This window comes from Lacerta agilis, chromosome 1, assembly GCF_009819535.1.
Source record: "Lacerta agilis isolate rLacAgi1 chromosome 1, rLacAgi1.pri, whole genome shotgun sequence".
NCBI classification, from domain to species: Eukaryota; Metazoa; Chordata; class Lepidosauria; order Squamata; family Lacertidae; genus Lacerta; species Lacerta agilis.
The window spans coordinates 41,738,601-41,810,496 of NC_046312.1; the positions used below are offsets into that span (position 1 = coordinate 41,738,601).

The 71,896-nt window shown below is 44.4% G+C and overlaps 2 protein-coding genes across 4 annotated transcripts in view; one reads left to right on the forward strand and one right to left on the reverse strand.

The window, feature by feature from the left end:
• Positions 1-5,617: 5,617 nt before the first annotated feature.
• Positions 5,618-50,392, reverse strand: RPAP1 (RNA polymerase II associated protein 1). 3 transcript variants are annotated; one of them, XM_033145643.1, is made up of 25 exons: positions 50,294-50,392; positions 45,177-45,416; positions 44,830-44,975; positions 43,043-43,135; positions 40,781-40,967; positions 40,308-40,484; positions 39,461-39,703; positions 30,266-30,381; positions 29,000-29,098; positions 28,217-28,318; positions 26,647-26,814; positions 25,427-25,618; positions 25,111-25,245; positions 24,728-24,907; positions 23,555-23,712; positions 21,790-21,969; positions 16,723-16,924; positions 15,206-15,315; positions 14,034-14,229; positions 12,918-13,067; positions 11,920-12,062; positions 9,373-10,177; positions 7,923-8,099; positions 6,948-7,004; positions 5,618-6,005 (listed from the first exon to the last, which is right to left on the reverse strand). In XM_033145643.1, the coding sequence occupies exons 2-25, from the start codon at positions 45,364-45,366 to the stop codon at positions 5,850-5,852; spliced, it is 4,362 nt and encodes a 1,453-aa protein (XP_033001534.1). In that variant the 5' UTR covers positions 45,367-45,416; positions 50,294-50,392; the 3' UTR covers positions 5,618-5,849. The 3 variants fall into 3 exon arrangements, with proteins under 3 accessions (XP_033001534.1, XP_033001535.1, XP_033001536.1); XM_033145644.1 differs by lacking the exon at positions 50,294-50,392 and adding an exon at positions 49,385-49,403; XM_033145645.1 differs by lacking the exons at positions 5,618-6,005; positions 6,948-7,004; positions 9,373-10,177 and having other exon boundaries at positions 7,928-8,099.
• Positions 50,393-69,668: 19,276 nt separating this feature from the next.
• LOC117060696 (transmembrane protein 151B-like) overlaps positions 69,669-71,896 on the forward strand; it is a 17,173-nt gene continuing 14,945 nt past the window's right edge. Inside the window, exon 1 of the mRNA XM_033173152.1 lies at positions 69,669-69,826. Coding sequence (XP_033029043.1) covers positions 69,734-69,826 — 93 coding nt within the window. The 5' untranslated portion in view covers positions 69,669-69,733. The remainder of the gene's footprint in view (positions 69,827-71,896) is intronic.

The following is a 71,896-nucleotide window of genomic DNA, read 5'->3' on the forward strand; positions in this document are numbered from 1 at the left end:
CCTTCAGAATTTGCACTTATCTGAATTTTGCTGTGGAGTTCTCCAAACATTTACAAAAATGCATCTATTAGGGGAAAGCATGCATAAAAATAAATATATTCATGAAACTGGCATACAAGAGGAGAAATTGCTTGCAGAAACGTGTACATTTGCCAAAACTGCATATAAAATGCATTCACCAGGAGAAATTCACACCAAAATGCTGGTGAATTTTCATAATTATTTAAATAAAATACATAGCAAATTGCTGCAAAATGTGAGGAACTGAATTTAAGATTGGAAAAACAAGAAGCTTAGAGAACCAAAATTGACAGATCCTTCCATCCCTAGATGGTGGGAGCCGAGCAGGAAACACTACAAAAGTTAAAATACAAACAAGATGCTGACAGTCTGTAGGCAGATACTGAAAATTATGAAAATGCATTGCGATTACTGGACCTGGTCCTTCCCTGGCGTTTAGAGGCAGACCCTTTGTCCCTGTTGCACTGCCAGCATAGGATGGCCAAAAAGGAGAAGAAACTTTCCATCTCAGCATTTGGGACCATATTTGGCTCCCAGCTCAGATTTCCAATTAGTGAGAGCTGTGACTGTGCCAGCAAACCCAGGCTTTCTCTGTTACATTGTCCAACAATTTTGATGTAGCTTCCGTCTTTCCAACTCCCACCTTCCATTTAGTTTAACTGTTGTAAATGTCTTACTCCCGACTTCACTGTCAGCTCACATCTTAGTCACTCAAACCAAATGGCAGTTTGGTAAAGCATCTAGGAGAATTATCCACCCTCTGACTCAGGACAGTTCTGGTCCTACTACCTTAGTAGCTGGGATGTCTAATGGTCCCAAAGTGAAACCAGGGTGTGTGTGGGTGTGTGTTATGAAGTCACCCCAGTTATCCAACTTTTTTAAACGCTGAAATGTAGTATCTGATAACCACGACCCATCCCATATCTGAATGAATGAAAAGAGCCCAGCAAAAATATCAATGCTGACTTATGTTTACAACTATTATTGCAGTAACTGGATGTATCTAGAAAATTCTTTCCAGTAGCACCTTAGAGACCAACTGAGTTTGTTCTTGGTATGAGCTTTCGTGTGCATGCACACTTCTTCAGATACACTGAAACAGAAGTCACCAGATCCTTAAATATAGTGAGGGAGTGGGGAGGGGTATTACTCAGAGGGTGGTGGGAATGGGTGATCAGCTGATAGGAACGGCTGCAATTAGTCTTGCAAGGAAAGGCAAGGGGTGAGATGGCTAAAGTTGTCTGGCAACGGCGACAACAAATCTCTCAGGAGCAGCCATTTCCTGCATCTTTCTCCCCCAAGATTTAGAAAGCAAACAAAATGTCTTTCAGTAAACTTGAAATTGAAATATTTCATTTGAAAAACAGGTCAATATCAATTGCTTCAAAAATCTACTCGCCTTGTTAGTAAATATTTTCCCTTTACAAGACAAACCGTAGATATGAAATAAAAGTGGCTTTCCTACCAGGATAGTAGCAGTGCAATCCTATGAATGTTTATTGAGAAGGCAGTCTCACTGTTTCTAGTAGAGCTTACCCCCTGCTCAGTGCATCTAGGACTGAAGCCTAAAATGTCCAAGAGGAGCACAGTTAAAAAAATAGGGAATGCCACTCTTCAGTAATCACAAATAAGAACTCATCAAAGAGGAGAGAATCAACTGGTTGTAATCCAGTACTTACTGACCTAGCAGTAAACCCATTGAATCCAATGGGACTTTTTTCTGTGCAAAGACATGTGTAGGATTGTGCTGTGAAGATGCTTCACCTATTATATAACCTCAGATACGATGTTAGTTATTCTGTTTGCTTATCAAGCAGAATAGAATTTCAGGTTTTTACCAACTGTGGATTTTTCTTAATTTCAAAATCTTGAGCTGAAAAGTAGAGGGACAAATTAGGTCAGAGGTGACTGGTTTGGCAACTGTGTTACAAATACCATCACCTAAGAGACATTGTAAAGTTAAAATCTTTTTTTTTTAAATGATCTTTATTAGTTTAAAAACAAGCCAATATACATACATTGAATCAAAAAGGGGAAAAGATAACTATACAAAGGGGAAAAAAGAAAAGTAAAAATATGAAGAAATTTAGACAAGACAAAAAAGACAAAAACAAAAAAAATTAATCATACAAAACAACATTTTACAATCATAAGAAAAAACAACTTCCAATTCTTCACATTATATTTGTATTTTCTTTTTCCTTAAATTTAACACACATTCTTTTATTACTTCGTTTAACCTTTTGCTTTCTTATCATGTGTTTGTTGTGTATCATTTTTTGCAAGAGTCAGTTTAATTCCGCTAGGAGATTGTTGTTCGGATAATATGTTTTTAAGTATTCTTTTAAAAAATTCCATTCTCTATATATCTTTTGGTTAGAAAGCCCTCTTATGTTCCCTGACATCTTCGTCAATTCGAGATATTCTATCATCAATGTCTGCCATTCTAGTACTGTTGGTACTGTTTCATCTTTACATTTTCTCGCCACTTAGTATCCTGGCTGCTGTTGCTCCATACATGAACAATGGTCTTATATCTTTACCTATCTCCGATGACATTATTCCAAGCAGGAAGGTTTCTGGGTTTGTTTGTTTTAATGTAAATTTAAACAATTTTTTGAGTTCATTGTATATTTGGTTCCAGAAATCCCGGATAACTGTGCAATTCCACCACATATGTAAATAAGTCCCAATCTCTTTTTTACACCTCCAACAACTTGATGAAATACCTTTATACATTTTTGCTACTTTGGCAGGTGTGTGGTGCCACCTATAAATCATTTTCATAACGTTTTCTCTAAGATTAATGCACATTGTGAATTTAATATCCTTCCTCCAAAGTCTTTCCCATTGTTCCATTAAGATATTGTGTCCTAGATCTTGTGCCCATCTTATCATGACATTTTAAACTTGCTCTTCTTTTACTTCCCACTCCAGTAAATAATTATATATTCTTGAAATATATTTTCCTTTCCTGTGGGTTAATTCTTTTTCAAATTTTGATGTTTCGTTCGCCAATCCTTCTTTCCTATCTGCACTTAGTTTTTGGTTTATTAGAAAATATTTAAGCCAATCTGTTAGATGGTCCTTGATTACCTCCTATTTCTTTAAAATAGGTTTACCTTCAACAAAATCAAATAATATTCGATATGTTGGCCATTCCTTTTTCATGTTTCTTCTCTTGACTGCTAGAGCTTCTGCGGGGGAGGTCCATAGGGGTACCTTTGGTTCCAGTAATTTTTTATATTTCTCCCAGATCTTATATAAGGATTTTCTATTTACGTGGTTTAAGAAACCCCTATGGACCCTCATGTAAAGTTATAATCTAATATCCACTATATCACACCTAATAAAAAGCACCAGGCAGATAATTTTGTTTGACTCCTGTACAGATTAACCTAATTGGTGGGCACATTTTGACCATGTTTTTTTTTTTAATTGATTTGATTTAAAAATGGCCACTGTTCCAATTCCTAACCATTGCTGAGAACACCCACCAAAGCAAAATTTGACTAGCTTTTTTGAGTTTTAATTTGGTTCTCCAAAAACAGAAACTCTTTGTCTTCTATATTTAGAGCAGGTTCCGCCTAGGATTTTTACTAATATTTTGTTCAGCAGCACCCTCTAGTGATTTATAGAAAGAACACACCATAACATTCTGCCAATGATGGGTTGGTTACCTTTGGTCACATCTGCACCATAAATTTTAAGTGGCATCATACTACTTTAAGCAGTCATGGCTTCCCTCCAAGAATCCGGGGAACTGTAATTTATTAAGGGTACTAAGATTTATTAGGATATTCCTGCCATAGCTTCTTCTTTATCTAACCGAAACTCTTCCCATGGGGTCACAAAGTCAGACATGACTTAACAACAACAAACTCTTCCCAAATGCACAAAACATTAGTATTCATTTTTAAGCTTCATAAGTTCCCAGAATGTTGCTTGCATAAAACAGGAAATAGGCTTGGTGAATTTAGGAAAAACAACCACCGTTAGCAACTCTTAGCTTAGTACTTATTTTTCTTGGTAATTCAAACTGGAAAGTTGCTCACAGCTCTCAGGAAAGGGGGAAATCAATGATTGTGCATTGATTTTATGAGGGACTGAATTGCAGCTGAGAGAGGTATGTCGAAACCAAGATTCAGAAAGTAAACAGCTATCCTGCTCGGATCTTGCTCATCATCCTATATATCTTAGACATCAGTTTAGTGACTCTTGGCCATGCTGAGCTTCTGTGGGGTGCAGGGACTGCATTTCCAACATGGCAAGGAATCTTGCAGAGAGGAAGCATCCCTTACAAATCTCATCTGACTTTCCTCCTGTGAGCTGCTGCAGGCTCTGGTGCTCTGCCTCCTTTTTGTGACTTTTCGCTAGTTTGGAAGAAAACTTGTAGCAGCGGGTAGCCAACACAGTGGACTGTAGTGTTTTCCCTAGGGAGCCTCATCATTACGTAACTTTAGGTGCCAGGCAAAAACTCCCCCCCCCCCAAACGTTTGGCTTTTCATTATCTATGGCCTCCTTTAGTGAATGGGGTTTTAAATCCTGCCTTTTAAAAGTATGAATGTCTCTTATGGTTTTTCTATGTTTTATGATGGTTTCAAAGTATGTTATTCATTTATTGTTGTAAGTTGCTTTAGGTTGCCTTAGCCCCGCCCCCAAAAGGCAACGGTAATCACAGGAAGTGTGATTAGATGGCCTTGTCAATCAAACAGTGGCTGAATTTGGACATCACAGAAAATTAGCTGTGATGGGAACAAGCCCAGACTCCCTTTGGGTTTGCATGCCCCATTGTGTCCCCTACAGATCCCTGAAATAAATATAATTAAGAATTCTGGCCAGAAGTTTCAACCAAAAAGATGCGTTTACTCATAAGTAAATACAAATATAGTATCAATCCTGTTAAGAATTACAGTCTTAAATGAAAAAACAGATCCCTGACATGGCATCCCAGAGCATGCCTTCAGATTTATTAAGTTCCACCAACCACATTCTTCTTCTTTTGCCTTTGGGGAGTTGTTGCAGCTGCCAAAACATCCTGTTATGCGAAAGATAACTTTATTACATATAATATGGTTAGAAAAACAAAGAGAGAGAGAAACAGCTAATGCAGAGATTGGGGGTGGAGGGAACAGGTGGCTTTGCACAGCGATGAAAACTTCTAATGTTGTTTCCTGAGATGTGTCAGGCGCAGAACAGCTGCAGGACTCAACAGCTTGTTCAAATCACTATCCCATGAACAATTCTGGTGAATCAGTTCCCACTTTCCCAGATACTTCTACCCCAGACATTGCAGCAGGGGCAGACTTTGGTGATCTTTCGGTGCCCTGTACGAGGCCAAAACTTGGCACCCCCAAATGCATCTTCTCAATTATGGATCTTCTCAGTTTTGCACCTCCTGGGCTCAGCGCCCTGAGCGGGGGAACCACACGCTCCACCCTAAATCCGGTGCTCCATTACAGCCTTCCAGCCAAACCACAAGACTTAACATTCCATTTCACCATGTGCTACGAACAAATTAAGCCTTTCTCTCTTCCAGTAGGAGATGCCAATAATCCTACCAACATCTCATATTTGCATCACCCCCCCCCAAAAAAAAATCATTTGTCTTTCATCTTGGCAGAAACACTTGCTTGTCCAATTTCTTCCATCATGAAGAGTCAAGCTGTTTTCACGGAAACTATGCCAAGGCCAAGCCAGGCCGACAGTGCAGATCCTTCCTGTCATGCTCCTCAGGCAAGGCAAGAGACCAGGAGGGTGACCAACCTCGTCTCAAGTCTTAGCGCTGTTGCCCCCCCCCCCAAACTGTCAGCTGCTGAGGTTCTTCTCTACAAATCTGATGCGAATGGCTCCTCCTTGGGCTGCTTCTTAGTCACGGCGTGCAGGTATTTCAGACGAATGCTGGGAAGCTGCTCATAAAGGTCAAAGCCCACTGGGCTCTCTTTATTTGGCAATTTATAGTAGAGAAGATGTCGCCTGAGTACCTGAAGAGTGCAGGAGGAAGCAAGAGGGTGAATGAAAGAAAAGCAGTTTCCCCAATATGGCTCAAACCCTGGAGATAGGGGCCATTCCAGGCTATGCTTTTTTCTTATGGAGAAAGCGTAAGGAGCACAAGCGTAAGGAGCACACTCAGATGCTGCAGCCCAAACACATGATGTTCATACTATTAGCACATCTGTTCTGGGGAAATTTGCACCTTAATACTGCTGCAACGCCTGCAGTATTAGGTTGCTGGTAACTCAGCTGCAAACATAGTTATTGTTTGAACTGTGCTGTTAAGTTTTAATGCTTGTTATGAAGGGGAAGCAGGATTCCTAGCTATCAGCTTACAATAGTGCTTGCTGAATCTCCCAATCACATTTAGCGGATTGCCTAAGTCTCTAGTGAATTGGTGGCTATGGTAAGGTTTGAATTAAGACACGTCCTGGCTCTTTCTGGTGGACCAAGAAAAAGCCAGTGAGTGCTTCCTGCATTTAACTCCTCCAGTGCAGGAATATTCTTCACCCAACAGCCTGCCTTTCAAGAAAATTACCCAATTGGCCACACAATAAAATGCTCTCTGTCACATATCATATAGAAGTGCATTATAGGCATGTTCGAATCGGGGCTTGCTTCTTAGTTGGGCATTTTAACGCTAAACTGCGATTGTAAGAAGGGTGTTCAACAGTTTGCATGGGGTTCTGCTCAACATCCCCCCATTCATATGGAAATGATGTGTCCTTTGTGCTGCGGTGGAAGAAGACTCAGTAGAGAAACCAGAGCAATTCTTTGCAGTGAGCCAATGGGCTGAACTAATGTGTCTGAGCCAAACAACCCATAGAGACATGTTTTCAAAATTGGGAGCACTGGGTAAGATAAGTGTGAAAACTCATCACTCCACAAAACTCTCTTTTGCAGTATTACGAGGACTGGTTTTGAGAACCTACCTCATCAGCCAAGAGCCAGGTCCTCTGGAGCATGCTTTTTCGGGCCACATCAACCTCCTGAGATAAAAGCATCAATAAAATAAAATAAATGTTAAACTTATAGTTGCATTTCTAAGAGAAAGGAATCCAGCTCTTCAGAATCCCCAAGGGAATTGTTGGCCATCACAGGCAACAATGAACATACAAGAGCCAAAATCTGTATATCCTATAGCAACCTTTTCTTCAAGAGTTTAGTGTGCTCAGAAGAACCCACACAGATACATCTTGTTTCTTGGGCTGCTCTTTCTGAGTTAAGTTTCTTGGCAAATCAGCTTTCTGCTGGCATGCATGACAAGTGGCCTGATAGGCCTAGTGAGGATTCAGTGGTCTGGCTCACACTTCACTCTAAGCCAAACCATGGCTTGGCATGTGGACCAACCTTGAACCACCAGAGGTTCTAGTTTGGTCCAGGAGACCATTTCCCCCAAACTACAACTGCTCACCCATCAGCTAACATCACTGTTGACATCAGCTGATGGGCAGGAGGAGTGGATTTAATCCTGCATTGGCTGGGTGCCCTGTTCCCAGCAGGGAACAGGAATGTGCAGCAAAGGCAGCAGGATTCAATCTCTTGAGCAGGGAATTAACACACTTCTCAAAAACGCAGTGTGAAGCAGCTCACACGCTTCTCCTACAAGCAGGTGGGCAGCAGTGGAGCACTCTGGACAAAGGGAAATTTCCATATTATCTTCAAAAGGCAACCCAACAACAATGCCACAGGCTATTTCTGTTATCTCTAAAAATCCCAGGTCCACACCGACAGCCCAGGACAAGACATTCATCCAGGTCCTCCCTCCTAAAAGCCGACAGGCTTTTCGCACAATCAATTGAGACAGAGCATCAAAACATAACAGGGAGGAACTGTGTGCATCAAACAACCAGCTTGGTAGAAGAACAGGATGCACCAGGGCCAGACTTTAAAAGATGATCACATACCTGTGTGGTGCTATCCTGTGAGAAAATGAAGCTGTTGACATGGGACACAGCAACCACATAAAGTACAGGGCACCAGTTCTGTCGCAAGGTCCCTGTGACCAAGGTCTGGAAGTACTGCCGTAAGAGGTTCAGGTTGTCTTCAACAGGGGAAAGGTATCGCTCCAGAGACACAGGAAACTGCAACAAAGCCAAGAAAGCAACACCACTCAAAAATATGCATATATGGTTTTTTAAAAGTATATTTTATAGAAAAATACACTGAAACACATTTATTCTACACACACACACACACACACACACACACACAAATAATTGTACATGAAGAGTGTGTAAAATTTAACTCCGGACTCTTCATGCATTTGTTCAGGCACGGAAGACAGGATGGAACAGACCTATGTCTATGGGTCATGTAATTCTACTCAATATTGATCCAGAGCAGATTCCATCATAAAGTTAGCAGAGTAAAAACTTAAACACATTGCAGGATTTCCAAAAAATAGACCAGAGGCAATTAATATTTCATCCAGCAGAGCTTTACTGCTACTGAAGACAAATGAGCATAATGGTCACAAATCCCATACATTCAGGATTGGAACTGTCCATTAAGAAGTCCAGTTGTAGCAGACTTAACTGAAACTTACAATAACTTATACTATGTTCAGAATGCCACATCAGAAGGAAAAGAGATAGAAAGAGAAAGTGAAACCCAGGCTCTTTCTGGCCTTACTTTTATAGTCAGCATGACCTTGACAGAAGAGATAACAAAACCAATTTAAGCCAGCTGCACTCAGCTTCTCTGAAGGAATAACCCAAACATCATGAACCTTCTGCTTGTTTCTTTCACACAGAGAAGTTTCCAGAAGCCTCTTGAATTAATTAGAAGAGGAAAGATCTCTACACATCAGATCAATAGTTTCTGCACCAAGAAATGCAAACTGACAGACTGAGCTCCAGCAAAACTAAAAGTGGAGAGAGAATCAGGCTGCTCAGTCCATCCCTAGTGGGGAACAGAATTATGCTCCCCCTAATCCTGCCAGCTAATTCTGCCTCCTTATACGTTTCCTTCCTTCCCTCTCTCATAGTACTAGAATGCAGGGACATGAAGATTCAGGGCAGGCAAAAGGAAGTATATTCACACAGCACATAGCTAAACAATAGAACTTGGTAACCCAAAGATGTAGTGAGGACCATCAACGTGAATGGATTTAAAAGGGGGTTAGACACATTCATAAAGAGTTAAGGCTATCAATGGCTACTGCTCATGACAGCTTTGCTGGGGATTACAAGTAGAGAGTTCTGCTACGCTCATGTGCCGTTTGTGGGGTTTTCATAGACAACTTGTTGGCCACAGGGAGAACATGATCCAGCAGGGCTTTCTTGAGCTTACTTCCCACCCCCCAAAGTCCACCCCTACCCCCAAACAAACCAGCCTTATCTTGGGGAGACCTACCTGCTGGAGTGGAACTCCCAGTGCCCTCAAGGTGCTCACATGCTCTCCAAAGATAGCCATCCTTAGCTGCACACTAAACCGCCTCTGCAGAGGAAGAAGCACGAAGATGCCAAAGAGTGGGTCTCCAAAGGAGACACCTTCAAACTGTTCAAGGAGGTTGATGTAGAGGTCATGGAAAGAAGCTAAGCCAGGGAGGGGAGCATCCAAGTTCAAGGAGTCCAGGACTTTGGGCTGGCAGTAAAGGGAGAGTAGAGCAGCTGTGTAGCAATGGACAGGCCCTTCCAGGAACAAGTCGCTGCCTGTGAGGAAGACACACATAAGCCTTGCAAGTTTGGCTGCCGCGGAGATGCCCTGAAGGACCCTGGCTCTCCAAGTCTCCAGCAAGAGGACCCACTGCAGGTTCTGAGTCACTGTGCGCACAAGATCCAGTGGGAGAGAACTCAGCCCAGCCCACCGGGTTTCTGTACCAGTCACACTATTATAGAGGTTGATGAGAGGAAGGAATGGCCAATCAGAAGGTAGGATTGGCCCTTTGACCTCAGGAAGAATCATGGATTGGATTAAGTGTGTTCGTCCTTGGTAAACATCTCTGGAACGAACAAGGGCAGGCTCCAAGTAAGCAAATTGAGAGAGGTAGCAGGCCTGGATCAGTGGGAGTTGCCGGTATGCTTCTTCCAGTAAGGCACCACGACTAGGGAGTGGAGGAACAGCAGCTGCTGAGCCTGGCTGTGCTGGCTTCGCCTTTGTGCTCAAGTGCAGAAGGTCTGAGAAATCAGCAGCTTCTGGCCCCCCTGATTTGCCTTCCCTGTACAAAAGAGGGGGGGGGAGAGGTGATAAATGTCAATGCTTTCTTGATTAATGCAATTATATTTGCTATTTGCTTATCTATTTCCTACAGCACAAGAGTAATCCCCAACAGTCTTACAATCTACATTTTCACAAAGATGCAGCATGACTCCAGGGTGCTGCCCTAAGGAAATATATTCTGCAGTGTGGCAGGTGCTGCTTATATAAGTATTTGAGAAGTGCCTAGCTGGAACAGAAGAGAGATAAGATTGCTAGATGAAATGAGTCTCCAGAAATATCTAGGGCAGCTCAGAAAGGGGTATGAAGGGGATTCCTGGATGTAGAAAGAGCCTCTGAGTGTGGAGGACTCATTATCATAGTTTACAGCACCCTTCCTCATCTTGATGTTGCTGGACTCTAACTCCCAGCAACCACAGCCAACCGATGGCCAGGGATGATGGGAGTTAGAGTCCATGTATGCAGAGGCCACCAACCATTTCTATAGGTGGTAATCCATGTTTCCAAGGAGATTCAAACATTCAGTTCCTTTCCTCATTACCATAAGCAGCCTCAACGTAGTGAAATATAATAACCTATTTTTGGGATGAGGAACATATTGAAAGGGAAATGGTCTGAACACATGGCGATTCCCAATGCCCATTTTCTGCTTTCAGACTGACTCTTGTGGAGTGGAGTGCCGAAAGTGCCACGTTTGTGGACTAGGTCACCTTCTTAAAGGTAAAGGACCCCTGACAGTTAAGTCCAGTTGCAGATGACTCTGGGGTTGCGGAGCTTATCTCACTTTACAGGCCGAGGGAGCCGGCGTTTGTCCGCAGACAGTTTTCTGGGTCATGTGGCCAGCATGACGAAGCCGCTTCTGGTGCAACGGAACACTGAAACCAGAGCAGCACATGGAAACGCCATTTACCTTCCCACCAGAGCAGTACCTATTTATCTACTTGCACTTTGCGTGCTTTCAAACTGCTAGGTTGGCAGGAGCTGGGACCAAGCAACGGGAGCTCACCCCACGGCGGGGATTCGAACCGCCGACCTTCTGATTGGCAAGCCTAAGAGGCTCAGTGGTTTAGACAACAGCGCCACCCCGTCCTGGTCGCCTTCTTAGGCCTTGGGAAATCTCTCATGACTTAACCCACTTTGCAGTGTTTATGTTAAGGATATATCACCATCAATGTAGAAGAAGTCAATTTTAAAAATTGCACAAACATAACCTCCAACTTTTTGCACAGCAGAGGAACTTTACAAGTGGAAAAGCAATAAAAGATGGCACAGAGATTTAAAAGACTTCACAGCTGGTGCAGAGAAGAGCAAGAAGTCACCCTTTGTCCTTCAGGGCCATGAAGCTGCATCAAAATGTTTCTTCAGCTATGTAGACAGCACAAGTATTAGTCATGATGGCTATATATTATCTCCAGGATCAGAGACGGTATGCCTCGGAATATCAATTGCTGGGGATCAAGAGGAACAGAATGATAAGATAGTTGTGTCCTGCTTGTCGTAAGCATCTGCCTGGCCACAGGTGGAACAGACGGCTGGACTAGGCACACGGGCAAGACTCATTTTATGCCCACAACTCCCACTGCAAGGAAACCTAGAACAGGCTCCCCAGTAGGTTACTGAAACTAAAACTCTCCTGTAAACCTCTCTTTCCTTTTTTCCAAAACAGTTTCTCCACGTCCTCGTCTTTGGAAGGGTTACTCAAGGGGAGCGATGGGGAAGAGGTGGAGAGGGAGCGGAACTTACGGAATCAGTTTTGCATTGAAAGCAAGGCCCAATAGGAGCTCATGAGCCAGGTGCTCACTGCCTGGCAACAAACGGCTTAACAACGCCATGGCAACGGAGTGATGGAGTGAAGCATGCCGGCTGTAATCCGGACAAGTACCTGCCTGCATAGGAAACAAAAAATCCAGCATGTGAAAATGTTGCAGCCATGCGCATTGGCACAGATATAGGGGTCATGACATAACACAAGGCAGGGGCAGGAATAAAGGGAGATGTTCTATGCCAAGCTGCTAGAGCAGGCAGTTTTTTTTATCCTGATAAACACCCTCAAAAGAAATCCCCCTGCATGTTGGCTTTTCACCATGAAGTCCGCAAATCAGCGCAACACAGTGCAACTTTGCGTTGCGTTTCTGCAACGTGGTGGGAGACAAGATAAGGCAGATACTTCGGTTGGCCAAAATCTGGGGATTACACAGTAGATCACTCAGATTTTCAGCCAGTTTCACCTTATGGTGAATGCATAAACACGGCACAACCCCCAACTTTCCCACAACCCGTAAGTCCCTTCAGGTAGAGTCTACTGCTCATGTTTGGGTGGCAAGGGAGTGGGTGGGAGTAGAAGCAAACAGCTTTAGGTATCTGCACTGTTAAGAAGCTGCAGTATGTTTTCTTTACGGGTGGCAAATTGGGTTGGGAGGTGGGGGGGGGAAAACACCTATTGGCTTCTTTTGTCCATTTCATTATCAAAGGTGGGGAATGGAGAGTTGGGGACATTGTAAAGTGAATCAGTAGGTGCCAAATTCTATTGAGGAACCGCAGCCTCATTCACCATATCCCCTCCTCAGCAGGTTCTGTAATAAGTACATGGGCAAAGTACATGGTATTCCTCAGATGTTTTGGACTACAACTCCCACCAGTCACAACCAGCATGTGCTGTAGTAAAAAACACCTGAAGGGCCCCAGGCTAGTAATGGGTGGGCTAAGCAAACCAGAAGTGAAGATGGATGCAAAGAGCTTACCATTTTCTGAGCCAGTGAAAGCACATAATATTGAAAGTGGTACTCATGGCTCAAGAGCCAAGCAGAGGAAGGAGTTATAGAAGGCGGGTCAGCAGTCCAGCTCTGCAGCAGATAGTCTGTCACACCCTTCACATCCAGTATGGAGACATACTGTGTTAAAAAAGAGGGGGGGGGGAATGTCAGTTCAAAAACACCTGAATCTAGAGGGCGATAGTCTCCTTTAGCTTGTTTTCCCCTGTCATGTCGAAATGCCATTCATATGCTCAGCTACTACAACATCCTTCTCATTGTCTGCTGGGATAATTGAAAACTGATGGTTTCCCCGGAGAGAACAATGCATGCTATATTCACATTTTAAGAGACACAGGAAGAGAGCCCATTTGTCTGGAAAAGTAATCATTAATGGTCGCTGCTCCTTCTTTCTTACCAAGTCTGACAATTTTACTTGCTCCAGAGCTTTTCAGACTTTTAACAACCAACCTGCAGAAGGAGAAAACAAGCTTGCTCTATCTTCCATGTGACAGCCCTTCAGATATTTGAAGATTGCTATTATGTCATCTCTCAGGCTTCTCTTCTTCTAGCTAAACATACCCAGCTCCTTCAGCTCCCTCAACCATTCCTCGTAAGGGTTGGTTTCCAGGTCCTTTATCATCTCTGTTGCCCTCCTCTGCACTGAGCACAGCTGCAAGCTTCCCTCAGATAAGAAACCCTGCACAACGGGGGTTCAAGACTGGAGGGAGACTTGTACACAAACACGCTTATAAACCATCTTCAGAATTTGCCAAGTTGGGGTGCGTTTTTGCGTGTGGTTCACATAGCCTCATGCCTCCGACATGCTTATAATTTTATAAAACCTGAAGAGGGTTTATGTGCCCAAAGTCTAGACTTCAGGCTCTCATATGCCCAAGGGTTAGGCTTTCAGAGCTCGCTCAAACAACTCCTGGCTTATATTGCATCTGGTTGCCTGAAACACATGAACGGGAGACTGTTACAGTGTCCTGTTTACACTTTCTTCTTAGACGCAGGAAGTGTCCTCTGTTCTCTTTTTTGAAACAGAGCACGTCTCCAACAGAAATGGCTCGAAGAACAGCAGAACAAAACACCTGCCGGGCTCACCTTGCCAACCAGCCCTTTGTGTACGGTGATGATGCTATCCACAAGCACCAGGAAGGCAGTAAGGAATGGGAAAGGCGATTTAGAGCCTGCAAGGCTCATTGGGGGTTTGCCCCCAGTGCAGCTCAGAGAAACGATGCTGGGGAGAGATTCTGGCGCTGGAGAGCAGGTTAAAGGATTGCACAGAGCAGAGCATGGCCTATGTGGAAAAGAGAGAGAGAGAGAGGTTATACTTCAGAAGGCAAAGACTTTACTGAGAAAAAAGCAACTTATTTAAAAAAAAATCCATGTGATTAAAGTGTTGCCAGCTAAAGAGAGAAATTCAATGGGGATGACAGAGGATGAGATGGTTGGACAGTGTTCTCGAAGCTACTAACATGAGTTTGGCCAAACTGCGGGAGGCAGTGAAGGATAGGCGTGCCTGGCGTGCTCTGGTCCATGGGGTCACGAAGAGTCGGACACGACTGAACGACTGAACAACAACAATGCTAAGACAATAGTATCATCAAGGCAAGCATCCCCCACTCTACCCCACATGTTGTTCTGGGGGTTCTGCTGACCAACCCAGGGCCAATTTGGTATTTGTTTCATGTGCTAGATTTGTCGGACAAAGTGGGACTCTACCCCCACAGACCACTCCCAGAGTGCCCTGTGAACAGACTCCTTCATTCCTTGGCTTCTTCAGTTTTGCCATATAGGTGGCTGCAGAAAGCACAATCCTGAACGTACAGTGCAACACTATCCTCTTGAAGAGCAGACAAACTTGCCCTCATTATCTGGAAGCAAGCGCTCCAGAGGTATGCAGATGCCTAACTTGCACATGATCTATTTGCCAACACCAGCACGCACCTTGATCTGGGCATTAAGTGACACCCTGGCACCAAGGTAAACTAATATTCTGTGCCACAAAGCAGGATTCTGTGACCCGCGTAAATGATGCAGTTTAACGTATGCCCACGTTGCATAATTTACTCTGACTTTACGAGCGAGATCAAAAGACAAATAGGGACAGGAGCAGAAGGAAAGAAGATGCACAGCCCCGGCCGTCTAGCAGGACTGTTTCAGCTGCCCAAGGAATGACAGCACAGCACCATTGCTGCAAGATGCTCAACCGACTAGTAATGCTAGTAAAGTTGGCTTGCTGCAGCAGCAACATACATGGGCACAGATTTTACCTGAGCATTTCCCAGAGGTTCTGCATGACTGGCTGGCTGAGGAGAGGCAGCAGCAGCACTGATGTCAGATGCTCCACTTCCTCTAAGGAGTCAATGGGGTTTACTGATGGCTGTGAGGGGGAAAACAGGAGGAAAAGGGTGTTTTTGTGAAAACTCGGAAATTAAGCCAACAACATATACTGTGCATGAGTCAGACCTATTGATTTCCTTTCTTTTTAAATTCAAGATGCTGCAGGCGCATGATTTTGCCTCATGACATTGTCCAGGGCAGTGATTTATTATGCATGAGCAATGCCTCCAAACATATTTGCCTAGAGATGTTTTTTTAAAGAGTACAGCAAGAAGGGGCTAATGTAGTGGTTCTCAAATTCATTGTCTCTTTCCCTGCCTCAATGGAAAATTGCAGGACATCTTGGCAGACCACTTAATAATTATTCTACCTGTTGTAGCAATTGTATGTTGAATGTGCTAGAAGCTGCATGGTTTTTAATTGTATTAAAAGAGATATGCCATTGTCCACCTGAATAAAGCTTGCAACCACTGTTGGTCCATGGACCAGAGTTTGGGAACTCTTGGGCTGGTGTAACTGCCCTAATGCTTCAAGTGGGACAGCTGAAGAGTCTCCTTACAAGCCCTTGCAAATCCAGGACTCTTTAATTCAGCTCCTTGCAAGATAGAGAGATCAATCACTACTTTTCTGTATGGAATTAGAAGTGGGTCAAGGGTGTCAAAATATATTGAAATGGCAAGGAGGAAACTGTTCTTTTCTGATCATTCTCCACAGCTGACTACCACTGTCTACTGCTAAAAACTACTGCTAAATCTTTTCCGCTTGATTTGAAAAGTTTCTGGTGCCAGTGTGGTGTAGTGGTTAAGAGCGGTAGACTCGTAATCTGGGGAACCGGGTTCGCGTCTCCGCTCCCCCACATGCAGCTGCTGGGTGACCTTGGGCTAGTCACACCTCTCTGAAGTCTCTCAGCCCCGCTCACCTCACAGAGTGTTTGTCGTGGGGGAGGAAGGGAAAGGAGAATGTTAGCTGCTTTGAGACTCCTTCGGGTAGTGATAAAGTGGGATATCAAATCCAAACTCTTCTTCTTCTTTGACACTCTCCCCATGAAAAGGGGTAGAGACATATTAAGCTGATGCTGTCCAGAGTCATCCTAGTAAAGCCAGGTTATCCAATGTAGTGCCCCCAGATGTTGTTGGACTCCAACTCCCATAAGCACCAGCCAGGATGTCCAGTGGCCAGGAATGATGGGAACTGTGGTCCAGCAACATATGGAGGGTACCATGTTTGGCAAATTATAAGACTGAAAGACACTGAAACAAGCTGCAAGGTTCACCTGAATTTACAAAGGAACCCAGAAGACAGGAACCTGTCTCGTTTCAGTTAAGACAACTGCACTTCCCTTGACTGTACTCCAAGCCTTGTCCTGACGGATAGTTGCACTGGGGAATAAGGGATCAACCCAACAGACAGTTGAAAGAGACACTTCTTTGGTTTTCACAGGCCTCACCTGCTGTTTGCAGTGACTGTAATATGCCGCCATGTAAAGGACATAAGCTGTTGTGAGGGGCTGCAGTGCCTGCCAGATCTCCAGCTGGGTTATTTGTTCGAGGCATCCTTTTAGTTGCATTTCAATGATGGGCCTGAAGCCCGATACCTGACTCCAGGTGACTGGCGGAGGCGGAATCTGGCCACCGCCTTCTGGATCACTCCTGAAACAGAAAAGAGAAACCATGAAGGGAAGAGGTAAGGCTCAAACTGCCAATGCCAACTGACTGATCAGCCTAAAAGATTCAGTGACTGTGGAACATGTTTTAGGATGCTTTCATTGTTGTCCAGTTTTACTATTTAACGCTTTGTTGAGAAGTGGTAGATATTCTGAATGAAATAAATGAACAAACTTTAATCATGAGAATATCGTATATATCCAGTCTACAACTAGATGGCTTCATAAGCAAGCTGAACTGGTGCCTTGCCCTAATCTTATCTATTACGAAATTATTACTACGTTCATACCCCACCTTTCCACCAACGAGCCAAGGCTACATATGTGGTGCTTCCACCCCCCTCTGTATCTTCACAACCCTGGCAGGTAGTCTGCTAAAAAGACGCATGTCACCCAGCAGACTACATGGATTAAATGGGGATTTGAACTTTACATGCCACCCAATAACTGTTTAATCAGAGCAGACCTACTAAAATGAGTGAATCTAACTTAGACATGATCATTCATTTCAGTGGGTCTCTTCTCAGTAAAACTAAGCTGAATATCAACTAAGTCCTCCAGGCAACTAACAACAATAATGGCACAATAAATAAAAACCAGAGAGTAAGTATAACCAAACAACAACAACAACAACACACACCACAACACACCACACCACACCACTCAGTGTACTACTACAAATGGGGAAAGCAACATTAGTTATAAGCTCCACTTATGGATGAGAATTGAAATGACCTTGTTCCAAGTAATTGAGGGGGGGGGAACAGGGGAGCAAAAGAAACAGGAATGTGTTATTTCTAAGCAAGGTTTCAGCAGTTGTTTGGCTGGAGAGGATTCATCAAGTTGCAGTTTTAATATTTGTCAATTTTGTACCATTTGTAATATTTTCACTGAAGTTTTGCAAGCTGCCCAGAGACTGCGAAACAAGCAGAATAAAAGTTCATTCATTCATTCATTTTTTAAATTTAAGATAGGAAATGGTCAAGGCCCTTGGCTGATCAAAGAATAAGAGCCGCTTCACAAGTGCACAGATATCACTTGATTCCTAATTGCATAAACTCATGTGACTGATAATTCTTGGGCTCAATCTAAAGGTGTCCCTTTGGCTTGCAGAAAAGCTTTCGATCCAGACAATGTTACCACGAACAGAAGCTGGGGTTAATTTTCACTGATATCCCGAGCAGGCTGCTGCATCACCTTCCATTCTGTTCTAGAAAGTTCCCCAACCTCCTGGAGCAGATTTACTGAGGGTGCAGGGGGTTGCAAAGGGAAATTGGCAAAAGTCACCTCCCTTCCTCTTCCACTAGCAGAGGCACACAATAGTTTTAAAGCCCCTCCACAAGCAAAAGAGAACAATGGGATTCAACCCATTTAGAAAACAATGGGATTCAACCCATTTTATGTCTGCAGCGATGAGAGTTCCATTTGAAGGATGCAGGACACAAACCAGATTTGCACAGAACAGCACTCATACTGCAACAGCACTTTTCTCCGATGCTGGACACATTACGCCTCTAGCAAAGCGTTTGTTCCTTGGTTTGCCCCTGCAGCCTACCAGCCCCATATGCTTTCCTTCAAAGTGCTCCCACCCCCCACCCTTGTCACTCACTCTCATCAGATCAACCTCTTTCACTGAGCCAGGTATTTATTTACACCCACCCAAATGATTATCTTCTCAATCAAATTCACTGTCAACCTCCACTTCAACAGCACGAACAAACCCCAGGGTTTGCTGGACTCGGCAGTGGATTCCCGGGGAATACCACAATCAACCGCTCTTCAACAAAGTCTAATTATTTCCTCCCACTCATCCTAAGAAGAGGGAAATGGAAGAAAAAGAGATACAAAAAATAGGGGACTAAAGCAGGACACACACAGGGAAGACTAGAACTCCTCTTATGAAAGTCAATTAATCTGACAAGACTGCTAGGCTGAAAGAACATTGATGGTCACAACCTTACTTGCCGAAGTGATCCGTTTTTACTGAGGCATCATCACCCACCACCCTTATAAATACCTTCCTCGCAACTATGGAAAGCCAGAGAAGTTCCGTCACAATTCTCATCACCACCAGTCATGCACAGACAGCTGTTATGAAAAGGACAGAAACTTCCAACACCGCTTTCAGCCAAAGAACAGCAATTTTTTGTCTCCAGGAAGCTTCCATCATGTTTGGTTATGTGTTGTACCCTCTAAAAAGTTGGTAAATGAACCCTACTCCTAGACTCTCTTTGTCTGTATTCTGCTTTTAAAGTGACCGTGTCAAGCAGAACATAGAGAGAGCTCTTAAATACAAAAAATTTAAAACATCCATATTTTTCGCATTTAAACCCCGAAAACGGCTTTCCAACAATGGTGGTGGTGTTCACTCATTTTTGTACACAAAAGAATGGCTAAATAATCTTCACCTTGCTTCTCATAAAAGTCCCCAGGATTTATTATTTATTTGCACATATGCAACAGCCATCTCATGTTTTAAAAGCCTATAATAATTCTCACACCAGAACCACAAGCATGTGGCTGTGTCAGGCTGCATAAGATATAATTTAGGAAAGCTGCTTTGTAAACAATAGCCTATTCTCTTCCCCACCCACCCCATCATTTTGCAGGTAACTGGCTCCCCCCCCCACACCCCATCATTTTAAATCCTTTCCTGCCCTTCACTTCAAGTGCCACTTTCCCAAAACAAGTGATGAGAATTCTGCACGGCCCATTTGAAAGAAAAACCAGAGAAATTGATTCACCTATATTTCACAGAGAGCCAATTCACTAACTGCTAGTTTCTCTTTGTAAGGAAGCACTTAGCGGCAGAATTTCAACAAACCCTACATTTAGTGCCAAGTGTTATTTGGGCATTGCATAAAGCTGACATGTGATGGCACCCTCGATTCTTAGAAGCAGGAGTGCCACAGCTCTCGTTCACAATGGAACTTCTCTAAAAACAAGAATAAGGGCAAATAACAAGGTTGCGCTCGCCAACCCATTCCCTCGCTCAGTTACCCTTTTGACAGAACCTGATATTGTGGGTGGTTTATCTTGTGGCTTTGCAAATGCTTCTGCCGGGGTGGAATGTGTCTTTTGATCTGGGATAATGCCTCTCGCTTGCCGGGTACGGGCAAGTTTACCTCTGACTTTAGCATTGCTGGAATGTAGCAGCCCACAGTACAGAGGCCATTATGTGGAGGAGAAACATCCACACGTACAGGCAGGGAATGGTTTTCAAGCAGATAATGCAGCAACCTCGCTGAAGCTACACAGAACTGAGTCTGCTCAGTGCATGAATTGGAGTCTGATGGGAACCCTGCATGCAAGGCCCTATGACAAAAGAAAGGCAGTGTATGACCGTTTGATGGCCTTCCACTGCTCTGTGAAGGCCGTTCTTTTTTGGGCATGCTTTTAAAAATCAATGGCTGCTAGTCATGATGACTGTATACCACCTCCACCCCGCCCAATCTTTTTGTCCCCCAAATCAGGGTGTCAGGAGGGGAGCACTTTCCAGTCCGGTGCTCTGGCGATCGTGTGCAGGGTAGTACCAGAGCACCAGACCAGAAGGTGCTCTGGCACTCGTCAACAGGGCCACACCAAAGCGCCTTCTGCTCCAGCGCTCTGGCATGAGGATTCACACCAGAGCACTGGACAAAAAGTGGACTTGTCAAAGGGTAAAAGTATTGGGAAATGATATATAATGAATTGAAAAAAATGTTTTAAAGTACCTCCCCCCCCCCAAAAAAAAACAGAGTCCTTTCTGTTGGGGATAATTCAGAAGGAAATTCCCAAGTGTCAAAAAATATTATTTATGTATGCTACTACTGCAGCCCATGTTTTGCTAGCCCAAAAATGGAAAACGAGCGAGGTAGAAACCAAGGAAAAATGGCAACTTAAACATGGAATACGCACAGCTTGTAGATTTAACATACAGAATAAGAGAACAAGAAGAACATATGTTTAAAGAAGACTGGAAAATGTTTACTGAATATATGGGTGAAAATTGTGTTCTTTTAAAAATGCTGGTAGCACTAAGATAAATTCAACAGTGTTTTGATGGATGTAATAATAGATTACTGAATGGTTCATGTAAAATATGCATGGGTGTGTGGTATGCAAAATGAACCAAGGAAAGAGAAGCAGGGAAGTCACTGATTTAAGGTTGTCTAAATGAATATTTTCAAATGTAATTTGGAAAAATTTAATAAAAATTGTAAAAAAGGGCACTGGACAAAAAAGAGGACATTTCAGAATCCTAACAGAAACCATGACTCTTACAGGTAGGTAGCCGTGTTGGTCTGCCGTAGTTGAAACAAAATAAAAAACAAAAAAATTCCTTCCAGTAGCACCTTAGAGACCAACTAAGCAGGTGAGGGCCAATACCCTCGATATTTGGTTGGGAGCTGCCCAGAGTGGCTGGGAAACCCAGCCAGATGGGCAGTGTATAAATAAATAAATGATGATGATGATGATGATGATGATAATGATAATGATAATGAGTTTCCCATAGGACTTTGCTTGAGATGCTGGACTAAATGGGCCTTTGGTGTGATTGTAACTTATGTTACAAAGCTGTTAATTCATCATCTCCCTCACGATTTACCGTAGTTTAGAGCATTATATCTGCTATTTCTTATCTCCTTTAACTGTTATTGCTTGCATACTGTTTGTTACATAGTAATCTGCCTTGACATCTGCTTTAAAAATTCAAACAAAAACCTTTACAAGTAAATTAATAATAATAATAATAAAAGCACTCCGCTGAGTGACGCAAACTCATGTTGCTACTGCAGAAACGTGCCTTTTTAGGAACACACACACACACACACACACACACACAGGACTGGCAAGAGAAGGTGGCGATACCTGCTAAGCTGGGCTTGCAGTTCTGCCCTGCAGCCGGCCGTCTGTGTCACTTGAGTAAGCAGAGTCACCATGGCTGTAGCTCGCTGGACAGAAAGTTCAAATAGAGAGTTGTTCTCCTGAAAACTGCCAGCCAATTGAGCCAGGGATGGAACCATCTTCATTAGCACAGAATAGAGATCCCTGTAAATTGGAGAAAATGTATGAGGTGTGGGGGGGGAATCACAGGACACTGACTCATTGTTACAAATAATTTGTTTACTCTCAGCACAATACAAAATCCCATGATAAGACTTTGTGGCTGATCCATATTCTGCAGAGAAACGGCTTCTTGCTTCTCAAAAAGTTTGATAAAATGAACCAAAAGTTCATTTTTAAAAAGCAGGAAAAGTTAAAGCTTGAATAGAAATGAGGATTTTCCCATGCAACTGAAATACATCATTTCAACCTTACTTACATTGTTAGCATCTTTCTCAGTAAAGATAAGAGAACTAGCATCTTACATGGCCTTGGCAGGTAGAATAGCCTATTATATACTGTATATCAGAATTTGAAGATGAAAAACAAGGCAACTTTGCAGAAAAGAGTATCACCCATTACCCATTTATTTTGGTTGCGGGTTTGAACACAGCTGTTTAGGGATCAGTTCCTGTGGCAATGACCAGCTGCACCTAGTGTCACTCACTGATGCAAAACTAGCATTTGGGCATACATAACCGTTACAAAGCGGACCCATTCTGGTTTGTGAAAACCAGTCTGGAGAAGCTGGATTTTCTGCTGGCCCAGAGGCATCAACACCTCTCCCTGCTAATGAGTGGCCTCAAATCGGCAAGCCTCAGATACGGGCCTTGCTAAACAAGCCCAGTGACCAATTCCACAGATAGGTAAAGGTAAAGGTACCCCTGACTGTTAGGTCCAGTCGTGGACGACTCTGGGGCTGTGGCGCTCATCTCGCTCTATAGGCCGAGGGAGCTGGCCAGCATGACTAAGCCACTTCTGGCGAACCAGAGCAGCACACGGAAACGGCGTTTACCTTCCTGCCGGAGCAGTACCTATTTATCTACTTGCACTTTGACATGCTTTCGAACTGCTAGGTGGGCAGGTGGGCAGGAGCTGGGACCGAGCAACAGGAGCTCACCCCATTGCAGGGATTCGAACCGCTGACCTTCTGATCGGCAAGCCCTAGGCTCTGTGGTTTATACCACAGCGCCACACACATCCCTGATTCCACAGATACCTCACCTCAATTCCAACCTCCTTTATTCAGGGGATGTTGCAGAAAAGGAGGCTAACAACCATTTCAGAGACAGTCACTATTTGCTTCCTAGATTCTTGTCAAACTGACTTCCCTGGTAACTTGTGTGGATTGGTGGGTTTCCCCCCGCTTGTTATCCATCCTGGTTTAGAGATTAATAGGGGCAACCCTATTGATCTTCTCAGATGTGGCCTTCTATGTTCTTGATAACGTGGGAGAGCTATACCACTCTCCTGCCAAGTCGCTGCTGCAGTTTATACAAGCTCCTTCCTCTCCTGCCTACTGCAAAAGAAAGACTGCAATAAGCAGGTGGAGAAGGGAACAGCAGATCAACCACTGTAGCGCTATGGCTTTTATGAATGCCAAGGGATTCTTTGACACCACCAGATTCACATCCAAGCTGACATCCCTGATGGTGAGCAGAAGTTTCCTATGTTAAAGCTGGGCAAGGATTTTTCTTTTTTGGCAGGTGGGGAGAAACCCCAGAAGATGTGCCTTATTCTGAAAACACACCCAAAGAGATCACAGGCCTGACCGTAGCCGGTGGCCACAGCCCACAAGCGGAAAGCTTCAGTGTTCATCCTTATGGCTTCCTCTATCCTCAAGGGAAGGTCTTTGGGATCTTCAGCTACGAAGCGACCCAGCCGACTCTTCAGTTCGAACTTATTAAGCTGTGAATAATAAGCAGACAGCAGAGTAAGATGCAGGGCCTAAGGGGAGAGTAACCCATACGGACACCCAAGGAGGAACACCTATTGATAGCTACTGGATGAGAGGGCTTTAAAATGGCATCGGGCAAGTCCATGAGGGATAGAACTGTCAATGGCTGGTGACCATGATGGTTAAATCCACAATCACATCCATTGAACTACGGAACACCAGTTGCTAGCATCCCTTACTTGTGGACTTTCTGGATGCAACTGGTTGGCTGCTATGGGAAGCATGCTAGGCAAGATGGATTGTTGGGAGTGACTCAGCCAGTCTCATGCCCAACAGCAGATGGCTTGGTGTAGCGGCAGCAGCTACATGACCTCCAGTTAGTCCTATTGCTGCTACTTACTGGGAAGTAGAGGAAGAGAGAGGAGAGGAGGTGGGGAGGCTGGCACAGTGCAAACACACCAGACTGGCTCTGCTGGTGCATTTGCACCACACCCAACCTTGCCACCACCTTGTCCTGCCACCTCTGCATTTCAGTAAGCAGCAATGACACAACGGAACAAGGTCAGGTGAGTGGCACTACTCCACCAACTGCCACTGCTTCTACCCCTTCTTAAAGTTTCATGGAAACCAATGCAAGCAGCGTTAAAAATGAGCACTCCTTTTCTTCTTACTTCCCATTGCACTTCCTTGCCGTTGAACCTTCCCATCTCAGCGCTTGTCATTCATCCACTTTCCCCTTGCCCTCTGCAACCAAAGTACTTCTTACTCCTTCCCCTACCTTACCTCCACATAAAAGTTCTTTAGAAAATCTGAATTCTAAGCATTACTTATTTCAAGCACATGATTTGTTTCCATTGTGCTAAAAACCGAGTGTGTGTGTGTGTGTGTGTATCTGTAGAAAATGCCAACAGAGCGGTCAGCCATCTCTGGGGAAATTGAATAACCAGGCTTCTTCTTCTTTTCGTCTCAACCATCTTTTGAACTTCTGCCCCCCTGTTTAAATAGCTTAAGTGGAAAGGCCCTTACCAGCCTGGCAGCCGCATTCCTCCCTCCAGATGCCAAGACTCTCATTAGCTTCATGGCAGTGGCGCATGGAACTCCATGCAGGCTTGTGAGCAACTGCCCAGGTTCAGCTACTCTTGGATTCCACTGGGTGGGGAGGAATTCTCTGATGACCATCTCAACCAGGCGAGGGCAATCCAGAATCTGCAAAACAGACATTTAAGAGAGAATATTTAGGAGCAGCACAAAGCCACTTATTTGTCAGTGCAGCAATGTAAAAAAATTAACCATCTGGCCAAGTATATTTCAGATTCAAAGGAATCTGAAATAATCCTATATGATCTCTATTCTTCCACCTCAACTGGCATCTTCTCCGACTCAGAGAACACACACACATAGGTACCTACCCGACTGCATGCTTCAGTAGAGTGCCTTGCTATGCGCATTAGGATGTCTAGACTCTCCAGGACTACCAAAGGCACAGGTCGCATTACTTCCAGAATGTATCTCAGGCGCTGAAGAATCTTGGTTTTTAGCAGTCCCTTGGAGATAATAATAAACAGTGATGGTGACAAAATAAGATTTTGTAAGTCTAATACAAAAGGCCCAATTATGGTTCAGCAAATTTCCACTTCAGCCTATGAATCAGTAACAGATTATGTGTGTTTTTTTACACAGATACTGCTTTATTGACAATAGTCTGGGAGTGACTAGATGTTTTACCTTTATGGCATCATATTGTGCCACTTCTGGATCTGGTTTGTTTTCATCCTTTGGTCTTTTCCCCGGTGCCTTCTGGGTTGGAGCTTGTTCTTCATTCTCATCTTCCTCCTCCATCTCCTCTTCGCCCTCGTTCGGGATAAAAGGGTAGACAGTCATACCCTGGTACCATGAAAAAGTCTTGTCCAGATACTCCTGGAAGGAAGTGAAAAACAAGAAGCTAGTTCTTGCTGAACAGCTGTCGAAAAAGGAGCACTAGAGGATGCTCTCATGTCCAATCCTAGGCGTCTTTGATAGCAAGGCTTGGAAAGAGCACTACCAGAAGCAGTACTGGAATAAATGGTGTTTAAAGGCAGCGCTGGGACTTGAGAAACCAGAGTTCAAATCCCCACTTACGCCAGTCACTGCCCCTCAGCCTAACCTACCTCACAGGGCAGCTGCGAGGATAAAATGAAGAGAAGTGTGTGAACCACCTTCAGCTTCTTGGATTAAAGGTAGGACATGAATATAATAATAAACTATAAAAAACAAACATATATTCATAATAAGTTCTAATGGCATGGACCCAGAATTGTTCTTCTGCAAACAGAAGGGCTTCTTCCATAAACAGAAAACGCAAAGGATCCATTTAATGCACAAGGAGGAAGCTGCCTTATTCAGAGTCAGGACACTGGTCCATCTAACTCAGTAGTGTCTCTCACCCGAGGATGGGAGCCTCAGGCTCAGGTGCCAAATGTGGCTCTCCATGCCTCTCTTTCAGGCCCTTGGAACTCAGCTCCTAGGTCTTACCCCTCATCAGTCCTGTTCCATACTCTCATACTTTTTGCCAGGCTGGAATGTGTCCTTCAAGTATGATAACGCCCCTTGCTTGCCTGGATGGCAAGGTTGGAGAAAAATGTGTGGATCGCTGGAATGTGGTCTGCTGACACAAAGCTAAGAGTCACATCAATTGCTCTATCCACTTTCTGTCTCTGGCGCCATCCACCAGTGGTATGTCACACTACAAGGAGATGTGGCCACACTTGGGAGTGGCTCTGCATGATTTCAGACAAGAGTGTTTCCCAGCCCTGGCTGGAGATTGAACCTGGGACCTTCTGCATGCAAAGCAGCTGCCCCACCACTGAGATGCCCATCTTGGGACTAAGGAACACAGAGATCTATCCCTACTGACACCAACACTCAAAACTATTTTACATGGATTCTTGGGTTCTACAGATAGACACCTCATCATCTGGGGAGACAAGCAGCGCATGGAGGGCGTGGACAGTGGCTGCAACGACATTATCCACAGGGTCATCCAAGGAGAAGCGGAGCAAAAAGAGGAAACCGGCATCAAGCAGCACACGCAGGACACTTCCTTTCAGTGAGGAGGCAAACTCCCCTGCCTTGGCCTGAAAACACACACCACAAAAACAAAGTCAGGTTAAAAAAGAGAGGTTGTTTTTAGCAGGCAGCCACCAATGTTGCACAGGGACGCTTTCCCGGAAGTCCTTAGAGTGGAAACTGATGGAAGCAAATCCCTTCCACTTCTCACTTCAAATCATGACATTTTCTTTTTTTATGATGAAGCTTGATATCTTTTGCATTCTTATCCTCTGGCAAAATGCACCCAGCTATAAGGCAATGGAGTTTCTCCCTAGCGTTCCACCCTGGGCAGCTGCATCTCTGGCCTCAAGGGGAAATGTTCTTCCCTCGGAATTCTGGCAAGGTGTGGTCATCTCTCTTGTCTCTGACATTTGCCTTGTGCTTTGGAGGCCTTGCAAGTGTTTCCAAAGCACAATAATGAAATCAGGCCCTTCCACTCCCACCCACACATCCTCTATGCCTGCCACAAACAATGATGGTCTACCAATGGCGACTAAGCCAGCCAAGATCTGTGGCTTATATAAATATACAATTATGGCCAATTTCTGCCAGATTTCATAACCTTTTCTCATTGCTTTAAAGCACTTAAGAGCCTAATTTGGCTGTTCCCAGTAGCCAACATATTCAACTAAACCACAAATTAAGACAATGCGGCAGATTTTTTCTGAAACTTCACCATTAGCGGATTTGGCAGTAGCTAGTGAATTAAACTGCTAGCTGCCTTTTGTTTCCCTTAAATGAGAGCCAATTCCTATGCATGTTTATTCAGAAACAATCCACACTAGGTTTTAGTGGCACTTGTTGCCAAGTAAACGTGCAAAAGAATATCACTCGAACCTTTCAGGTTAGATAATAACATGATAACAGCATCAGAAGACAACTAGTAAGATTTCAGTCTGGTCAGCAACATTCTTTCAAAGCAGTTCAGTGGCTTAAAAGAGCCATCAAATATATGGAGAGATCCAAATAATGTTTTATTTACTCATTAATGAGGTAGGAACCTTCAAAAATGTTTCAATATGGCCTTCCCCAGGCTGACTCCCCCAAGCTTTGCTCCTAAACTCCAACTTCCATCAGGTCCAGGCAGCACAGCTAGTGGTCAGTCTTAAAGCAACATCTGGAGGTGTCAGGCTGGGGAAGGCTGTTTTGATCAATGACCCATCTAATAAGAACTGTCACAGCATGAAGCTTTCTGTTGGTGCGCCGTGGTCACTCTTCAACTTTGCAAAAATGACCACTTCAGATCAAACCTTGTGGACGTACTTGCGTGTCACCAAATTGTCTTAATTAAAAGGGCCAATTAAAAGGCGAGCAAGATCAGGAACCAGAAAGCACATTGGTGATTTGGGATGTGGAGATGGTTTATGCGGCATCAGAAGAAACCTGGCCACCCCGTTTCTCTCGTCACCCCTACGAAGGTTAACTCACCTTCTGGACAATGTGGCCCAGCACCTGCAAAGCCAGAGTCCTTTGCTGAATGACCTGGCTGCGAGACAAGTGGAAGAGCTCTTGGAGCGAGTAGCCAGCCCTCTAGCATAAAAATAAAACATCCAGACATTAGGGTATCTATCATTGTGTTAAGTTACAAACTACTGAAGAGACATCATCCTTTCACCTGAACAGACTCTGAAAGAAGCAAGGGAGTCAACAGGACTGCCCTCTGCCAATCCCACCGCACAATCCAGGTAATAGTGCAATACATGCAGACAGCAGGGACAACAAGGTGCTTGTGCTAAGCTTTAGAGGAGTCAAGCATGCAAGACACATCAAACGCCACAAAGAAAGGATGGAGGTTACAGTAGGAGTCACCCTTCTTTTATAATGCTCCATTAGGCTCTAAGCAAAACACCAAAGACTGAGCCTTCCCAGGAGAAACATTCATTGGAAAGCTACACTACACTATCCAATAGTCTGGGATCTCCAGTTCAGTAAGTTCCTGCTACTCAAGAGGAGGGTGAGGGAAATTCCCATTCTCATATGTGATGAGAAAAAGAAATCATGCTCCCAGCAGCAATCTTATTTCACAGTAATTAATTCTCTGCTTCTTCCATTTTTGATAGAAGGAAAGTACTTTACATGCCGTCAACTGAGAATCATTAATGGTCAGACCACCTAGCCCAGGACTACCTAAGAAGGAAAGACAGGAAAGAGAGTCAAACATGCAATGAGATCACAAGCATGTTCTTGCGTTCAAGGCTGTTCTCCCCTTACTTCTGCTTCCTCTCCATGGTGGTGTAGGCCCAGATGTGTGGGGAGGTCTTTATCTGGGGGAATAAGTTCTCCCTTCAAATTGAAGCGTGCCTGCATTGCCTATTGGAGAAAGAAACAAATAAAATTATAACCTTTATTGCCTACTGTGCCAATTTAGCTGCTCATACTTAGTAGGATCTAAATCCCTTAGCTACCCAAGCCAACTTTTACCGATTTTTTTGCTGACCACATGTTCTAGGGAAGGGGACCTCCAGCCTAGGGACCAAATGTGGTCCTCCAGGTCTCTCTGTCTGGTAGGGTTGGAAACTCAGAGATATAAACTAATCACCAAATGACACCTTAAACCTAGGTTACGGCCGCCACAATGGACTGTCTAGGTGCCATTTTTTTTGTACAGGTACAGTGAAATTATCATCATCATCATCTCTATATCGCTTTATATTTTAAAGAAAAAATGTCTCAGAACGGTTTCCAACACATTAAAACATCAAAAAATAATAATACAGGATTTGTGCAGAAGGTGGGCGCCGTTGTCAATAAACCTATCAATCAGGTAAGTTAAGTTCATTGCTCTTGGAGACTTTATGTCAGAAATATGGTGGTTGCAAGTCTTCCATTGAGCAAGGGGTTGGACAAGGTCTTTCCCAACTCTGAAATTCTATGATGTTGCTGTTCTTCAGGAAAGAACAATACATCTCCACAGATCAGCCAGCCGGCTGCCACGCAGCAGTGTCTTTCGATGCTGGGATATGTTGGGGGGGGGGCAGCAGAAACTGCCAGATGGTGGAGATGTTAGTTGCCAAACGTGATGACAAGATCAGGTTCACATGGTCACAACTGGACCCGCGCCTGGTGCCTGGGGGATTTCAAACACTGCTGTTTGGACTTTGGGATTCTCTGTAGGCCAAATTGCCTCTCCCTGGCCACACCCTCAAGAGCTTCTGCCTGGCTAGAATGTCTCCTTGAACTGAGATAATGCCTCTTGCTTGCCTGGAAGGAGGATGGAAAGTGGTGTGTGGGGGTGGGTAAGTGTGGGTGTAGAAACAGCTTTTTCATGGCTGGAATGTAATCCCTGTTACTAAGGCAAGAGTCACACCCATTGCTCTTTTGCTTCTGCCCCCTACTGGGATGCAGCCTGCCGCCCCCCCCCCCCCAGGTTCCCATAAAGGAAGGCAGCCCTCAGGCTGAAAAAGGTTACCTACCAATTTTCTAGGGGGAAGATAATTTGAAAGCAAGAAAGAAGGGACTGTGTTTTATTCTCCTGACCTTTTTGGTTTTCTTCTGCCGAGGTTCAGGGAGGTCCTTCAACCACTGCAGCTTCTCTAACTCCACAGTGTCCATGTGGAGCCACTCTTTCTGAGGCTTCACTGGAAGGTCACCACCTTTTGGGAAAGGCAAAGGCGGACATTGTTATTCTTGAGCGTGAAAGCAGAGCATGCATCACTTTCATCGTCAACATTTGTGGCTCTGAAGAAGTGCATCAAATACTGCTTTCATGACGCTACAAGGGGAAGGGGAAAAAAGCTCAGAGACTGACTCATCATCGATACATAAACATCAAAGGTCCACCAACAGTTTAATCTTCCATAAGATCTGGAGAAGGAAAGTGGATGGCGCCGTTAATAAAATTTGCAGATGAAATGAAGATAAGCTGAATATCAACTTGGACGTGGAGAGAATACAATCAGATTAGAAAATCAAGAGCAGAGAATAACATGAGGCTAATGATTTAAACCGCACCCCAACAACCCTAAGAAAAGGGTCTCAAAATAAAGATACTGAGGAGAGAAAACCAATAATCTTGGAAAGTAAGAGTCTTGAAAATCAAGTTCAGAGAGCTCCATTATTGCCATCTCACTAGTGATAATGTTTAGAATTCTGGGTCCTCACAAAGAGCCAGTGAGAAATTGAAAGGTGGGGGGAATCAACTAATTATACATCTTGGCTCTGCAGCAATAATTGAATAGGAGACTCTGAGCATAGCCAATAAGTTTTTAAATGGCTGGAACATCAAGAAGATCAATTATTTAGCATTATAGACTAGGCAGCAATGGAAGGAACAATTAGCACCTTGACAACCTCTTGAGATAAATCTACTGAGTTAACTCTGGAATGTTGTTCTAGGACAATGGGGCTTACAATTAGTAATGGAGTAAGCATCCAAATCAAGTTAAACAAAGCTCTAGTAAAATTACAGTAAGAGCTTATTTTCAACCATTACCTATTGCTTATCTTTGGACTATAAGCAAGGTAAAACAGCTGTCGGGATGCTCCATCACATGCCCAGGTGCTAAATTCTGCAATTTGCCATAAGTCTACTTAGAAGTACAGTAAGCCCCACTGACTTCAGTGGGACTTACTCCAAGGTATGCATAGCAAGGATGCTGAAACAGCGGTCAGCCCAGCAAATGAGTAAAATGTGGGATAACACCAAGAAATATCTACACAAACCCAAAACATTGTGAAGGCCTCACCCCCCCCCCCACAAAAAAAACTCAAAACTTCCATAGGGCTATGGCTTCCTTAAGCTGCCTCATTCTTAGCTGTTTTGCCTCTCTCTTTTTCTCATCTTGAGTTGCCTCCCATTAGCTGATTTTAAAAAGAAGAGCCCAAATAATTTCCACAATGTCAACACACAGCAAAAAGCAAAGGACCATTTCCAGACTTAACTACCCAGACTGGAAAAAACAATTCACCTGTTCACTTCAACCTAATCCACATTTAGTTCAAGGTACATTCATTATATATATTTTTAAAGAAATGCTGGAATGAAGAACAAACACACCAGTGGGGTGGGTGTGAAGCAGGAAGAAGCAGAAGAGTCTTCTGGTATTTGTTTTTTCCTCTCCATTAATCACTAAATGGAGAAGGCGGGTTAAACCATGCTCTGAATCAAATTAGTAATCTGTACTACCAGATACTAGCGTTGCAATCTTGTCAACAGTGGGGGGGAAGACTGTTATGTATTCTAGGGTTATCAGCAGATTGTTGAACTGATGAGAAACCCCTTTAGAGAAACACAACCTGGCAGCCCGGATGGTGAATGTGCACTGAACCTTTCCAAGCTTATGCTTTGTTTTTCAGATTTGGGTGGGCAACATATAGTCAGCCTATAGTGCCATTTCCTGCAGCTTGGCTCTCCCCTGCACGATGTTTTACAAGCACAGCCCCCACCAAGCCAAATCACTGCATCTGCTAAAGTTCTGGCTCTCTGGTACTCAGATTCAGCCACAGATTCATCGACACCATGACAGCATGAAGCAGAGCAGGAGGAAGGCGTTGCAGAGAAATGCCTCCTACATACATTAACTGGAGAAGATTGCAGAGGCTTTTGCCAGGCTCCCTCACATGCACCATTACGTCTTCTGGGAAGCAAGGCATAGAGTGCTGTGGAACTAGCGCAGGAGGAAGTCTGGTTGAAACCCCTGGTCAACAACAGAGGTCCTTGGGCAAGTGTAATAAACCTATCACACTATTTGCTGTGTGGCTAAAACAGCCGTGTGCTGGTCCACCATCCCTCAGACCATGTGGTGGGCCGGACTATATTTTGAAAAATAAAATGAACAAATTCCTATGCCCCACAAATAACCCAGAGGTGCATTTTAAATAAAAGGACACATTCTACTCGTGTAAAAACATGCTGATTCCCGGACCGTCCGCGGGCCGGACTGAGAAGGCAATTGGGCCGCATCCGGCTCACAGGCCTTAGGTTGCCTACCCCTGGGCTAAAATGTTACTAGCCCTTGGGAGGAAGAGGGTGCAGATATCACCCCAGGCTTGCAAGCTTCCCCGTCCCCTTTTATAGTGCAGCAACAAGGAGATCAGAATCCTTAGCTCCTGCTTAACGCAGGGACGTGGGTGGCGCTGTGGGTTAAACCACAGAGACTAGGGCTTGCTGATCAGAAGGTCAGTGGTTCAAATCCCCACGACAGGGTGAGCTCCCGTTGCTCAGTCCCTGCTCCTGCCAACCTAGCAGTTTAAAAGCACGTTGAAGTGCAAGTAGATAAATGGGGACCACTCCGGGGGGAAGGTAAACAGCGTTTCCGTGCGCTGCTCTGGTTCGCCAGAAGCGGCTTAGCCATCCCGGCTACATGACCCGGAAGCTGTACGCCGGCTCCCTCAGCCAGTAATGCAAGATGAGCGCCGCAACCCCAGAGTTGGACACGACTGGAACCTAATGGTCAGGGGTCCCTTTACCCTTTACCTTTAACTTCAGTTTAGTGTTTAGTCTGTCATTTGAGCCCCAAACTTTGGCTCATTTTTACCCACTTTATCAGTTACCTGTCTATTCTAAGCAGCTGTAGTTCTCCAGGGTCTCAGGCAGAGGGTGTTTTCAATCGCTTGCTAGCCTTTTAGCTGACGGACGGCCAGGAATGAAACCTAGGGTCGTCTGCATGTGAAGCAGCACTGGGCGATATATCAATATATCGCTCAGGACCAGTATTGGGAGGAGACCATGATGACAGCTTCACTCAGCGGTATATCGGTGGTGAAACCGCCATTGCACTCTGCCCTGGCAGAAGGAGAAACAAACTGGATCGGCAAGTTGCCAATACAGCTTGTTCCTCTCTCTGCTTCTTTGAACTGCTTGGGCTGAGGAACGTGCTGCTGCCCTCCCCTCAGCAAAGTAGTTTTGATGAGGCTCCGACCCGCCACCAGCTCACAGGAGCCAGCGGTGGGATGGGGGCTCCGTTAAAAGGATCGGGGCTGCTCAGCTGAGAAGCATGAAGCCTGCCCTTCCCAGCTGAGAGAGCCCCAACCCCGTACCTGCTTGCACTCAAGTAGGAGTGAGATCAGACCTGCAGCCTTGCTTGGCTACCACCAGGTTGCCTTCACCTTGGGGGGGGGGGTGCTGTGCCTTTCCTCCCAGAAAGATGGAGCCCACCCTCCTGGTGGAAGATGTTGGCGATTCATTCCCCATGTCTGCAGTCATGGGATTGTTGTCTATCACATGACGGTATGTTTTCATTCCACTGAGTGGGAAGTGACAGAGAAAGGATGTTTGTGTTACTGTGTTCCATGAAGTGGGACTATTGTCCTTTGTGCTTTCTCTTTGCTGTCTGATGCCAGAGAGAGAGGGAACCATGTTGCAGTGCTCCGTGTGTGTTTATATGTAAATAAAGTAGATTAGCCAAAATGCTGAGTTGCTGAGGTCTGTTTACGCATGCCGTGAAGACTCTGCGGATCCCTAAGTGTGCTGATGCTTCTTGGTATCAGTCGCTGTGATATTTGGGCAGAAGAAAGCTTTTGAAGCTCCTGAATGACCGACCAGGAGGGAGTGAACATGTCTCTGCCAGAGTCCTACACAAGAGTAGGACGCTCCTGTGAACACGCTGGCAGGTCTGCCGCTTGCCAGCAGCCTCCAGCGGCCCCTCTCCACAAGGTGCAGATAGGGTGGTTTTGCACCGCCTTGCAGACTTTGCCTGGGAAGGTGGGCTGGCACTACACTGCTATGTTGAAAACCCAACATCGCCCAGCCCCTAATGTGAAGCATGTGCTCTGTCACTGAGCTCTGATCCTGCTCCCCAAGCTGCAATCTCTGCTTCCACTCCAGCAAAGAAAGTCCACTGGGGATTTCGAACCCCTTTCGGAGGAAGGATGGGATATAAATTGAATAAATCAACAGACCCTTGTTACGGAAAGCACCGTGTGGCCCCACCTGAGAGGGACCTTGAGAATCGGAAGCCCAAATCTTTGACCTTGTTAAGAATGGGTTTCCCCCTTCTGAATTAATTGCTCTCTTCCCGTTGCAAGAGCAGGCTGCCTTCTTCCCTCTGGCAACATGGCTGCTGCTAAGTCTATTCAAGATGAATTTACTCCTTGGCATCAACAGTGGCAGCTTTCCAATGCTAAGTGCTAATGCAAAATTAATAATACGTCTCCTGCTGGGCACAATGTGCTGCATGCATAACCTCGGGCAGCTTGAAAAGCTCCATTGATTTTTATAAAAGCTCCTCTCTTCCCAATGATATACTAAGTCACCCCACGGACAGTTGCCCTTCCTTGGTTCAACACACCTTTTCCTCTCCTCCCATAACCAAGTTCTGCTTCCCTCCGCAATCACATCTTGCTTCTCCTCTCCCAATATGTCATCTCATAAATCCTTTGCTATCAATCTGCTGCTATCTCCACATTTTTTAAGGCTTGAAGGACCTTCTCCCCCCGCCCCCAATCCTGGTGCAGAGGAAATACCCAACATTTCTCTTCAAGCTGTGCACCTTACAAGCTACTGTTCTAGCGCCAGCCTGCTAAAAAACTAAAACCCAATGCAGGAAAGCATATGAAAATGGGGGGGGGAAGAAATTGTGGGCGGGGGGGGGGGAGGGAAGCAGCTCTTGTGGAAGTGCTAATCCACCTGCTCTCGCTTCTTCTCCCTTCCCTCCTCTTGCACATTCAAGCTGCTCTCTCAAGAAGAAAAACAGTAAACACCACCCTTATCGCACCAAACCACACCGCTCAAATCCAAGAGCGATTCAAAGATCTCATTAAGCAGGCTCCAGGATGCAGGGAGACCCGGAGAATATAGCAGAACAAAGGATCAGACAGAAGGGAACAGCCAGCGCAAGTATGGGGCCTGGGCGGGGGCGGGGGCGGGAGGCAGCAGAGAGGTAAAACACTCAAGAAGATAGGGCTGCAACAAGGCGGGAGAAAAGGAACGGAATGGGAAAAAAACAACAATAAAAGCAGGGAAGTTTCGAATTAAAGCTTACGAAAGAGCAGGTCTGCTCAAACTGTGACCCACAGAGCCAGGCACTACAGGGCATGTATCGTGGGCTGCCGGGTATCTGGCAATCCAGAAAGCTACCTTATACCAAGACAGACCACTGTTCCATCCAGCTCCGTATCCTCTGCACTGATTGAAATTGATCAGCTCTCTCCCACCAGCCCTACGTGGAGATGCCAGGGATTGAACCTGGGACCTTCTGCGCTCAAAGCAGATGCTCCACCACTGAGCTACGGCCCTTCCCCTTGTTTCTGCAGTCCCAAGAACTCAGTAAAACCAGGGAGGTTAACTGTCCTCTTGGATCGACTTCATGGGTCATGGTTTGTTTGGCCGCTTAAGGGGAGCACAGAAAGCTGCCTTGTGCCGAGTCAGGCTGTTGGCTCACCTGGCTCAGTTATTATCCAAGATGGCAGGCAGTGGCTCTCCAGGATTTCAGACTGAGGTCTCTCCCAACCCTACCTGGATAATTCAGGGCCTTCTGTCTGAAAGCACCTGCTCTATCACTGAGCTGCAGCCCTTCTGGAATACACTTGGAGCTTTATTGTAACAAAATTCTGAGGCAAGGAGCTAAAGAACAGGATCCCAAAACTGACCAAGATGAAGGCCTCAGCAATTCTGGCCTGACCCCTCAAGGTCTCATTTGCAACTGAAATGAAGCCCTGGGTGCACTTAAGTGAATTAACATGTTTAGGCTTTCCTGCTCTGCTTTCTCTCTACCATTTCTTCCTCCCATCACTGTGGAAATTAAGATGTAAGCTCCTTGAGGCAGAACCGTGTCTCTCCCCGCCCCACCCTCCTTATTATTTTTTAATCCTTTCCTCCTTGTCTGGGGATAACAGAGGCAATGAGCAACTGCTTTTGGCTGTCCTTTGGCAAGAACTGCCTGCAGGTAACTCAGTCTGGACTCACTAGCAAGATCACTTAACTAGAGCAGCCTTTCTCAACCTTGGGTCCCCTGGTGTTTCTGGCCTACAACTCCCATCATCCCTAGGTAGCAGGACCAGTGGTCAGGGATGATGGGAGTTGTAGGCCAAAAACATCTGGGGACCCAAGGTTGAGAAAGGCTGAAGTAGAGGAAACAGAAACTGACCTGCAGATATGGCAAGAGTAAAAAGGTTGTTATTGATCCTACAAGGTCCTGCAGTGTCAACAGAACACAAGCTCCAGCAGAAGCCCACAGGTCCCTCTTACAGATTTGACTCCAATCTTGAGGCATCGCAAACAATGCATTTCCTGCAAGGCACATATTATCCCTGTTCCTACTATTTGAAGGAGATGGAAGGTGGGTGCCCCTCTAGCCTGCCAATCAACCAATACCTCAAGCTGTGTGCCTTTTAAGGCTAGGTAATCCACACTGAGAACGAATATAATCCAAACACAGGATTCTTAAACCTCACAGGATTTATCAGTCTTGGGAGAGATTCCAGCTAGCTTTAAGCAGCTACCGAAATCTGCTTCCTCCACCCCCCCAACCCAAGGCCTTTTGTTCACAGCAAGTTCTAGTTTATAGGAGGAACTCCACTTGGCAGTCAATCTGCTTCCCGAAAGCCACAACAATTTCTCACTGGCTTCACCCAACCCCGCAGTGCTGTAGAAGCCGCAATGGAGACCGAGCTATTTTAGCAGCTTCTGCAGGTGCAGCCTCTAAAACGTGTTCCGACTTATCTTCATTCACTTCTGCAGCGCAAGCGGCCTATGATGTGGTGGTTCCTGGACTCATTGCCAGCATACTTCTTTCTCCAGTCTTCCTACTGTTCATCCTTCCTCTCTAATCTCCCAAATCAGATCCTTTACTTACACATAGGGAAATCGCTGATTCTTTCCTACAAAGCCTCTGCCCAGGGACCTAATTTGACAGCTCAATTGTTAACTTCAAACACATCGCTTCTGGGAATCATAGAATCATAGAGTTGGAAGAGACCACAAGGGCCATCCAGTCCAACCCCCTGCCAAGCAGGAAACACCATCAAAGCATTCCTGACAGATGGCTGTCAAGCCTCCGCTTAAAGACCTCCAAAGAAGGAGACTTTACCACACTCCTTGGCATCTAATTCCACTGTTGAACAGCTCTTACTGTCAGGAAGTTCTTCCTAATGTTTAGGTGGAATCTTCTTTCTTGTAGTTTGAATCCATTGCCCCATGTCCGCTTCTCTGGAGCAGCAGAAAACAACCTTTCTCCCTCCTCTATATGACATCCTTTGATATATTTGAACATGGCTATCATATCACCCCTTAACCTTCTCTTCTCCAGGCTAAACATACCCAGCTCCCTAAGCCGTTCCTCATAAGGCATCGTTTCCAGGCCTTTGACCATTTTGGTTGCCCTCCTCTGGACACGTTCCAGCTTGTCAGTATCCTTCTTGAACTGTGGTGCCCAGAACTGGACACAGTATTCCAGGTGAGGTCAGACCAGAGCGGAATACAGTGGTACTATTACTTCCCTTGATCTAGATGCTATACTCCTATTGATGCAGCCCAGAATTGCATTGGCTTTTTTAGCTGCTGCATCACACTGTTGACTCATGTCAAGTTTATGGTCTACCAAGACTCCTAGATCCTTTTCACATGTACTGCTCTCAAGCCAGGTGTCACCCATCGAGATATAAAAGCCAGGCCCAGAATCGCCTTGCAGTAAAAATGGGTTTAGGGTCATCTCAGAGTGGAAGCAGAAAGAGACTGTAGCTGAAAGAGACTGTTGGTGCAGGGGGAGTCCCTGAAATGGGCATATGTTCACAAGGAGCAGGTAATGTTGCCATATAGTGCCACACAGTGAATGAATCAGCAGCAGCAAATATATATTTATACAAAACCCAAACATATTGATTGTTCCCAAAGGACATGCAGCCTGCCAAGAAGTGGAAGTGAAGGTGCCATTCGAACCTGCTCTTATCAGCAGCTGCATCTGTAGTTGCCACATTCTTTTCATCTCTGCCACCCCTTGCCAGAGACTATTGCAACACCAGCAAATATATGAAAACTGCATGTAGCAAGTCTTCCCTCCCCACCCCACCAAGGTTGGGTCAGGTAAAACAGCCTCTTCTTGGCTATATGATAAAGCAAAATTATGGTCTTGCAATTGTTCCATTTGCACAACAGATTTGAGTTGAGAATACTTGGCCTCTAGAATTGAAGCAATGATCAAAACCCTGGAAAACGAGCATGTATATTATTTATTATTATTATTATTATTATTATTATTATTATTATTATTATTATTATTATTTTATATGGAGCTTTTTATTGCAATGCAACAGTCATAATCTGAGGAGGGGACCCCCCTCCTCACCCCCCCACCCCTGTACAGCAATGGTTGTTTTGTATTTTTTTGTATTTTTAAAAATTTATTTTAAATTAAGTCTCTAACTTGCTGCTATCAAAATACCAGACTGGCTCCCCACTGCCCCACCTGCCTGAAAAAAAGAGAGAGGTTCAACCCTTCCCCTTTATATATAGACACATATATTTATATTATTTTATTTTATTTTTTAATTTTGCAACGAAGCCCTCTCCTATCAGCACTCGATCTAGTACCAACATGTTGTTAGGAATAAGTCATTTTAAAAATGGGGGCTGTAATTCCACCTCTAGAAAATAAAAGTGTTTTTTTTTAAACAACCTTAAAAACACAAAGAGGGAACAAACTGTAGGTGCTCCTTTGATTTAAAACGAGCATGTATATTATATGGAAACTTGGCCATTTTGCTTATCCATTGCAACAACGCGTAACTTTCCCTTACCTGTGCTATCCTCGATTCTTGTACCAGCTTCTGTTTGCAGGGACTCCTCCATGCCCTCCACCTCTTCCATCACTGGCTTCTGTAACAAAGGAGCTTTCAGAGTTTCTTGTGCTTCGTGCTGGGGTCTAGGCTGCGTTTCTGGATGCAGAAGCTTTCTTGGCCTCTCATGCTGCTTTTTGCTTTCTCCTTCCCGAGTTGTTTTACCATCACGTCGTGACTTTAAGAATGCAAGTAAACTGGGATCTGATAACCACAAGAATGGGACAAAATACTGTCAGCATTAATATTTCTCTTTGATGCATGTGTCAGTTCTTTGAGTCAATACTGATTATTGTTAATAATAATAATAGTTGTTGTTGACAATATAAAAACACAAAAATGCATAACACAGTAACAAGCAAAAACAATATCCCCACTCATTTCCTCATCAGGTCCCCTCCCACCTGGCCTTCAGTCAGAGGGCTGCTTTTCAGGTTGCAAATTAAAGACACGATATCACATTTGTGTCTCGGAAGCATCCTGTCCAAAAAAATTAATGTAAGCAGCTAACTTCAACAGACCCAGGAGGTCTGTGAAAGAGGCTTTGCAGTTTGTGTGCCTGTTACATAGTCAGCTGCATAAATTAAATATGCCAACAGGAAATCTTCAAGCGTGGAAGCGACTCCTGGGAACGATTCCGCGTGTCTGAAGTTGGCTTTGCTGCTTTGGACAACGTTATTTTGTGTAGAGTTCATGTTATGTTTCGTGCTTTCAAAACTGAAGGTGACTGGCCTGATCCTTAAAAATCAGAGGGGGGCTAATCCAAATCACTGAATAAAGTGTACAGAAGTCAGCAAGGAGATTGTACCTAGCTGAGCCAGCAGTCGTTTCTGCTCCTCCAAGATCTGCTCTTGAGACATGGACTGAAGCTTCTCCACGTTCTCCTTGTGGATGTTCTGGGCTTCTTGCTCTCCTCCCAGGCTTCCAAGACCTTTCCCAGTGACAATGCTTGACCGCTGACTGTGTACACTACCAGCAGGCTTATCTAGAAACAAAGAGCACTGTGAGTGGTATTCATAAGCAAACCTAAACTGACAACATACTCCACTGAGTTGATTTACAATCTGGTGCATGTATTCTCAGACATTAAGTCACACCGAGTTCGATGGTGCTTACTCCAATGTAACTGTGCACAGGATCACCGCCTCAATGCTAGGGCTCACCAGCACAAGCTTTTAAGGAGATATTTGCTTCTCTATGCTAATATTCGACGAGCATCTTCAAGGCTTCCACATGCCATCGGGAACTGAGAATACTTGCTCCACAGGTATCAACATTTACCTTCCTCACCCCTGCGGAATTGGGTCTCCAAGGCTTCAGGAGGTAGGACAGCATCTGGAGCTGCTGGTCCTACATTTGTCTGTTCAGCTTCTTCAGCAGTAGGGGAAGATATTTGAGCCACTTCGGCTGCCCTCTTAGCAGCTATCTTCTGAGCAAAGATACTTTTCTTTCCAGCTGATGATTTTGCCTGCAAGAAGACAAAACAGCAAGTAAGCACTCCTCTGTCTTTCTCATATAACCAAAAAACAACAACAATTCATCAACATTCCTGCCACCCACTCCAATTGGGTCAATATGTGTTATCCAGATTTTCTGCTGTCTTCAACATGGATTTTTATATTGTGTCCTCAGCTGCAAGGTATAGATTAGACAGTTTTGAGGGGGGAGGGAGGGAAGGAGGGAGGGAGAGTGTGTGTCACACTGTCACAGCCCTTCCTCACTCTTTCCCAGATACAACGTAATATATTACTTTGCTGTTAAGTGTTTAAACACCAGGAAGAGAAAAATAGATACATTTCTTGACAAAATGAAGCAAGCAAGAAAGCATCTGGTTGTAGGTAAATTCTTAGGCTAGCTTGTTCCACTCCGCCTTCATGATTAATCCAAGAGTCTGCTTATCTGAATGCTTTGCATTTCTGAGGATAAACAGACTTCACTGTCTTGGAAAAGCCATCACTGAAGATTTTGGGACTGTAAGAGGGCAAGAATTTCACAGTAATAAATTTGATGAATGGTGCTTAACTAATGGATTTTAAAATTTGCATAGTGTCTACACTCAGGCACTGTCAAAGACTTACTGACTACTGATAAGAAAAAAGCGGCATGAAGCATATCCACCTTGATGCTACTAAGCCAAAGAAGCTACGATGGAAAGAAAAATGATATATTGCTACAGCCAAGATTGCACAACCGATATGCACACCGTGAACTGTGTGAAAACTGGCAGCAGAGTTTCTGTGGATGCAGATTTTCTTCCCTCCAACAAGAGCCAAAACAGCTGGTTCAGCATGCAAAAGCCTGTCTGTGCATGCAGAAGAGACTCTCTGGATCCCAGCCCATGTCTCCCATCAGCATATTAGAAAACAGAGACAAAAAGTAGCACCTTCTATATTCAAAATGGCAAAAACCAACATTGCACACTGCAATATAAAACTTTACAATGCACTAGAAAGATTGGCTTTTTTATTTAAAAAACAAAACAGCATGCCCTGTAACAAGCATTTCAGATGCTCCAGCCCTTCAAGTCCATGCTGTCTCCCAGGAGACAAAACTCTTGCATGTTCTCTACTTCTCTCCGTTGTTTTCTGAGCTGTTGCCTCCTAGAGCTCCAAACAGTAGTCTGGTGGGAGTGTCTGCCAATTCTGACTGCAGCTCCCATAGTAAAAATGTTAAGTGAATAGGCCAGAGGCGCAGGCAAACACAAGGCCATACCACAGAAACCCCAGAAAAAGAAAACGTTTTGTAGCATGCCAAAAATGCAGTTCAGACTCCCCTGAACTAGGAAGAAACCCAGGTAATTTCAGGGCCCTGCTAAGTTTTCATAAATGACAATGGTAGTAAAAACTGGACAGAGAACCACTGGAAACACACGCAACTGCACAAAAGTAAGGAAAGTGCTTTGTAAAGGGCACTGAAGGAATGAGATAGATAATGTATTGCATTATCTTACACTTCACTAATATGAATCCACCACTCACTGCTAGCAGGTATCCAAAAGTTTAGAATGGCTTTCTTCATCAACTTTGGAAATATGGAATAACATGTTTGGCACCATTAGCCTAAACTTCACCAGGAAGTGGTGTGACAATGACAAGAGTCACAAAAACCTGCTCTATTTCCAGACCATCGACCTTGCCACCAAGGGCATAAACCAAATCAAGGGCATGTCCCACACTTGGGGTCAAGCTGGTGACCCCTCGAGGAAGCCCCATGGTTGTCATGAGCCAGCCACTGCCTCCCAAAATCCAACCCAAGCCCAACAATGTCCCATCCATCTAGCAGACTCATCACACACAACTGAAAATCCAACACGTGTGCTTTTAACGTAACTCACTGCATCCAGTTTGCCAAGTCTCCTATGTAACGCCCTAGAAGCCCCAACACTTCCTCTATTTATTTAAAGCATTTTTTGGCTGCACAACCAAGTCCATCAGCAGCAGACTTCATTATAATGAAGCATAATACACAGAACTAAAAGGGTAAGCTAAACAAAGCAGAAACAGGAGGAGAGGGGGCTGATAAATGTGAAGCTGCTTTTCTTACCTCTGTTTTTATTTCGGACCTGTGAAAGACTCTGGGAAATGCATCTCCAGTGAAGACAGGCATGGTCACGTTGGCAGTGCTTGTGTCACGTTCCTGCCACAAAGACACAATGCCAAATGAATACTGGTTTCATTCATTATAGTGCTTTACAATGGCTCAGCTGAAGGAGTTTGGCCTTAGCCTCCTGCTCAGGTCTTCCCTCAGCTATGAGATAGTAGCTGTTTCGACACAAACTCCTCACTCCTCAATTTTCATTTTGCGCTTGTCTAAGAGTGGCCTACTTCTAAGAATGAAAGAGGCGCTAGGTTCATCAGCACTGGACAAGGACAGCTCCATCCTTTCCCCAGAAAATGCTTAAAATTGTGTCACTTGAGAGATGCGTCACTGAAAGACACTTGCCAACCATCAACATTTCCATGTTGTTGTTGTTTTTAAAAAAACTTTCATTATATATTTTTGAAGACAATGTAGCATAAATTGTAAAAAGGCCAAGAGACCAGAAACAGATTCTTACTAGACAATAAAAACATTATCTTGGCGTTAATAAAACCGTTGTTGAATCGTTAGTTAACCCATGGATTTCTAGCAACAAACACAATGATGCAGCTGTGTCCTTCACAAGGTGTAATTTCACTCTTGAAGCATATCTGCACATGCCTGTATCCAAACAGGCTACTAATTATTTGTAACTTCATTGAGACTTGCTTCCAGTTAAAGGGGCAGAGAACTGCAGCCTTTCTAATAGAATGACTGACAGCCTCTGTCACATCCAGTAGCTGATGGCAGGGTGGGGCAGGGGTGCTTACTTGGGCTCCCAACAGGTTAGTCATGGCTGTTTACTGGGGGTGGGGGAGGTCAGTGCGGTGCATATGCACAGGGTAAGTCAATCTGGACACCCTCACCCTGCTCTCTCCTAGAAAGCAGCAGTGAGTTACCTGTCAGAAGGTCAGGTAAGCGCCTCCTCCCCACCACCTTGTCTGTTACCGGTCATTTCAGGACCTCATACACAAATTCCACACCTAACAACTTGTTCGCAACATGGGCTAAGTTCTGCTTGACTTTTTCTACTGGGGTGCACATACCCAAATACAAAATAAATGTTTCTCATGTCAAATACCAAGGGTATCTTAAACAGATATATCTACCTCGAAACAAGGACATGGTAAAATGCATGTTGGTAAAATATATGTACACACAGTTTCGATAGCCAATCCATGTGTTTTGCTCTTGGGTATATGAAGCCAAGCTCTAGCTTGAATGAATGAATGAATATCTACTACCCTAAAGATCTCCGGCAGCAGGGCTAAGAAGGACCATTGACCTCATGGAAGCATAGAGTTGGAAAGGACCAAGGGTTGTCGAGTCCAACCACCTGCAACACAAGAACCTCAGAGAGCACCTGTCAGTAAGGCGGCACTCCATACAAAGCAGCTTCCTGGTCAGAAGGTGCCTTTGAGCCCCAGAAGGCTTCATTTCTCAGCAAAAGAAGAATAAATTAAACAACAATAAGTAAAAATGTGTATAGTTACAAATTACTGTATCTGAAGAAGTGTGCATGCACACGAAAGCTCATACGAAGAACAAACTCAGTTGGTCTCTAAGGTGCTACTGGAAAGAATTTTCTATTTTGCTTTGGAATGTATGTGTGCAATATTTGGGTTACTCTGCAGGATTATATCACTTTATTTTTAATGCATACTGCCCCAGCTTGAGTATTTATCAATCGTTACCACAGGTCAATCAGAGGTTTAATCACTATTATTGCAGTTCTTATAAACAGGACGCACAATTATTTTGCTGAAGACGGCTGTGATGTGTTGATCACTGCGATCCAACTGCTCTCCTGGATCCTCATCAAAATGAACACGGGCACTTTTGAATTTGGATTTTTTGGGAGGTGCTGGTGTCAGTGGAGGGGGCGCATCAGGAAAGTCTGAGAGAGAGAGAGAGAGAGAGAGAGAGAGAGAGAGAGAGAATATGCAGAGCATTAGTAATCTCCAGATGTTTTTCTTCTTTTGAGGAAATACATATGAAACTTTAAAAGCTCCATTTAGTAACTACCATCTTGATGAGAGTTGCACAAAATTGAGAAATTCAGCCCCCATCTCCACTATACATTTAACAATAAACTTACCATCCAGCATCACCACATCCCTGTCATGCTGCAATGGGGGCCTCTCATCCTCTCCACTCCCCAGATCCCCTCTTCTCTTATCTGCTTTCTTTACAACCTTCACCGCTGCAGAAGCTTTCGCTGCCAGGAACTGATTCTGGAACTTCAGCAAGTCTGCCTCCGACTCCCCAGGCTTGGGCCTTGACAGCATCTTTCTCCTTTTGTAGCCACAGCCTTCCTTTACAGAGCTTAAGGGTTAACCTGAATCAGGTGCAGAGAAAGGGAGGAAAGGAACTTTACCTGGGGAAAGAAGCTTTTGAAGAATTCTTATTACCCTCTACTTTCACACACTGTTCGAGTACCCCAAAGGGCCACAAAGAACAGGACTATTAATGGACAGCCCAGACATGTCAATGGCCTCCCCCTCTTCCACCCCAATTAAGGTGCCCTGCTATGACACTCATTTGAAACCAGAAATTTGTGCAAAATAGTTGTTGAACATTTCTCTGCAAACAACGAACGCATTCTCGTGCCAAAAAGGGGGAGGAAACACAGTGTTATTGCTGCGGTGGGTGCTATTTTAGGAAGGAGGCAGAACACACACACACACAAACACACACAAACACACACACACACACACACACACACTACAATCCACCTGCCTTTGATGTGACTTCTGCACAAACGGCTGTTTCTAAAATGCTCCTTCCTTTCTTCTGTACTTCACAGCACTTTCCCCTCCCAGTTTATTTATGGAAGCTTCAGACACAGCGGAGGAAACAGTAAGCGAATCCCAACAAAATGGTCAACTTTTTGTATGTACAGCAGCGCTATGGGGCTTCAGGGCCCAAATGTTTGATATCCTAGCGAAACTGACTTCAAAAGACCACCACAGAGCAAACTGCAACCGCTCACAAGGAAACATACTTGTGATCAAAGTTTCCTTCTGTCTTTGTCCTCCTTTCAGAACAAAATATGACATAACAAAATAAAATAATCCTTCCAGTAGCACCTTAGAGACAAACTTAGTTGGTGTCTAAGATGCTACTGGAAGGAATTATTTTATTTTATTTTGTTTTGACTATGGCAGACCAACATGGCTACCTACCTGTAACTGAAAATATGACATATTTGTATACTTACTCTTACCTAGGCAGCAGTGGCCTAGTGGTCTGGGGTCATAGAGGGTTGGAGACCCATTCATTACTATTTCTGCAGCAAGGTCCCTGCAAGGTCCTTGTCTCCAGTGTCCTAAAAAAGCTAAAGGTAAAGGACCCCTGGCAGCTAAGTCCAGTCACAGACGACTCTGAGGTTGCAGCACTCAGCTCACTTTACATGCCGAAGGAACCGGCGTTTGTCCACTGACAGTTTTTTCGGGTCATGTAGCCAGCATGACTAAGCCGCTTCTGGTGCAACGGAACACCGAAACCAGAGCAGCACACGGAAACGCCGTTTACCTTCCCGCCGGAGCAGTACCTATTTATCTACTTGCACTTTGGGGCGTGCTTTCAAACTGCTAGGTTGGCAGGAGCTGGGACCGAGCAACGGGAGCTCACCCCATCGCGGGGATTCGAACCGCCAACCTAATCGGCAAACCCAAGAGGCTCAGTGGTTTAGACCACAGCGCCACCCACGTCCCTTCCAGTGTCCTATAGCCACTGTATGGCTAAGCATTTAGGAACACCAAAAACACAAGGTGCTTCTTTTTCAAGAGACCGGTGTGCAGGTTCTGTTATATACAAGGGAACTTCATGGAAAACACAATTTAAGTCACTCTGAAAGAAGACACCGATGCACTCCAAATCATTTGCCCATGTACATGCACAGAAAATAGTAGCTGAAAGGCAACCTGTGGAGACATGCATTGATTGTTGCAATGCATCCCTAATTATTAGTATTGTATAATTTATAAAATTGTTGTATAATCTTAGAAGGGGCGTGGTTGTGAGTATCATGAAGGCACCCTGCACGTCTAAATTTCCAACTGCTCTACTGCTAAGCAGTCCAATGAGGTCCTTTATTTTAAAGCACAACTTAAAACTCGTTAAGAAACAACTTTAAGTCAGCAACACCCAACAAACATTAACAGACACCCCTCACGTCAGAGCAATTGATGCTAGCAGCCCAGAGTGATACCAGAACAGACCTCCTAGCAACTCAACTTTCACAATCTGAAGGCGAAACCATGTAAGGCCTTTGGTCCAAGATATATGTTATGAAATGCTTTTGCAGGAAGCATGCCAAGGAAGAGAGTACCGGTAATTTCATTTTATCTCTTTTCAGAATCAGATCAAGACCCGATTGAAACATTACTGAAAGCAGATATTCAGAAACAGATCTCCAAGGGAACACCTTTGGTGTAGTGGATAGTTTTTGGGATAGGGCAGGAGTGGCTTCCCTGATGTGACAGAGTTGAAGCAATGTCTTCCTGGCAGGGGTATCACTGCTGCTTAACCGAAAGAGGGGCAGGGCAGCGGAGAGGCTGGAGCTGTGTGGGTACAGCAGCGGGAATGCAATATTGGTTCCCCCAGTGTACCTGCACAGCCCTGACATCCCCACTGCCTCATCCCTCCCAGTAAGCAGCAATGATGTCTCAGCTGGGAGGCTATTATTAAAGCTCTGTCCCACCAGATGAGCAGCTCTTGTTCTAGGACTCCGGAAAGCAGATTTCAAATCCCCCCTTAGTCAGGAAGTTCATTGGGTTGACAACTCCCTCACTGCAAGAAGTGACGTTACAGGGAACCAGGCAGAGGGCCTTCTCGGTAGTGACACCTGCCCTGTGAAATGCTCTCCCATCAGATGTCAAGGAAATCAACAACTGTATGACTTAGAAGACATCTGAAGGCAGCCCTATTAAGGGAAGTTTTTAATGTTTGATGTTTTATCGCTGCTTTATTATTATTATTATTATTATTATTATTATTATTGATATTCTGTTGGAAGCTGCCCAGAGTGGCTGGGGAAACCCAGCCAGATGGGCGGGGTGTAAAAATTATTATTATTATTAATGTAAAAAGGTATAAATAAATAAGAATAAAATGCAGGCACACTTCATTGGTTGTGCATCTATGCCTTACTTCCCCGTACACTTTAAAAATAAACATTAAGCCTTCACTTCTGCCAGTTTTAAATAGGTAAGGGGCAAATAATGCATCTGTTGCACATCAGCGAGAGACATACACTTTGCTCTCAAGTATTAAAAACAGGGTACAAAAAATTGTGGGAGAAACCACCATTAATACTCCTATTACTAATTCCACCCACCTTATATGTGTTCACACTATATTCTGTGTGTGTAGGCTGGGTGAAGTCCAAAGGATAAGACTCAAGTTCTGACAAGACTAGAACTTAAAATGCTGCTTGAGTTGTGTGAAACAAATTAGCCATCTTTTGATTGTGCATCTTGTACATTACACAACTTTTAGAAGACATCTGAAGGCAGCCCTGTATCGGGAGGTTTCTAATGCTTGATGTTTTAATTTTGTTTTTAGATATGCTGTAAGCTGCCCAGAGTGGCTGAGGAAACCCAGCCAGATGGGTGGGGGGTAAATAATAAAATTTATTATTATTATCATCATCATCATCATCATCATCATTTACACTGCCCTGCTGTGTTATACCTTCCTGCAATTTTCTTCATGCTTTTTTTATCTCCCCTCCCCACCCCCACCCCAGTGCTGCCGCCACCGCTGCTGTGATGTCATTGTCTATGGATGGAACTGGCGTCATTCATTTCTGACATCATGCCATATGAAAAGGCTCATCAGCTCTGGGCAGAAGAAATCCAGGGCTTGAGTCTTTAAACTACATTTTAAAAAAACAAAGGAAAACACACTGTACAGTAGTGCAGAGAGTTCGTAGAAGACCACATGCTGCTTCAAATGAGTGTTTGGGCATGGAAATTCTAACCCTTTGTTTTTCTACACAAGTTACCAGGTATGTGCCTATGTATTTCCATTTGTACATAATTTGGAATAAGGCTGTTAAATTTAATGAGCAAAGAACATCATGAGGAAGATTACAGCTTAACCATCACACACTTGTGAATGATATGCAGGTTATTTGGCTACTTGTCCTTGACGTTCACCAAAGAAAGTAAAAAATCTATAAAGCAAAATATAATGTGTATCCTATCCTCTATCTATCTATCTATCTATCGGGACTTCAACACAGGTATTCTTATTGCATGGTACTGTACTTCCTTCCTTTTTTCTGTATAAACGCAGTACCTTAATTATCAGACTTAAACTTCAAGTCCACTCAGACTGCTAGATCTTCCTACAATCTGCTGCTGATAATCACACACAAGGAATTGATGCAATCTGCAAAGCATCCCTTTAAGGGTTTAACCCATTGCTCTGGGAGGACACTTCTGTGTTTGTTTAAATAAAAGGTTGCATTTAAACGTCTAGTTTACTTTTCCACCAGAGGCCTCAAATGTGATTCATCACATTTCTTTAGAGGGGGGGGGGGAATTTGTGCTGTTCCTTCCTGGCTCCTGTCTTGCTTCTCCTACTACAGTACAACAATGGAGATTTAAAAAACAAAACAAAAACAAATAGGTAAAAATCCAGGGCTGAACATGTGCCGCTGCACAGATGCCAGAAATCGGTTTTGCCTTTCCTCCCTCTTCACAAGTCATTCGCCGATTTCTTTGGTCTATGCAGGTATCACCGCCTCTTCTACTAGCCTCGCAGATACAACGGGTAGCTCACAGGCCCCAACCCGCCCACAGAAACAAGAGAATACGATGCGTGACAAAGCCCCCTTCAACCAATTCTAGCCTGTAGCTGTGGGGCATTCCCCCAGAGAGAGAAAACCCCGTCTGAATGCACAGGCAGCCCCAATGCAAATAAAAACGCCATGTTATGGCTCGTGTCTTTAAAAGAGGTTCCGGAGTCCACGGCCCGCTAGGATGCATGCTCCATAGTCCCAAGCGTCCGGGGACGGGATGCAAAGAGTTTTCCGCGAAGGAAACGCTCTCTAGGCATGCTCAGAGGCACTTGAAAGTCTGGGTGCCAGAAGAAGCGGGCGGACCGTGAGTCCCTAGGCCGGCACAACCTTCGTGCCAGGGAGACGGAGGTTGCCCACCCAGGAGGAGGAGGAGGAGACGCGGAGGCTGCTGGATGCCCACTGACCTGTGCTGCGTGGGCTGCTTCTGCCATCCTTATACGGCGGCAGCGGCGCCTCCGCTCAGCCCAGCAGCGCTTTGACGCACATGCCTTTCCTTCCGCCGCCGCCGCTGCCGCCGCCGCCGCCGCCAGGATGGGGAGGTTTCCCGGGCGGCGCGTCGAGCCGAGGCCCCGCCTTCGCTGCCATTTTGGGATGCGGAGAGAGGCGGCGAAGGGAAGCCCCGGCAGCGGCTGGGAGCGACCGGCGAGCTTGCCCTTGGCGCGGGAGATGCATCCCACCTCCATGCCGGTCCAGTTAGAAGTGCGCCCCACTGGTTTCCATAGGGCGCACCCCCCAAATAGGGTCCCATAGCCGCAATGCCGGATTTACGTTTAAGCTGAACAAGCTATAGGTTAGGGCCCCACTCTCTTGTACCCCCCCCCCGATTTAATTGTGTTTCTAAAGGAGGTTTTGTTATTGCAAAATGCCAATGTGTTTGCATTATTCAGTTTGTTATGAATAAAAAATCATTTTAAGTTAGAGCTTAATAATTTTTTCACTATTAATATACGTAATTGTATTTCAATATTAATATACTTCTTAATTGTATTTCAGTTCAACAATTACTTTGATAAAATACATATTTTGTTATGTGCAAATGGCTTTAGATACCTATTAGGTCCATAAATTACCATATAGCATACATTCAGCACAAAAAACCAGTGACAATTTGTAGTTGACAAAGGACAGCTGGACATATAAAGGGCCCCATTACCTTCAATAGCTTAGGGTCTCATCAAACCTAAATCCGGCCCTGCATAGCCATCATCACCCCTCTGCTCCAGCTCAGGGTTTCCCCCTTTTGCAAAGGGGTTCTAAGCCCAGGCGAATATGCAGCTGTGATACCCCAGCAAGGGAAGTGTTATCCATGTGAATCTCGCTACTGTATAGTGTTTAGAATCATAGAGTTGGAAGGGACCCCAAGGATCATCTAGCCCAACCCCCTGCAATGCAGGAATCTCAACTCAAGAATCCATTTCAGGGCTGAAGAATGATGTAGCGCTTCACCATGTTAGATACTGTATTGGTTGGATCCTGAACCGGTGCAATTTTGTGGCTGGACCCAATCATTGTGCCTCAAGTGGGCAGGTGTAAATATTTATTGGAAAAACCAAGTGTGATGCTTATAAAATGAATGTGAACTTTAATCTGAAGTGCATGGTGAAAGTGGGTGGGAAGGAACAAAGACAGAGCACTAGCAAAATGGTCCATCTGCATTCACCACGGGGGGCTCCATCAGAAGATGGCAATCTCCATAAAACACTTTCCTCGTGCGTCTTCAATATTTTGCTTATTAGAAAGATTTTGATAGTTGCCTTTCAACTCAGAAACTGGGTATCTTAAGTTGACATATGCAGAAGCATTTCAAAGAGCCAGAATCAACAATGCAGTAAGCATATGCAGCATGATTCAGCAATATCAAAAGCAAGCAGGCGTAATCAGCTAGTGTCTAAAATTCCTGACGAAAACAAATGTTTTCAAGTGGTGGCAAAACCATAAAGCAGAGGTTTTCGACCTTTTTGAGTCCATGGCTCCCTTAACCAACTATATTCTTTCTGCAGCTCCCTTGTGGGGAAACAAGCTCCAAGCCTCAGAAGCCCAGTTATGTCACCCCTTGCCTGCAGTCGCCTACAGCCCCTCACCCCCTTTCAAACACCCTCCCTTGTGGAGGGTTCCCTCAGCTTCCTCTTCCCTCTTCTTGGGAGTCCTTGAGGCAGCCGCCGCCACCGCCCCTAGTCTCTGAGCCACCTCCCCCATGCCAAAGAGAGGTGCCCCTCACCCCACCCCACTGGAGCTTGGAAAGAGGATTCCCCCAGCCTTAGCAGCCCAATGGAGACTGACCAAAGGTGAATGTGAGGCAAACAGTCACACAAGCATTTGGCAGGCAGAATGTGAGAGGGCATCAGAGGAAGGAGGGAAGAAAAGAGGGACAGAGGCCAGTGTTGCCTGCAGCACCCCTGACTATCATTCAAGGCACCCCAGGGTGCCACGGCACACTGGTTGAAAACCACTGCCATAAAGTAAGGATACCAAGTGCTAATTTGATCATCTTAGGAAGCTTATTTTAGGAAGCTTTATATTTTATTACCTGTATTACCTTGACTGTAATTTGTTTTAACTGATCTTAATGTTATATTTTAAGATTGTAACCTGCCCTAGGATCTCATGGTGAAGTGCAAGTAAGACTAATAATAATAACAATAATAATAATAATAATAATAATAAATAAGTACTACAACAGAGAAGGCCCTACCCAACATCTTACCACAATACAACTAGATATGGAGGGAGAACTCCTCAGATAACTTAAATGAGTGGGTAAACGTGGGAAGAATAGTACATACCGGTAGTTGGAACTGTTCTAAAGGGCTCATGATGTATTTCTCATGCCAAACAGTAAGAAAAAGGATTTTTTGAGCACTCCGATTGATCTAACTAAGGAGATAACGTCCCATTCAAGCTGGTGAACAGGGAAGTGGATTCAATTATTTATGAAGAGTGGGTTCCCCCCCCCCATGTAACACTTTTCGTTTTGTTCTTTGTCTTTAACGTGGGTGTAAAAATGTTGCCTAGAACGAACATTTGATTTAAAAATGACCCTCTTTCTCTCTTCATTAGCAACATTATATGTTACAAATAAGGCAACATAGACTCAAATATGCTTTCATTGATATGTGCAAAAACATTCCAGTGGTCCTATGGCCTTTGGCCACATTTTCATAAAACCATGAACCAAAAAGTGTGGCTTAATGGTAATAGTAAAAATACTGTGTGTGACTAGCATGCAGATCAGCTGTTCACACAAACACTCCTCCCCTGGTGCAAAGTGAGGAAACCAGGGGTGGGGAACCTCAGGCCTGGGGACAAATGTGGTCCTCCAGGCCTCTCTAGCCCTTGAGACTCAGTCTAGGCCAGGCACCCCCAAACTCAGCCCTCCAGTTTTTTTGGGACTACAACTCCCATCATCCCTAGCTAACAGGACCAATGGTCAGGGATGATGGGAATTGTAGTCCCAAAACATCTGGAGGGCTGAGTTTGGGGGTGCCTGGTCTAGGCCATGCCTCTCAGTAGGCCTACCTTGCTCCATGCCCCCCCCCTAGTACATTTCCCTGGTAGGAACGTTTCTCTGAACTGTTGCTGTGTCTCTTGCTCGCCTGGATGGAGAATGGTGTGTTGGGGAAATTTAAAAAGAGGTTCCTAGGCAGGCGGTTACCAATACAGAAACCCAAAAGAAAAGAATGCATGCTCCAAGTGAAAAGATCGGCATTTATTGAAATACAAATGTGCATAGGGACAGCCTCAAAAATATGGAGGAGGCTGCAGGGAACCACATCCAAGGCAATGTTTTTTTAAACATTTTCAGATCACACACGTCATTTCATTTCACCAAAGGACCACAGCCATCTTAATAGTTACAACCCAATGCCATCATTCTGAACCAATCAAAATCATTTGGCTCTTTAGATCACTCCTCATCATACAGTAATAGCATGTGATTACATATAACCATTTTTTCAGTGTATTTCTTTATTAAGACTTTTAACTAATCTTCCTATTCATTAAATGTCTTCCTGTTCCCTCTTTCATCTATCTATAAAACAATTCAAGACTAATAACAATTGCCATGCCTAGCTGATTCTCTCTTTTCAGGCATACAGTGACCACCATAGATTCTAGCAGTTTATTCTTTTCACTGTTCTGGAGCAGACATTCACTACATACAGTACCTAAAAGCAGCTAGTTCTTCTGTACCTTAAAAGGTAGGCAGGCATTTTCAGTTTAGCTAGGCCATAGGCTTAAAAGAAGATGGAATCATCAAAATACAGTTTTATGAAATTATTATTTTCTCCAACAGGTGTGTGTGTACACCTCTGATTTAATACTGTGCAAAGTTAAAAGGCCCACCCACCGTTCCACCTGCTTTTGCCTCTGGTGCTGCCCATAACTGGTATGTGGCCCCCCAGGTGTTTCTTATAAGGGAGTGTGGCCCTCAGGGTGAAAACAGCTCCCCACCCCTGGTATAAATGAAACAAGAAATGGGATAGTTTAAGCAATGATATGTTGGCTTATAGATCATGGCTTGATAGGGAGCAATAAGGCACACTCCCAATGCTCAGATAACCCTTTCCTTCATGTAGAATATGGTATACTAAGTCAAGCTATGTGACTTAACTATCAGGTGTGAATGCAGTCCAATCTGGATGTTCATTTTCCTTATCAAATGTACCCCTTTGTAACTATCTGGGGATTGTAGCATAACTGGTATTAAAAGTGCTAAAGGAATCAATCAAAATTAGGTTAAATTTCAGACATAATGTTAAATAAATTGAGTATCTTGCTGATGATGATGATGATTATTATTATTATTATTGATTTATTCATTGTCTTCTAAACAACCATCACAAGGCAATGCACACTAAAGTTAATTAAAAACAGCTAAAAGCTTCCAAACAGCAAATACATTTAAAACCAAACTTAAACCAACAAAGTAAACACTTGTGGTAAAGACCCATTTATCCAGCTGGGAAAACACGTTAACAAAAATGTCTTAAATTGTTTCTGGAAAGTGCAGATAGTGTCTGTGTGTCATATCTTGACAGGAATGCTATTCCATGGGGGCTAAGTGCCCTGCAGCGTGGGCTTCCGGGATCTTCAAAAGATACTTGTTTTAAAAGATGTTTGTATTTCTTACACTGAGAACAGGAACAGTTCTTACTGTGAGTTGTTGAAAACTCTATGCAATACAATTCGCCCAACCAATAATTAGCTATGGGGCAATTTCCCGACACATACTCAGAGTAGACCCATAGACATCATTGGACCTCAGTTTATAGACTATAACACTGGATATCACCCAATGAAAATAAAGCAGTTCAAACCTGAATGTTATTGCTACCATTACTGTTCATCACATTTGTGCTTTTTTCAGCGTGGAGAGATTTACAGTATTTGTCATTTATTTCTAGAATACCTAACTTGTATTAGGCACTCTAAATGGATAAAAAATTGCAGCAATCCTTGCCTCCAGGCTTACTCTCAATAAAGTTGTAGCTTTAAATAACAGGGAGTGAAATGGATTATTTTCACATTTCCCTCTTTCCTTTGTTTCCACAAAGACTCTGGTTATCTGAAATGCTTTTCAAGTGGCCAAAAAGTGATGGAGCAGTTCTGTTGCGAGCTATGTTACCATTGAGATATTTAAAATGAAAAATAATCCAAGCCTAAGGCTGTGTATATATTGCCATCTTAAAATGCATCTAGGCTCTTCCTTTTCTTATAGAATTATAGAGTTCAAAGGAACCCCAAAGGCCATCCAGTCCAACCCCTGCAATGCAGGAATCTCAACCATCCATGACACATGGCTTTCCAACCTCTGCCTAAAAACCACCAAGAAAGGAAAATCCACCACCTCCCAAGGGAGTCCATTTCACTGGCAAACATTTCACTTTCTTACAGTCAGAAAGTTCTTGCTGATGTTTAGTCATAATCTCCTTTCTTGTAACTTTGAGTCATTGGGTTGCGTCCTACCCTCTGGAGCAACAGAAAACAAGCTTGCTCCAATTTCCATGTGACAGCCCTTGAGATATTTGAGGGTGGCTATCATAGCTCCTCTCAATCTCCTCCAGGCTAAACATACCCAACACTTTCAACTGTTCCTCATAAGGCTTGGTTTCCAGACCTTTGATCATCTTGGTTGGCCTCCTCTGCACAAGTTCCAGCTTGCTAATATTCTTAAATTGTGGTGCCCAGAACTGGACACAGTATTCCTAGTGGAGCTTGATCAAGGCAGAATAAAATGGTACTAGGATTTCCCTTGATCTGGACACTAGATTTATGTGGATACATTCTAGAATAGCATTAGCTGTTATTTGATTCTACATCATACTGTTTACTCATGTTGAGCTTGTAGTCTACTAAGACCCCTAGATCCTCTTCACATGTACTGCTAGTAAACCAGGTGCCCCCCCCCCATCTTATATTTGTGCAGCTGGTTATTCCTGCCTATATGCAGAACTTTACATTTATCCCCATTGAAATTGATTTTGTTAGTTTGGCCTAGTTCTCCAATCTGTGAATCCTGATTCTTTCTTCGGTGGGATTCTATCCCTCCCAGTTTGATGTCATCTGCAAATTTGATGAACATTCCCTCATTTCCTTCATCTGAGTAATTAAAAAAGATATTGGACAACAATGGGCCCAGGAGAGAACCCTGCAGCACTGCACTTGTCACTTTTCTCCGGGATGATGAGAAACAATTAGTGAGCACTCTTTGGGGTGGTTCAGTCAATCAGCTACAAATCCACCTCACAGTGACTTGTCCAGCCCACATTTTATCAGCTTCTCCACAAGAATATCATGGGGGAATATGTCACAAATCTTACTGAAATCAAGATACACTACATCCACAGCATTCCCCTAATCCACCAAGCTGGTAACTCTATCCAGAAAAAAAGAAAGAAATGAAATTTGTCTAGCAGGACTTGTTTTTGAGAAATCGATACAGATATAAATTTCAAATAGCACTAGGGATAAAATAGTGCCCTGTAGTAACCCCATGGCATAAAACCAATCACCTGATGCACCATGGTCGGCGTTTCCTCATAGACAGGACCAGAACCACAGTAACACAGTCCATAAATATTCTTCAGTGCAGGAAAGCCATTATGTTAGAATTGGTTGCAGATTTTTATGTTGTGTGTTATTTAGTGCCCACCCAAGCACTCTTAAACCTCCCTCCACTCCTGTCTATTGTGTTTCCAAGCTCTTTCAAGACAAAGTCGCTTATAATGGTTTCAGTTAGTCCTTAACACATAACAGTGTAAAAAGAGCCCTGCTAGATCAGATCAACAGCCTATCCAGTCCAAACTAGTGGTAGTATTACCAATGAGCTGACACCAGTATAAGACAGCTTCATATATTTGTAAGTGAGGCAGAGCAAAACATTTAAAGACTGCAACAGAAGGATACAGTTGTTGATTGCTCTCATTCCTCTCTAGCAGAAGTGGGGAACCTGTGGCCCTGCAACATCATTGAGCTACAGCTCTCACCATCTCTCACCATCGGCTATGCTGGCTAGGTCTGATGATAACTGGAGTCCAGCAACCTCTGGAGAGCCACAGGTTCCCTACTCCTGCTCTCTAGCCTTCATTGCAACTATGCAGCCTTTTCAGTGTGAAATATTGCACTGTACAAATATTTACACTTGGCTTGTGTAACTTCAAAGGAAACTAGCTTTACTGCATCAGCAGCAGAAGGGCGGTAGCACGGGAATGTTTTCTGACAGACGGGCACTAAATCATACCCAGATTTAAAGAGCCTCTCAACCCGAAGACTTCTTATCAAAGCTGTCAGTTCCCTGTATCCTTATTTCTCCCCTCATTAATATTTTACAGCCAGTTTTAATAATATAGTCAAAGGTACTATGTATAGCACATGATCTATCAATAAATCATGCCCACACATCTTCATATTTGTCCTATAATTTATAACTAACAAGTTGGTTATCTAAAGTCTCTTAAATTATTCTGGTGACAAAAATGCCTGAACTCATTCGCAAGAGTCATCAGAGGTGAACTGTAATGCTCTTTATTTTAAGTGTTTCAAAAAGTAGAATCCTTGGATTTAAAACTGGAAGTGTTTCTTGTTTACCCTATGGAGCTTTTCAGCATCTTTCATTCTTAGCAGTTCAATACCAGTAGGTTGTCCAGCTATGATTTCTGCTGCTGCTTATGGGGGCACACATGTTCCAGGCCTGTAGCTTGATAGGTGGAGGAAATGAAGTTCATTCATAAAAGATTGACTTCAGAATGCTTGTGGATGTGGATGCACAGGAGTTGCTGTATGTTTCTGGATAGGTTCAGGAGAAATCGGGGAAACTCCCCACCAGGGTAGAAATCATATATCAAACAGATGGAAAGCTCTTTAACTTGAGTAAGCTGAAAGCAAAGAATAAGATTACCATAACTTCCGTCATAGAGCTTCAGTATGCTGATGACAACGTAGTGTGTGCACACTCAGAGGATGGCCTTCAAACCATCCTAAATATCTTTCGAAAAGCTTGACCTATCAACTTCCAAAAAACCAAACAAGCACAAAACAACCGCTCTGTAGCACCACAAATCCAACTCAGTGGTGTAACATTGTAAACTGTTGATCACTTCTCCTACCTGGGCAGTTATCTTTTCACAAAGGCCGACATTGATGCCAAAATCCAGCATCGCCTGAGCTCTACGAGTGCAGCTTTCTCCCGATTGAAGTGCAGAGTGATTGAGGACTGGGACATTCACAGGGAAACCAAAATGCTTGTTTAGAAAGCTATTGTACCACCAACCTTACTGTATGCTTGTGAAACATGGACCACTTATAAATGCCATCTCCAACTCCTCAAAAGATACCATCAACAGTGTCTAAAAAAAAAAAAAAAAACATATCACTTGGAAAGACAGGCAAACTAATGCCAGTGTACTGGAAGAAACAAAGATCACCAGTGTTGAAGCAAAGATTCTTCAACATCAACTTTGTTGGACTGGTCATGTTGTTCAGATGCCTGATTACTGTCTTCCAAAGCTATTCCAAACTTAAAAATGGAAAGCATAATGCTGGTGGTCACCAAAAGAGAGCCAGTGTGGTGTAGTGGTTAAGAGTGGTAGACTTGTAATCTGGGGAACTGGGTTCGTTTCTCCACTCCTCCACATGCAGCTGCTGGGTGACCTTGGGCTAGTCACACTTCTCTGAAGTCTTTCAGCCCCACTCACCTCATAGAGTGTTTGTTGTGGGGGAGGAAGGGAAAGGAGAATGTTAGCCGCTTTGAGACTCCTTCGGGTAGTGAAAAGCGGGATATCAAATCCAAACTCCTCCTCCTCCTCCTCCTCTTCTTCTTCTTCTTCTTCTTCTTCTTCTTCTTCTTCTTCTTCTTAAGACTCTCTCAAGGCAAATCTAAAAATATGTAGTATAAACACCAACAACTGGGAAACACTAGCCTGCGAGCCCTCCAATTGGAGAACAGCCTTTAGCAAAGGTGTAATGGACTTTGAAGACACTCAAAAACTCAAGACAAAAGGGAGAAATGTGCTAAGAGGAAGGCATGTTTGGCAAATCTCACCCACGATAAACTCCCACCTGGAAACTTATGTCCCCAATGTGGAAGGATGTGTGGATGCAGAATTGACCTGCACAGTCACTTATGGACTCACTGTTAAGATCATGTGCATGGAAGACAATCTTACTCAGCTATGAGTGATCACCAAAGAAGAGGAAGAAGAACGTTCAAACATGGTTACTTCTCTAGAAGGCACCCCATTTAGCCATGTGAAGTAGAAATCTTTTATCTATCTAAGGAGACCATGGAACTGATAAAATGGGCCGTGCCTCATGAAGATTTATAGTACAATATATTCAGTAATCATTAAGGTGCCATTGGACTGTCTGTCATTTTGACTGTTTGAAAACGAGACCTGACTGGATATGTTTGTCAAACAGTCAAATCAGATCCAACCAAACCATTAACAGAAAACAAGCTTGCTCCAACTTCCATGTGACTTGCCCTTTAGATATTTAAAGAAGGTTATCATATCACCTCTAAGCCTTATCTTCTCCATCACTTTGTATATCCTCAGGCAGGAAAACAAACACGAGGACTAGAAGTTTTATCAGCACATTATTGTATTTCTGGTGAACTTGGTGTATCTCAGGTGGGATGGGAAGCAGCAATACTTATGAATATGACTTGCTGGAAACCACCGGATGGGAAAGTGCTCCTGTGCTCAAATCCTGCTTGTGGGTTTCCCACAGGCATTTGGTTTGGCCACTGTGAGAACAATATCCTGGACTGGATTGGACTCATCCAGCAGGCTCTTCTTATGCTGTTATGTGGCCTTCCAGATGTTGTTGGAGTCCAACTCCCATCGTCCCCCACTGTTGTCTAGTTGGGGCTGATGGGAGTCAAACAACATCTGGTGGGCCACAAGTTCCTCATCCCTATGTTAGGAATTTAGGCATAGTAAAAATTAAGTCCCAGCTTGATGATTCTTTGGAAGTTAAAACAGCTATTCCACATGCTGCTGAATATCTAATTGCATTTTCACAGTGTTCACAGAACACAGTGGAAGAGAAGGTGAAGTGCTAGGATTTGGGTGTTCTCCAAACTGCCAGGACAGAAGCAGAGTCAAATATATTTTCACTGAGTTTGAATGACAAGGAAGAAAGTGGTGCTGTCAGCTTCAAATGAGGCAGATTGGGGCTGATGAAACTTCAGAACTTCAGATTTGGCCATGTTTAGGTTTGAAGCTGAGAAGAAGTTATCAGAGTGACAAGCTGAGCTGTGAGACTGGTTGAAAAGGAATCAATCAGCAGTGAAAACAAAGTCTTGAACTCCCAGGTTCATAAGGATGCTTCCTGTATTGCATACCCTCCAAATGTCCTTGTTTTCCAGGTACAGTCCCAGAATTACAGAAGCTGTCTCTGATTTAATCCCATAATGTCTCGGTTTTCCTTTTTCCTCCCCTCCATGTCTAAGAGAACAATTAAAAGTGTTCTCTCTTTGTGTGTGTGGGTGTAGGTGCAAAAACGGAGTCCTTATCCTGAAAATAAAATACCTGCACCAAATGAAGGAAATGGTGGTGTTGGCATACGAAGCCCTTTCTATAATTTTGAAGGGAAAGGTCACCAATCCACTTTAAATCCTTTAATTGCGATGCTTCAGCAGCCAGCCATTTCTTAGGGAATGCAGGGAGTGTTGATTCCTTTATTGTAAATGGAGCCTTATGCTGTCTACTCAGAAGTAAGTCCCATGGTATTCAATGGAGCTAAGACTGGGCAGCCTTACACTGGAACCCTGGGCATTTTTACTCTGAAGTAAGTCCCACTGAGTTCAACAGGATTTACTCTGTGGTATGTTCCTGAACAGTCTCACGGTTTCCATCATCATCATCATCATCACTACTATATCCTGCCTTTTTCCCTGACAGGGACTCAAGGCGGCTAACAGCTAAAATGTTATTTCATTCCATTTATCTGTTGAAGGTGTTGTACACAATCCCTTTGCTCACACATTTTTTTCCTTTACAACAATCTTGTGAAGTAGGTTTGGTGTGGAGAGGTTGTAATTGGCTCAAGGTGACCGATGTAGATGTGCATAGGATGTCCACATGTTCAGCAGGATCAAATGTGGGAGAAGCTTCCTGGTGTAGAATAGAATGCCCCTATTTTCATCAGAGAAATGTTGGAGGGTATGGCGTTGCATGTTAAGACTCATGTGAACTATTCTGAGAAACCCTCTTATTAGCCCATTGGCTAATACACAGCACAAATGAAGCCTTGCTCCTGAAGCAATTCCAGGGACATGTGGGATGCCATGCAGAGGAGGGAGAATGCATCCTACAACAGGAAGGTCACAGGAGGCTCACTGAGCTGTCTGCTGGATCAGGGGGAAAGCAATGCAAAGGGAAATAGGAGATTAGACAGGATGTGGGGGGAGGTTGAACTTTTTCCTTAGAGATGGAAATATGACTCTAAGGTGCAAACTATCCTTTGGGTATTGTGCACACAACAATAGTTTGAGAACAGCATACACAGTGGGAGTGGAGTCCAAGCCTGGCAGTTTCAGTGTCTCACCTGCATAAGGATTATGCTGGCAGGAGACTGCAGAATGTTATCTTTACACTTGGGCAGAACAGCAGACTCACTGTGCCAGTGTATCGATGTATACTTTTCTTTTCAATTAATTGTTATTGCTTGTTTCCAAAAGCCCAGGAGAAAATAACCAGAGAAATACAAAGCATGTACATAACTAGAATCTCAGACAACAAAGCCCATATGAGACACACAGACCCTAAATGAATCAAGTTTAAAGACAGTGAAGAATAAAATCATTGATATATAAATACCAATCTGTCATTATATCCACAAGTTAGAGTACACCTTAGCAACCGTTCTCTTATTTTCTGAGTTGTTTGTAAAAGTAGTAACATTCCACCAATCTGGGGCAAACCTGCATTTGTGTTTTTTCCCCTCTAGCTAGTCTCTTAGATTTGCCTTGAGACAGTCTTTAAACCTCTTTTGATGCTGGTGGTCAACAAAAGAGGTTTAAAGACTGTCTCAAGGCAAATCTGAAAAAATGTGGTATAAACACCGACAACTGGGAAACACTGGCCTGCAAGCGCTCCAGTAGGAGAACAGCCTTTATCAAAGGTGCCATGGACTTTGAAGACACTCGAACTCAGAATGCAAGGGAGAAACATGCTAAGAGGAAGGCACGCTTGGCAAATCCACACCGTGATCAACTCCTGCCCAGGAACCAATGTCCCCACTGTGGAAGGACGCGTGGGTCCAGAATTGGCCTCCACAGTCACTTACAGACTCATTGTTAAAACCATGTTTATGGAAGACAATCTTACTCCACTACGAGTGATCGCCAAAGAAGAAGATTTTTTTGCATATGTTTTTCAGTTAACACTGTTTGCCATACCCTTTTGTGCAACGCTGGCCCCTTTATTATCTTTCCAAAAGGTGACAATGGTTATATGTGCTGCTACCAACAGCTATGCTATCAGGATTTTATCCACCTGTGGAGCCTGTTCTGGGGTGTTTTTAATAGACTGATGAGTAATTTTGCTTATTTCATCCAATACCTGATCCCAGAATGTTGACACCTTTGCACGTGTCCACCACATATGCTTATAACTACCCCCATCACTGCATCCCAGCCAACAGGATGCCTGCATGTTTTTTGTGAATGTGGGATGACTTTACTGGGGGCAAGATACCATTTCTGATTATCTTCCACATTAATACTTTTGTTGTTTGCAGAGGTGAGCTTGTAAGGAAATCTCTCCCATATTTTTGCCCTCTGGTCTTCCTCTATCATCCAACATTTTTCTCATTCTTCTGAGCTCACCACATATCCCTCTGCAGGGGTTGGGTCCCTGTGTAAAATATCACATTGACAGAAAAGGTTAAGGAGTTTAAAGGTCATACTAACATATTTTTTGGGACATGGGTACCTCTGTGGGTTAAACCACAGAGCCTAGAGCTTGCCGATCAGAAGGTCGGCGGTTCAAATGGGGTGAGCTCCCGTTGCTTGGTCCCTGCTCCTGCCAACCTAGCAGTTTGCACGTCAAAGTGCAAGTAGATAAATGGGTACCACTCTGGCGGGAAGGTAAACAGCGTTTCCATGCGCTGCTCTGGTTCGCCAGAAGCAGATTAGTCATGCTAGCCACATGACCCGGAAGCTGTACGCCGGCCCCCTCGGCCAATAAAGCGAGATGAGCTCCGCAAACCCAGAGTCATCCTCAACCAGACCTAATGGTGAGGGGTCCCATTACCTTTACCTTTAACATATTTTTACTGCAAAATTCCTGGTGGCCCTGCAGAGATAGTCCTGACATCAAGGTTTCCTTACCTGCCTTTCATAGTGGAATGACTGCCTGCATGGTGGTACATTGCAATAGTTTTAGCATGTTATTTCCTGCATCAATCTATTCTACCAGCAGAAGGGGGTCACTTTTTAAAGGTCTCAGCACTGCCTGGTGCTTCACTTTTCCCTCTCCCAACCTTTCAAGTGTCCTGCCACAGAAAAATACACAAGGCCGAACTTGCTGAGTTTGAGAGCTGCTGTAAGTCAGAGGCAGTTGTCCCTCTTGAGTATCCGTTGCTGAAAACCGCAGGAGGGGAGAGTGCTCTTGTGCTTGGGTCTCACCACTGTCAGAAGAGGATGCTGGGCTGGATCTAGTAGTCCTTCTCATGTCCTTAGGAGCTGCTTCATAGCTCCTCCTTTGAAAGGTTGTTTTCTGCTGCTCCAGAGAAGCGGACACGGGCAATGGATTCAAACCACAAGAAAGAAGATTCCACCTAAACATTAGGAAGAACTTCCTGACAGTGAGAGCTGTTCGGCAGTGGAATTTGCTGCCAAGGAGTGTGGTGGAGTCTCCTTCTTTGGAGGTCTTTAAGCAGAGGCTTGACAGCCATCTGTCAGGAATGCTTTGATGGTGTTTCCTGCTTGGCAGGGGGTTGGACTGGATGGCCCTTGTGGTCTCTTCCAACTCTATGATTCTATGATTCTATGATGATTCTATGATTCTATGAATGCACATGACTGGCAAAAGGCGAGATTAAAGCAGTTTGGGGCTGTATGCTAAATCCTAGATTGGGATGTCACCCAATGCTTTGATCATCTCCCCATGAGCTATAGTGGAAAATGTAGGGGAGCTCTTTCAAAATGGTGTTGTAATCACCATTTTAAAGATTTTCTCCTCTTAAAAGTTATCTGCTGTAGCCTTAAAATAGCTGTAGCAGATAACGGTCAGCACCAGCTTCTGCTCAGTAAAATTAATTCCAGATCCTCATTTTCTGTTCATGTGAAAAGCTGCCCAGCTCTGATGTTCAGCTATTAAGAGGTAAAATTAGCAGGGGGCAGCTGAGTGTGATATGCCTGCACACAAAGCACTTATCACACATTTAGCATGAAATACATAATTAATGTGTGTTAGACTAGGAAGAAAGGCTTATGAGGAAAGATAGCTCTCCTAGGCAGCTAATGCCAGTGACACTGATCCTAAGCATTGATGGAAACCTAGAATTAACTTCTTAATGTGGATTTTGAAAACTCTCTTAGGTTCACTAGTTTTAGGACAGCTTTCTGAAGTCAACCTTAATTGCAAAATATAGGCCATCTCTGCAACTGTAGATATAAACTGGCATCAGACCCTACACAAATCCAGAGTGGATGGTGCCTTGTACACCTCCTTCTAGGTGCAGCCAAGCTGGTGATAATCTTATTGCTCTGCTTTACTTTGGATCACATCACTGAGGCTAAGAGAGGGATCTTGTCATCTAGGCAACCCAAGACCTCTATACACACTGCCCAGGGTGTATTTCCACCCTAAGGAGGTCACTTTAGTGCTGCTAGCACAGTGGTTTTACTTCATCTTCATTGTCTCTCGAGACAGATAGATGCCAGCAACTTACTAAAGAGGTTGTGTTTATTTTATCATAGTGGTTTTTGCATTTATAATGTCTTTGTAGAAAGATATCTATCCGAACATTGAACATAAAGCATATGTCAGTCTCAAAGTAAGGTGTATGTGTTTGTGTGTGCACATGTTTGAGAGCCTGTGCCATTGTTTTTATTCATTAGAAAGTGTTTCTTACAGAAGCTGGCTTCTACATTTCTGTTTCTACCTAGTGAGAGTGAAATAATTACAGATTAATGTGTCATTGAATGTCCTCATATGCATTTTGAACCAATCCTCAGGCATGGGGTTTGACAAAGGAAAGTGAACCCATGTTGCCTTTAAAAGTTATATGAGAAGTAGCCTTAACAGGAAAAGTATGAAACTTTCAGCATGTTGTGATGCCCCCGCCTTGGCTGAGCTGCTGTGATATATGAGGGGAGGACACAGTCACCAAATGCTGAAAATCAGTACAGTTGTGCTCAGAGAAATTAAATAATTTGGCTGGACTTTCCTTTCCTTTACAAAGAGCCCCAAGGCAGAGGATGTTGTTTATGTGTTTACCTGTGACAATGCACACTAGAGGCCAATGATGATGCACCCGGATTGTTGAATGGTGCTGTGCTCTAATTTGACTGGAGGACCTGACAGCAGTAGATGTGTGACAGGGCACAGCTGTGGGTTGAAGTAGCATCTGGAGGATCACTCATCAGCCCTACTTCGGCACACCTTAATTGGCTTTTAGTAAATTACACATTCAGTTAATCTGTTTGCTGTGGTCTCATTGCCCTGAGACTCTGTCGTGCTGTAAAAAGAAGCAAGAAGGAACAGTTTGCAGGATGGCCATGGTGCCTCCCTGTTCCTGAATCTGTCTGGATTCCCCAAGGCTACTTCCTGGTTTCCCGGTGGGTCAAAACTCAAAAGGGACACTGCCCCATTATCTCAGCCTGCTCTCAACCAGCCCCCACCTGCCTGCTTTCTTACTTGCAACCAGTCAGGAGGTGGCTCTGTCTCTCATTGCCTCTGCCCCCCCTACCACCACCACCCCAGCCTCCTTGCCTTCCACCCTGCTAATCCCAATGAGCACCAGCCACCACTGCCCCCCAAACGCTAACCCTAAACCTTTTCCAGCTCTTTGTCTGCTCCCTATGGTGCTGAAGCTGCATAGATCACCCCCCCCCGAGTCAGTGGTGCAGCTTATACCCTGGCCTGTGAGTCCCTAACACAGGAATAAGGGGGGGGAATCTGGGGCCCTCAATTTTTTGCTGTACTACAGCTGCCATCATCCTGGGCCAATAGCTATGCCTGCTTGGACTGATGGGTGCAGGAGTCCAACAACATCTGGAGGGCCACAGGTTCCTGATGAGCATTTTTTATTTTTGTGTTGCAGAAAGGGAAGGGAAGGGAAGGACAAGGACTTTTGTATTTAAATCACCATGCTGAAGGTTGGGGGTTCTGCAGGAAAGGGCTGAGCTTTTGAAAGTGCTAGTGGCATATGAATATCTATTCCCAAAATGAAAAGGAAAGTCTGCTCAGGACGCCCAGGAGAAACAGCTTGGATGAGAAGGGTCATCGGAGGCTGCAAAGGTAATGAGACATGAAACAAACAAGCAGCAGTGTGGTGGCACCGCAGATATTCCTGGTCAGCAGGAGAGGGAGAGAGAGAGAGAGAGAGAGAGAATAAGCACTCTGAGCTGAGAATGCAGGCAGCAAATGGGGGCAATTGCCCTGCTCACCGAAGCAGAAAAAGTAGTGGTGGAAGTTGGTGATTGGAAATGTAATGGAACACCTAAAAGGGAATACGTGCCAGTGATATTTAGAGGAAGGGAAGCAGAGGGAGAGAGCACACAAGGGGGATGCATTTCTATGACCATTCAGAAGCTGAAGTGGATCCCAGTGACCATTTGGAAGGAATCAAACCGAAGTATGCCACTGGCCACTCAGTGCTATTCTTTTCAGCTTCCAGAGGGCGAAGCACCTACCCCACCACTACTGCTGCCAAGAGGAAGGAGTTCTGGCATGTGGCGTTACTGCTCATCTTCCCAGGGGTGCAGCACTTTGAGGAGTGTCCTGGTTGCAGCCGAGTTTGGCGAGAGCTGAGCCATAGCAGTGGTAGAAGGAAGGGGGCACAGTAGGGGAGGGGGCAAGAGGCAGTAATTCCCAGAATGGTTTAACAGTCAATCCCTCTTTACAGGGAACTCTAGGAATTATATCTCGTCAGGAGAATAGGGGTCTCCTAACAATTCTCAGCACCTAACAAACTACAGCTCCCAGGATTCTTTGGGGGAAAGCCATGATTGTTTAAAGTGGTATCATAGCTCTTTAAATGTATGGTGTGAATGTGGCTTTTGTCGCTTGCAGCTAAAACAAGGAAAAGTCTTGTGGCCACTTTAAAGACTGTACAAGTCTTTTAAAATGGTACAAGTGTTCCTGGACTAGAGGCAGACAGAAACAGAAATTGGGGAGTGGGCTGTTTTGTTTGGCTTGGTGTCCTAACCCCTTTGCTAAATAACAGAAGAGGGACACCCTGGGGTGACGGGATGGCAGCAACATAATTTATGTATTTAATTAAACATTTAATTATTCCATTTATATCCCACCTTTTCCTCCCAGAAGCTCAAGGTGCTTCTTCTCCTCCCTCACAACTCTGTGAGGTAATTACAGGTAGGTAGCCGTGTTGGTCTGCCATAGTCAAACAAAATAAAATAAAAATTCCTTCCAGTAGCACCTTAGAGACCAACTAAGTATGTTCTTGGTATGGTATGAGCTTTCGTGTGCATGCACACTTCTTCAGATAGTGAGGTAGGTTAGGCTGAGACCTAGTGCAGTCTCTAGGCCCAAGGTCACCCAGTGAACTTCATGGCTGAATGGGGATTTGAACCCTAGCCTCCCAGTCCAGCTCTCTAACCACAACACCACCTCAGGAGGGGTATTCAACTAAGTGCTCTTCAGTGTAGATCCACTGAAACTGATGGATGTAACTTAGTCACGCTCATTATTTTCAATGGGTCTACTATGAGCAGAAGTTAGTTAAATGCCACCCTCAATACAGCACCATAAGTCAGAGGTTTTCAACTTTTTTGAGTCCACTGCTTTCTTGACCAATGACATTCTTTCTGCAGCACCCCTGTGGGGCTCAGGAGCTCAGTTATGTCACCCCTTGGCTGCAGAGCTGGCAGACTCTCACCTTTTTTCAAACACCCTCCCTTGTGTAGCGTTCCCTCTGCCTCTCCCCTCTCCTTGGGAGTCCTCCTGGGAGTCCTCCATCATTCAAGGCACTCCAGGGTTCCATGGCATACTGGTTGAAAACCACTGCTGTAAGTAAACAATGTCGAAATTGAAACCACCACACCCACCCAAAGAGAGACAGATCCAGGATCACATTGCTACTGTTAGGAAATCAAGGACAACATCATAGGACCAATGGGATGAGAAGGGAACTAGCCACAAGTTACCCGAGCAGAAGGCAGACACAGTTATGGGAGAGTTCTACTCTTACATGGTGCCCGTGATCTCAAAGTGTTGAATGGGGATCACGCATAACTTCCCGCTAGGCAAAAGCACCCACGACTTGGCTCTCGGCAGAGGCGGTGAAGAGCAGGAGAGGCCTCTGTGGCTTCTAGTCCTGGCAGGGGGGATCTGAATGGTGTCTTCGGCTTCTGGGATGGCTCTGGCTGGGGTATCCGCTCGCTAGCTGTCAAGGGAAGAGGAGTAAGGTTTCCGTGCCACCCTGCTGCCAGCTGGGCACTGGGCAGATGCCGTCAGCTCCCCGGAGATCTGCAGGAGAATCGCTCTCGGGGAGATCTTGCTTTCCTATGGTCAGCCTGGGGAATACCAAGTGGGAGAGAGAGAAAGAGAGAAAACCACAGGAAAAGGGAAACCCGAAGTTGGCAGCCCAGTGGCTCCACTGCAGAGTTGGGGACCGCAAAGGCTGAGGCTGCACCGTCCCCAGCGAGAGGAGGGGGGACCCGTCTCCCTGAGCCAGGCATCCTCGCCAGCATCTCGCCAGAGGCGCCTTCCGCGTCTTCACAACCCCCCCCCCCCTCCCCACCGCTGCCCGCCTCAAAGTTAACGAGCAGCCGCAGTGTTGTTTGCCGACCTGCCAGACAGGCGATGGTCACGGCAGCGGGAGCCCCCGAGCCCGAAGCGCCGAGGCTGCCCTGGAAGGGGACCACGCAACGCGCCGGTGCCTCTATTTCCATGCCCGGATTGGTTCCCGCTCTGGGAGGCTGGCCGGCCGCGGGTAAGCCCAGGCGATCGTTCAGCACCATGGACAGCGACCTGCGGCAGTCCCACGGCAGAGTCCGGTAGGGGCCACCCGGCCCGCACCTGCACTCCGGCCCGGCCCGGCCCGGCCCGCCAGCCTGCTCGCTGGCTCCCGGGGAGGAGGAACTTTCCGGTCCTGTTGGCTTCTATCGAGACGCGCGAGTAGGGCAGCGAGATCTGTAATGGCAAAGCATGTCTTCGGAGGGGGAGCCAGACCCAGCCGCTGGAACAAGCGCAAATACTCCAGAAGAAGCAGGAGCTACAGCTACAGCGGCTGGCGAGGAGGTGAGGACAAAGGGGAGGACAAGGACAAAGGGGAGCTTGGGTTGTTGTGGTGTTGTTGTTGTGTTGTGGTGGTGTGTGTGTGTGTGTATTTTGAAAGGGGGAGTCGCGTGATTGAGTATCTGTATAACGAGCAGACATGCAGTGTTGTATACATGCGGGGACACAAACACACAAGTTGGGGGGCGAGAGAGGAGATGTGCATTTTGAAGACTCACTCAACTCTAGTGTGGTATTGGAGGGGTGAGCTCTGTGTCAAAGCCCGGGACCAGGGTGCTTTCAGATTACTGGTTGGTGAAACTCAAGCAAAATTGCCGCAAAAAGAACCGGGTCAGGAAAAGCCGCACCACTAAATGACAAGAACCGTTTTCGTATTCCACCCCCCCCCCTTAAAATTTAGGAGGTTTGGAGATCGGGAGAGGAAGAGAGGGAGATAAGTTGTGGTGTAGACTTTTTTTCTTGCAGATGCTCAGCTGGGGCAGTAAGCAACCAGCTGGAATGAAGGTTCCAGCAAGTCAAAAGCAATCAAGCGACGGGTATGCAAAGGGTAGGGAGCTCTCCGAGGTTCTGGAATTGAAGTAAACCCTGAATATACTCCACCATAATCTAGGTTTAAGGAGCTCCGGAGTGAAACTTGGGTTTCTCTCCCTCCTTCCTTGTATGAAATCATCCCGCATCATCGAATGTCCTGCACAAACATCAAAGGCACATCCTAGTAATTAAGGGGCTTCTTTCATTCGTTACACAAACCTCTGCTTTTCTTTTATAAGAAAGTCAAAACAAGGGTTCTGCTGCTGTCTGGGTGGGATTGATACAGCTGAGTTTCCAAAATACACTGCTGCAGTCTGGTGGATTGACCTCAACAAATCACTTTTCTCCATCAGGGTCATAAAGCAGTCTGCAAAGATTTGTGTGTTTGTGTTTGTGTCTTTCTGTGGACTTTCAACCATGTCAACAAAGTCTAAATAATCATCAATGGTTGTATGTTTGGTGCTTTGGTTGTTTTATATTATAATATTTTTTTAAAAAATATTAATATTAGGCAATATATAAAGAACTTTCTGATTTTACACCATTGCAGAAATCTCTTACTATTTTAATCTTTTACACACACAAAAACCCACTCGATTTTACAATTAAAAACAAACTAGCCTGCAGCAACATAATTAAAAGATCATACAAACAGATGTGATACAAAACGTTATGAACATCAGCGTAAAAAAATAAAATAATATATGGGGCACGAAGTTAAGCACTTTGTTGCTCCATTGACTTCAGTTATGACATAACCCACTTCACAGTGCATCTCTCATGAAACTTTGTGCCACAATAAATGTGTTAGTTTTTAAGGTGACTCAAGGCTCTTGGTTGTTTTCACTGCAAACGACTTCCATGGCTATCCCTGTGAAATTTGATTTGAATTAGAGATAGTGCCATCCATGACCAGCTATCACACATGAAATCAATGGGACTTTAGTGTGAATAACTTTGGCTAGATAGGGCTCAAAGTAAATATATCACTAAATATAGCACTAATGTGCTATGATATTCCTATCAAGCATGACTTTTGTGACAAATGGAATGTAAAGGGCAAAGTTTCTCAAATGAGCATGTCAGCTTTATGTTTCATAATATCCAACAAGATATTATTAAAACATAACACATCAGTCTTATTCAATGAGTTCAGTGGACATTTCTGGAATATGGACGTATGGACAGGCATCATTTGCCATGCTATTGCCAAATGGCAGATCTGTCGCAACTGACTTAACTTGAGCAGCTGCATTTCTCACACTCAGACCTGGCCTTGTGGCCTTAAGACATGACGAGCATTGGAAGAGACTCATGGGGCTATCACCTGGCTCAGAGCAGCTGCCATCATTTTCACCATCTCTTAAATCTGTGTAAGCTAATAACATCTGATCAATATCATCATAGGAATATTTTGAACTATTATTTCTTCCATGAATCATTTCATTTTACATAGTGGACATTCCCTCCTAAAGAATAGTATCCAAATAGCAAGTCTGTGTTCATGCAGATCTAGGCCAAAGCTTTTTAATAACCCCGAGC

Coding starts and splice junctions, on each gene's coding strand:
- RPAP1 (XM_033145643.1), bottom strand. CDS start 45,366: ATGCTGTCAAGGCCCAAGCCTGGGGAGTCGGAGGCAGACTTGCTGAAG. Junction 29,099..30,265: donor GGCAGAAGAAAACCAAAAAG/GTCAGGAGAATA, acceptor TTTCTCCAATAG/GCAATGCAGGCACGCTTCAA. Junction 14,230..15,205: donor AACCTCTGGGAAATGCTCAG/GTAAAATCTGTG, acceptor TTTTCCACATAG/GCCATGCTCTGCTCTGTGCA.